This window comes from Phalangium opilio, unplaced genomic scaffold (genome assembly GCF_054372755.1).
Source record: "Phalangium opilio isolate 3A_F unplaced genomic scaffold, DU_Popi_V2 ptg000063l_1, whole genome shotgun sequence".
In the NCBI taxonomy this organism is placed as follows: Eukaryota; Metazoa; Arthropoda; class Arachnida; order Opiliones; family Phalangiidae; genus Phalangium; species Phalangium opilio.
Genome location: NW_028324180.1, coordinates 734,817 through 806,905, shown reverse-complemented (window position 1 = coordinate 806,905; position 72,089 = coordinate 734,817). Strand labels below are relative to the sequence as shown.

The window sequence follows — 72,089 nt, the reverse complement described above, 5'->3', positions numbered from 1 at the left end:
TGAGGGTGTCGAGAAAAATGCGAGTGTAATCGTGTTGAAAAACAATCTGGCTTTCATGAGAAAGAGAATTAAGCCCTGCATAATAGAGAACTTATTCACGACCCGAAGAAGGAGAAAGAAAAGTATTGTCACGCTCTACTGATCCTCTTCAAACCGTGGCGTGACGAAACTGAGTTATTGGGCGGGTTTGAAACCTACGCCGATGCTTTCGAAAACTCGCTTTCAGTGTTGAAAGACATGAAAGAATATCACGAGAAACTCTCGGTTTCAAAAGAAGTTGAAAAGTAATGGAAGGCTTGTAAAAAGGCGAAAGAGCCACAAACCATATTCTCGGAGGCAGAAAGTGAGGACGATGAAAATGCGCTGCAAGGGAAATTAACTTCTTAAACTTCTCTTTCCTATCAGTTACATCTTCTGCGTCATTATTAAAAAGTGGTCTTAAGTACTTTTCTAGCAAAAGTTCTGTAAATTTGGCATATCCATCACAATCACATAGTAATGGCTTGCGAAAGTAGGGAAGAGAAGACTGGACGAAGTCAGTTATAATGACTAGCAAACATATCTATAATCTGGATGGATACTTAAGACCACATTTATCCTGTGCAGAAATTGAAGTCCAGAGTGGTGAATTTGAAACTGGTTGAAACAGTTTTACTAAACACTTCCAGCAATCCGTGCGTTCTTCCGCTACCTTGACAATGTATCCACCAAGCATGGCAACAGCACAGTTTCTAATAGATACATTAGAGTTATCTATAAAGAGAATGAATTTTACAATGACAGTAGATTTTAAAACTTCTGTGAAATAATACCTTGATAAGTTAATTTTTCCATCCGATGAAGCATTTGCTTCAGAAACAGGGCTGCCAGAAAATATTTTTTGTGTCCCGCCCAAATTGTTAAAAAAAGCCCAATTTATAGCCCAACTAAAAAAACCGCAAGTCTGAAACCAGCCCAAATAAATTTGGATAGGAGCCCAATTCACCGCCTAAAAATGTAAAAACTTATATGAAAAAGGCCAAAATGTCCAATGTTCCTTTAAAATTTAAGGAAAATTTTATTGATTGATACATAAATCAGTCATAAATTATGCTAGGTGGGGGATAAATTGGGAACTTTTTATCCCAAGTCTCGATAATCCAAATCGGACATCGAGCCCTAGAGCCAGCGCCAGACAGAGCCCGAGCCCTAGAGCCAGCGCCAGACAGAGCCCGAGACCCAGAGCCAGCGCCAGACAGAGCCCGAGACCCAGAGCCAGCGCCAGAAGAGCCCGAGCCCAAGAGCCAGCGCCAGACAGAGCCCGAGCCCAAGAGCCAGCGCCAGACCGAGCCCCAGAGCCAGCGCCAGACAGAGCTCGAGCCCCAGAGCCAGCGCCAGACAGAGCCCGAGCCCCAGAGCCACCGCCAGACAGAGCCCGAGCCCCAGAGCCACCGCCAGACAGAGCCCGAGCCCCAGAACCAGCGCCAGACAGAGCCCGAGCCCCAGAGCCAGCGCCAGACAGAGCCCGAGCCCCAGAGCCAGCGCCAGACAGAGCCCGAGCCCCAGAGCCAGCGCCAGCTCCGTCCAAAGCTCGAGCCCCAGAGCCAGCGCCAGACAGAGCCCGAGCCCCAGAGCCAGCGCCAGACAGAGCCCGAGCCCCAGAGCCAGCGCCAGCTCCGTCCAAAGCTCGAGCCCCAGTTCCGGCGCCAGCTTCGGCTCCAACCTCCACCCCAGACCCAAGAAGAGGAGGAGGGTCCTGACTTGGCGCGAGGAGCGGGCATTAATGAGCCCAGAGAGGCAGCCCAAGATCCCGCTTTTTTCTTGGGAAAAAGCCAAAGTAAGTTAGCTTAAAGGGGGTCCCTCGGAAGTATTGGCATTGTGCCAATTACATCAGTTAAAATTTTTTCGTCTCTCTTATGAATAGTTGAAAAATGGCGGAAAGGAGTGGAGATATACGGGAAAATGCCCCACAAGGTATATTTCACGTGGAATTTTCAGAGAATTTACTTCTTTATTAATTTCATTTATGTTTTCGTTAATCTGGCAGTCCCCGTTTTACGGTGATTGGAACGAAATTGAGAAGCACCAGCTTCTCACCAGCTCTTCTCCCCCATGGACGAGTGAAGGAGGACCAGCGAATGCGGTATATTTTTATTACTGTATCATTCGGATCAAGAAAGTTTTCCCTTAACATATAGGATTCCCGAGACGTCAAGACAAACTTCAAAATCGGCCATGGGTTCGCCTCAATCGTTTGAAAATTAATCGTCGGGGGAAGATTCGTCGGAGTGAAGCCAAGTTAATTTTTTTGGTTTTTGTTCTATATCAAGTGATTATACAAATTGTAAATACAATATTATAAATATTGTCACAAAATATAGTTGTGCCTTTTTATTCTATTTATTATATCTATTCTTTATTTTCGATGCCCTGCTCGGCTATAACGAGGGTGTATAGGCCTACATAAGGCAAAAATAAACCTGTTAATCTGATAATTAAGACAACGTGCGGAATCTACTTTTGTATGGATTGTAAATTATTCTTTATAGGCCTGTCTAGACTGGCACGTCTTCGCTTTGCTAGCTTGCAAGATCAGGGGCTACTGTCCGCATTGGGTTTTCGTTACTTCGCGTCATCACCTCGCGAAGATACAAATTTCTCGCGGCTAGGCCAAAAATTTCGCGCCTTCGCGAGAAAAGCACCGCTGCTCCAATCACAGACGAGAGTAAAGGAGGGTTGCGGAGGGGGTCGTTTAGTTTCGTTTTAGTCACTTTTTCACAATGGGCGAAACAGCGTGCTGCTCAGTGACTCATTCGAGTAGTCTATTAATAAATATGGACAACGTAGATGGTTCAATGACTGCTCAATTTTCATTGGAATAGCGAAATATTTTCCTGTATTTGAACAGAATGTTTTTCGTGTTCTGTTGCGAAGAGCCTAATATGGAAAAATCTACTCGCGGTCCGTCTGTCTCCATCTTGAAAAGTGGCGACCGTCTAGAAAAGTAACCCGCTACCTTGATCTCACGTTAGTCTCAACTGATTTCATTGATATTACCACAAGTTTTGGTAGGATTTTACTTTATCTAACTAACCCAACCAACACTTGATTCTGATTAATTAGATTAAATCGTTACTTCAAGTGTCACTAGACAGTATCTACCTCCAAAATCGAGAGTTATTAACTTTAAAACATTCTCCTCGTCACATTTCAAGGTGAAATTGCCCAGTGTATAAATAGACGTAGGTAGAATGTTTTGGGTCAACCACAACTAGTTTCAAACCATGTCCATCGACGAAAACCGAGACGAAGGAAACATATGCAAAGAAATGGAAAACCTGGCAATGGTATTTCATCCGAGCTTGAACAACTTTATACGTATTTTCTAATTAACTATAGCATCCTTAATAAGAATTACTTCGTTATCAGGCGGAATTTTAGTCTAGAAAAGTAATTCAGGTAAATAATTCCAGTTAATAGAGGTTTTAATATCATTTAAAGTAAGTTTTTCGACGTTATTTACGGCCAAGGCTTAAGTTGTATTTTAGTTAGTCGCTGTAATATAGTCTTTATATGGTCTTTACAATGTCTTTCCTCTTTCTTGCACTGTTTTGGGAAATTGGCATTCTCTATAGTCTGCTTCGTTTCATACTAGAAACATATCCTTACCCTAGATAAATTCGCGCGCCATTTGAAGAAGAAAAACACACATTTAAATTTAAAAAAATTTATTGAAAATCTCTTGTACATAAATTCCGATATCATTTTATCATTGAAATTCTTATCTTTTACAAATTTTAAGCAAATATCATACATTTTAATACCTCTACATCTATACAGTGAAAAATAAATACAGTACCCGCCACATATCCGACTGGTATTTCCTTGAAATTGTTTTGAATTAAAAGTTACGGTAACACTATTTCTTTCTACGAAATCGTTGAATTGAAACATGTCCGGTGGGTTCCCAAAACTATCAAAGAACTCGGTATTTTTGTTACTAGAAAAGTAGATAACAGTCCAATGTTCTCCGTTGGTATCCGACATTCCCGTATTCACGATATATAGGGAAGGGAAAGATTTCACAGTTTTAGGTAACATATCCGCGGCGAAAACACCACGAAAGAGATCCTTGGTGAATTTATCCCTTTCCATAATTCTAGTTATTTCCATAATGTCCATAATCTTCTAGTTGTAATCGTATATGACAGTTCTATTCTTATCAATCTCAACCAAATTCTGAAACTCCGGTTTCCAGAAAAATTGATAACGGTCCAATGTTCCCCGTCGGTATTTGATAATCCAGTGTTTACAATATCAAGCGAGGGGAACATCCTAACGGTTTTTGGTAGAGTATCTGCCTCGAAAACTCTGCGAAATAACCCCTTGGTGAATTTATCACTCCACATAGTTCTAGTTATTTATCTAGAGTCCATTTAGTTGTAATCGTAAATAACAGACCTATTCTTATCAATTTCTACCAAATTCTGAAACTCAGAGTAATATAAAACTGTGATACTCTGGAGCAAGTCTTAGGCGAATTTTAATTCCAAACGTAGATTACCATTCCTTATCAACTGAAATTGAGAGGTCGAACTATTAAGGTCGGGACTTAAATCAAAAGCGAATATGCAATTCCCATTGAGGAATTCCTCTCGTGAAATAAAGTTACCCTCGTCCAATAACCATTGAGAGGTTAGGGTAAAGAGATTGGTATAAGATCTCATATACTGACCACCTGAAAAGTTTGGGGTAAGAGGTTTATGCGGAACACTCGCTCCGTCGAGGTACAACGCAATATGATTTAAATCAAAAGGTTGAAAATTGAAAGGAGACTTCATTATCACCCAAATACGCATTTTGATCTACAAGAGCGAAAAGAACTCTTTTGGGTAGTTGACCCATGAATAAATTATCTCTAACGCATATTTTTGTACCGCTGTTAATTGAGAAAGAGTTACATTCCGTACGAATAATCGGGTATTTCATAGTTGCCAGTTCCAGACATTTAGCGTGGGCGATTAGAATACAAGAATGCCACCTCGTAAACCACTTTCCATTTAACTGCACCGGCTGCCTGCACGCAAAATTCGTTTGGACTTTTAACAAACCTGAATTTGAGATCCGATAAATTTGGAAAGTATCGGGGTTGTTGAAAAAGATCCAAGTGTACAGTTCCTACCATATCTATTGTCACTTTTCTAGCGAAGGCCGCCCTTGTTTTAAACCCTTCGTTATCGTCTAACACGTCAAATTTCCCAGCCGTGTCTTTGTAAAACACGGAACTGGTAAGAAAACTGGTTTTGGCAGGTCCTCCGAAAGGTGTACTTCACTGAAAAGACTATGCAGGAAGTTCTTTACTGGTCCAACTTTGTCCGCAACTGCTGGGATTGTTTTTCCATCTGACGGGTTGACAATCCTAACTTGAATATGTAGTAAAGTCTTGTACAAGTCCAAATACGCGTCGGAACTGCCAGCCACGGTAAACGTGATTGTCGAATTTTCGTTAATGTTAGAGATGGGACTGTATTCGACCCATTCTCTACTCAGAATGCTGGTATTGGTAAGGGGTATGTCGAAAAGTTCAACTACGGAGCTGACCGACCCCTGCGAATCGGGATGGATTCGCGAAATTATTATATTTTATGAAAAAATATCAGGCCTTTTAAAGGACGTTGCCTTCCTCTTTCTTGTCGAAACTGAACTGACGAGTGATCTAGACTTGCGTTTCCTTTTAATCGCATTTCCAGTCATTTTCTTACTTCTTCAGCCGCGCTTAAGGTGACGTCTTTAGCCGCGGCTTTACCGTGAGACTTGACCGATGTTTTTACGTTAATCCCGTTAGCCACATCTGCCGCAACCTTTGCACCCGTGCTCAGAAACGTTTTTCCGAGGTATGAGGCACCCCTTTTGAGTAATGGCATAGCTCGATGGAAGGCGGAAAAGATAAAATTTCCTAAACCGTAGGCGTGTTGCACCGGATATCCCCTGTACACTGCCAGCGAGTTACCAATCTGAGAATGAAAGTGCTTATGGTAATCAACCCCACAACCATGTCCGATCTGGTTTAAAAACTGGTAATCGTAGTCCGATTGGTTGATGGACATATCTGATTTGGCGACTTTCTTCATCTAACAATTAAAGTGTAAATGATACGCGAGTCTGTTTTACCTACTAATTTATAAGGCTGACCACATCCTACGAGGTCTAAAATGTAGCGTAACGTGGACTCTCACTCTCGCGAAATCAATGGGGGTACCAAGTTCACTCATTATGTTAACTTCAATTGACTGGAAGGAATTGCAGGCGAGGGGGAGGTAGTGAGGTCTAGGAAAATCCCTGTCCACCGTTTCCCCATCATTACCCTGCACGCTAACGATTCTTAGTAGGGGTATGTGTACATCTCCCACGGATCTACTTTCGACCACATCGGTATAAACAAAGAGTGAATGAAGTCCAGCGTCAAGGTCAACTGGGTACGTGGCCATCGCGGACTTGGTAAAAGTCGTGGATTCTGTGGAATCTCTGGAGAATCCAAGAATAACAGCTAGCTCCCCCGGTATAGTTAACAAATATTCATCCTTGAGGGAAATTTGTACACGTCGTATGCGTTTTATGTAGCTAAAGGAATACTTGACATGGGCGGAAGGTTCACGTGTAGTTTCGTTTGACACACCATCCTCGACGTTGTTAAGTTCCTCGATAAGGTCTTGGATATTCCCGTAATATCCCGCGGGCAACTCTATAATTGTAGAATATACCACTTTACCATTACTCATGAGTACAAGAGGACATGTTCTACTCAAATTATCCCAAGTGTGTGGGTAACTGATTTCCGCTAAGCCTACTTCGTAAAATCCCTGTAATTTTACGTCCTGAATTTACTCCTCGTATTGTCGGGGAAGTACCTCATCGACGAGTCTGAAGGTAAAGTGATGTAAAAGCTCATACTATATCTATTTCCTGAACCCAACTATCAAAAGACGGAGAGTATCCTTTCCAACGAACTAGCTTCTCGAGCGTTCCGTCGGGTCTGCGACGTTTCTTCAAGATCTTTTCTATTTTAAACACGCTAGAATTCAGGTCTTTACCCACTTTCTGTAATTGCTCCTTGTAAAAAATACCCGTGGTTGGTTCCGAATTCAAATCCTGGATCTTATACTCCGGTGGACTGCGAGGTAATCTCTCCACCACTTTGAAAAGTTCTTCTGACCACGTGGTCAGGTAACCCTTCACAAAAACATTCTTATGTTTACTCATCCGAACTACGTCACCAATATCGAAAGGATACTTTAATGGGTGAGAGAAGTCTAGATCACCGTAGAGGATTCCCCATACACGTCTCGATGTTTCCGGTGTGACTTCAACCGGTTTACACTTCATGGATCGATGATAATTGTTATTATAAGCTCGAACTATTTCTTCAACGTCAATGTACTTGTAGGTATTGTTTTCCGTGAAATACCGATACATGCGACTTTTTAGAGTTCTGTTGAACCTTTCGACTATCGTAGCTTTCTGTTCGGAATCCGGGGCAAAGAACTCAATCCCCCTCCTTTTCAATGCCTTTTGCACATCTTTGCATATGAATTCATTACCGTGGTCACTTTGCACTCGCTTCGGTGATCGGCCCGACTCTAGAATGGCCCTAAAAACCTTAAGGATGGTCGGTCCTTTCTTGTAATTGGTTGCCACCACATTGGCGTACTTACTGAAAACGTCAATGCAGAATAGAAGGTATCTAAACCCTTTATTGTGGCGAGTTATGCTCTTCAAATCGGCTAAATCAATCTGCCACTATTCATCATTTCCATAAACTATTGTCCTATTTTTGGGAAAGTTTTTTCTAGCACTTCTGTGTAACGTATACGTGTCCTGAGTTTTCAGAAAGGCTTCTACGTTTTTTACCGTAACCTTTAACTCATCCTCCTTAGCGGCTCGGTATAACCCGAGAACACTCCCGTAGGAACCAGGATCAGAAACCTTGGAATAAATCTCTTAAAGTCTATCCATTAAGAGTACAGTTTGTTAAACTGTGATAATGCCAGAACAGAAAATCGCTAACCTCTATAATTAGGAATATAGCAATTACTAAAACCACAGTTAAAATTTTTGGGGATTTAAAAAATGTGTCTACTAGGTTGGCTAACGCCACAAAAGTGCTCACTTGATTATCACAATCTTCCATATCGAGAAACTTAAAATAATAAGTGAAACGTGGAATATAAATGAAACGTATTTTATTGAAAAACAAATGCTACAAGTTTATCCAATTTCTGAAACCTTCACCAGTCTGGGATGGGAAATAATAATCCTCCTTCTCCACTTTTTCTTTCTTCGCTTCTTTTTTCAGGTGGGGGTAAAACTGTTTTTCTAATTTTAATTAATGTTCTTTGTACATTAGCCGTATACAAAAGTTGGTAAAACTGTGAGGCGCCAATGGCGAGCGACCGTTTTTTAGAACTCGTCGCGGTATATGCTAATAAATGAATTATATTGGAACCGACGATTTTACGATTCTCATATATTAATTCCCCGGTGTGCGTCCATTTTATTTTTGATATATGGTCTATCCATTTGTACAAGTTAAAAACAATCGATTGCGCTATAGGGAGGAACCGAAGAGGTGATTTCGGAGCTCCAATTCTGGTTTTTCGCAGGTTTCACTTTCTTCCTTTTCGCTGTTTTATTAATTTTCCTCGAAAGTACGTGATTATATCTTAATAATTTATCGGTATCATTTATTTTAGTATCGTTATTGATAGATTTCAACTTATCATCCTTATCCAACTCCATTGAAGTGTCGACTTTTAAACCACTATTCGATTTTATCCTAATTATACGTGTCCTCAGATATTAATAACATTTTTCGTGCCATTTCTTTTTTTCTTTCTTCCTAAATTTATAGCTCGACTTATAGCCGCGCATGCTACCGAACTAATGATAGATAATAACGGGCCAAGAATCAATGGGATGAACCCGCCTTTTTGAATTAATAATTTCTTCTTTTTTGAATAGGGTATGTTAGGTGTATTTCTTTTTATAACGTGTCGATGTTTCATCAACCGCTTCTTCTCATCCTCTGAAAGAGGGACATTGCCTTGTAAGATATTTATACAACACTCAATGATAGATTTTATGGCATCTTTTTTTGAATATTTAATCGCCGCTCCTCTTTGGGAAGAATTACACTTTTTTAATAAATTTAAATGTTCTCCGACTCGTTTTGACGGAGCCATGATGCTAGCCTCGCGGCTTTTACCAGGGTACAGTTTTTTTCGTCCCTATGGAATTTGCAAGGATTCGGGGTTTCGCCCTCGATAGTGGATAGTCTTGGGCAACCGTAGTCTTCGGCGTTAGTAACTTCCTCTCCCAGGAACCTGGACAGGATATCCGCCTTCTCCTACCCTTTCGTCACGAAAGACGATGCTAGGAGCTTGATGTAATCGGCGGCTTCTTTAAGAGCCACGTAGGGGTAATCTCCCTCCTCGAACGACAGGTCACAAGTGTTTCGTGTTAACCACTTGCACTGTCTTTTATCCTTGTCAGAGAGATCAGCGAATTTTCAAAAACACTCTTCCCGCATCCGGTAACCCCAGCTACGAGTCCGGTAAACGGGTGTTGCATACTTAAATCCATATCGACAAATGGTAGAGAATTTAACTTACTAACATAAATATATCTAAAGATAACTTGAGAATTGTACTTACATTTTAAATTTCGGATCAGGATCGTTACTTCAAGGAAGGTTTAAGAGTTGTAGAATGTCTTATCCTCAAACCGTGTTCGTCTTTTATACTGTATTGTCCCGTGACCTTCTAGGGATTGGATTCTAATCACGCCAACATGACATTCTTTAAGAAGACTTATCGCGATGTTCTGCCATGTAGAGTCAACATGGCGTTAAAAACCCCAACCCATGACTAGGCTTAGCGATTTTTCAACTTCAATATCGGAGTTAATATGTCCTCGTATTTACACTTTATTTGCATTCTAAAACATAGTAGGTTGCGAAATTCATGATTTCTCCTGTCCTCGTGAGGAATCAGGTACACTCGTATTCGAAAACTGCACTCTCTTTTTACTGTCTACTTTCATACTTCCCGTCTACTTCGTTAATAGTATAACATCTAGTTTTAATCCTAACTCCCCGCACACGGCACACGTGACATGGGTTTCAACCGCCATAATTCAATCCTTATCAGTGATGTCATGCATTTATTATTTTCTTCAAATATAAGATAAGACACGCCAACGGGAAAAGATAATCCTATCTCAAGTGTTCGACATGAGATTAAACGCCATCATGAGATTACACGCAAATTTTGCCCTATCAGTTCACGCCAAGTCTAACATCACGTCTTTCACGCCAATTTCCCCCACCATTCCACGCCAAGTCCGCCATCATGAGGTTTCACGCCAATTTACCCCCGCCAGTTCACGCCAAGTCCGACGTCACGCCAATTTCCTACGCCGCTGTTTTGGGACCAACACTTAGATACTACTGGAGTCTTCTGACCCCATAATTTCTTGGCACCTAGAATTTACTTTCGTAAGAATCCAAACGCCAACCATAGAAATATCGTCTAAATGTATATACATACAAAAAGTGGTTCTGGAGGAAGTCATGGACAATACATACATATACGGGACTACCAAAAAATTAGAAGTTATCAGGAGTTCAAAATAACCCAAAGTACGAAACTGGTTAAAAAGCCCATAACAACAAAGTTTCGCCGTAAAGCTCAGCGGATTCATACACCGCTTAACTCCCAGAGAAATAGTTACCCCATTTTTTAGCGCCCACGCGCATTAACATACACATTTCCGGTTTAGCACTATTTTTATCTTGTGATTTCGAGAGCGAAAATGGCTCACGTCTGCTTCTGTTGGAACGGTGTAAATTAAGCCTTGGCTAAGAAGTTGGCTTTTAGTCGGGGTTTCTAGTTTTCTACCAAACATTTAAACGATCGTCAATGATGTTTTGTTGTGATATGCGTGAGCGAAAATTCCGTGGTTAAATTAAAACGGTTTGGATAAATTTATTTCCAGTATCTTTAATATAAGAATTGCAACGTGTTTCTACGTTCACCATATCACCATTTTTCTTTTCGACGGAGGTCCCAGCCAACGGAAGTTTTGGAACGAAAACTAAGGAGCATAGATACCACTACGATATACTGTAAGGTTGAATGTCCATAAACAGGCTAATCCTTTCTATGCGCAACGACAGAATATTGTTGTTCGCGATTTTTACCATTAGCTCTATGGCCAGTTTCATACTTCCCCCCCGAAGGGGGGTTATTATGAACTCCTGAAGTTATTCATTTCTAGGACGAGTTTAAAAATCATTCTACACTAATACATAGGACGAGTTTAAAAATCATTCTACACTAATACAAACTATTAAAAGATACGTTTCACAACTTCTTTTTAGAACCCGAGCTTTATATTGAACTTTAAAACCGTCCTCGTGCCACGATTTTTGAACTACCAAAATGGTCTCTTTTACCAGTCACCTTTACGACTGCAATGCAATAACCATGGAATCGCGTACAATGCCTATTCGCGTGTATTCTAAGGCCATACTAACTAACTAACGATCTAACTGGCGTAATTAACAACAGGGTATCAGCGCATTACTCCGATGGGTATTACATAACCGCACGGAGTAAAAAGCTTATTTCACCCTATATGGTCGGATAATTGTCAAACGCTTAAGCAGTCGTTCAGAGACAAAAACAAGGTGATTGACACTCCCAAAAAGTTTGAAAAGGTTTTGAGTTCATTTAATGTATATTAAATCTGTAACTTAAGTCTCCAGTTCTATTTTGACTGTGCTCTTCAGTTTTTTACCTAACACCAACGCTTTGACAAGTTTGTAGTAGATGAAAAGTAAAAACCTTTTCCTTTCATTTTAAAAGCATCGGAAAGCTAAAAATTCTTTAACCAATGTCCCTCTCTGTTCCTTGAGTCCATAAGTTTATTGGTCCTGATTCTGTAAGAACGCCCCACCCCGAATTGCAACCATCGTATCCTTCTAAAAGTGAAAGGTTTCCCAAAACTTCTCATATACAAAATAACTTGTTATAATGTATACATTTTATACTTTCTATTTATTTATGTAAACAGTAGACTAGTCTATTTTCTACTCTCTTAACTTATCTAATAGCAGACACAAGGGGTGAGAGTCCTTTAAGAGTTTATCTGAAGACTTGATTGAATTGGTTAACGACAGTTGTATTATGACGCTCGAGAAATAAAGTTCATTTTTCACTGCAGCAACTCGATTTATTTAACATGGTGATAGAGGTGGGATAATAGTACCACACGCGAGAAGTACCATAACATGGCGTCCTCTAAAACTCCTGCACAGTTTCTTCCCGGACCCGATCCAGCCTCCGCTTGGCGAGAATATAAAGACGCCTTCGAAATATATTACGATGCGGCGAAACTGGAAGCGGAAACAATCAAGACAAAAAGAGCAACCTTCCTGCATATACTTGGGCCTGCAGGACGACGAATTTATAACACCTTGAAGATCGACGAACAAGACAACGCTCGCACGACGCACGATAAAAGTAATATTAAACGCTTTCGACAAACATTATGCTCCTCAGAAGAATTTCGCCTATTTACGCTATGTACTCTTCATCACAAAACAAGCGGACCATCAATCTTTTGATGATTTCCTCACAGACCTTAAAACGAAGGCACAAGACTGCGAATTTGCGGAACTGACGGACTCTATAATCACAACGCTGATCGTAACAAGTATAAGAAAAGAATCCCTTCGCAAATCGCTATTGGCTGAACCTAATCTGGATCTCGAAAAAGCTACCAAACTAGCTCAAGCTGAAGAAATGGCAACCTCGTACGCGGAACCTATGTCAACTGACTCACGTCAGTCAAATACCACCGGCATTCCGGCAACAAACGTTGATGCCATACAACACCAGAGACTTAACTCGCGGCTCGGACGCTTTCAACCAAGACAAACGTTCTCGAACTCAAAGGTCAACCAACACCGGTCCAACTTTCAACGAAATGAACCGGGACAACAACAAACCTTTTACCACAATCGGCCCTTTCCGGCGAATAATCAATCGATTGATTGATTTGCACCCTGGGGTATTTTGATTTAGTAGAACAAAAGAGACGTGGCATTCAAAGCACATTCGTGTTCGAATGCCGAACGTGTAAAAAACGATTTTTAAAAACATCCGAATCGCCGAATGAAAAAGCTATATCCACCCGAAAGAAAACTGACATAAATTCAAAAGCCGTGTGGGCCACTCTTTCAGTTGGTAACGGATACTCCCAACTTGACAAATAGTTTGGAATAATGGACATTCCATCCATGACTTGGAATAAGTTTTCTGGTCAAGAACGCTTCCTCGAATAGGTACTAATTCTTACTCCACGCACTGGTTAATTTTAAATTGAAAAACCATTCGTATAATTGCCAAGTATTGGCTAGAATCTTTACTTCGTTCCATGACCGAAGCTGGGAACGACGAAAGGGATCTAGCTCTTGTCCAAAACCACGCAGACGATGATGGTGTTCCATGTATAACGGTTTATCTTGATGGTGGTTGGTGCAAAAGAAGTTACGGTCATAACTACAACGCCGCCTCTGGCGTGGTAATAATTAAAATACTACAATTAAGAGTAATGCTCGCATCATATTTAATCATTTTTGAATTTGAAAGGCTTGTATTTTTAGACGAGCGAAACTGGGACAAGTCTTCCTCAGCTATGGAAGCCGACATCGTAGTTGAAGGATTTAAATGTAGCGAGGCTATGCACGGTGTTCGGTACCCAAAATTTATAGCCTAGGTGACTCCAGCGTTCAATGTCGAATAATCAAAAAAGTGCCTTACGGACGCAAAGTGCAAAAACTGGAGTGTGCCAACCACGCGGTTAAAAATTATACTAAGGCACTGCACAAAATTAGCCTCAACACAAACCTTCCTTGCAATGGTAGACGATGATGGTGTTCCATGTATAACGGTTTATCTTGATGGTGGTTGGTGCAAAAGAAGTTACGGTCATAACTACAACGCCTTCTCTGGCGTGGTAATAATTAAAATAATACAATCAAGAGTAATGCTCGCATCATATTTAATCATTTATAAATTTGAAAGGCTTGTATTATTAGACGAGCGACGAAAAAGCTTCTGTTTCTAGGCATACGTAATAAATATTGCTATGCCTGCGCCTTATCTGCCAACAGAAATGAGACGCCTAAAGATCACCTTTGCTATCGAAACTGGGACAAGTCTTCCTCAGCTATGGAAGCCGACATCGTAGTTGAAGGATTTAAATGTAGCGAGGCTATGCACGGTGTTCGGTACCTAAAATTTATGGCCTAGGTGACTCCAGCGTTCAGTGTCGAATAATCGAAAAAGTGCCTTACGGACGCAAAGTGCAAAAACTGGAGTGTACCAACCACGCGGTTAAAAATTATACTAAGGCACTGCACAAAATTAGCCTCAACACAAAGCTTCCTTGCAATGGTAGAAAAAGTTTGAGAGGTAAAATACACAAACTAACAGCTGCCGCACGGGGAGCAATCACGCACAACTCAAAAGACGATTCGTCTGTGGCTAACTTACTTCAAGACCAACATAATGGACCGGCACACGTATTTGGCGAACATGCTAAATGTCGTCCCTATTTCTGTCAAGGTGACAAAGAAGGAGAAGAAAATATTTTACCCGAGTTAAAGAAGAACGGGATATTCCCGTTTATAATGGCGTCGGTCGATTCCTTGGCCGCGAAGGCTGACCGCCTATACGCCAACGAGACGAGCAATCGAGCCGAGCTATTTATGAGCATCCTAGCCAAAATTAACCCGGGAAATAGAATTAACTTTTCTCAAAAAGGAAGCTACCAAAGAAGATCGTTGCTATCGGGACTCAACTACCAGAAAGGTTCTTCTTGGCACGGAAGTCCGTGGAAGAACGCTATGGGAAAGAGTCCTCGAGCTCATTTCAAAACCTTCATGGAGAAGAGGAAAAGAAAGAGAGAAGTTGACAGAAAGCAAGAAGACATTCCAAAAGAGAAACGCAGAAACGTTATGGCCACTCTACTACCAATTGAAAAAGACTATGGACCTAAAGCGGATACGGTGTCATTAACTCTGGATCAGTTTGAGGAAAAGAAAGCCAGTAGACTGGAGAATTTTCAGGTAGGTCAATTTGGTCAACAATGACCCTAAAGCTTTGGTGGCGTATATGTTTCACGTAAATGTAATATTTCATGTATATTACGTATTCTACATTTTACAATTTCTGAACAAATTGGAATCGAAAAGATATCCCGCGGTCAACACGCAAACCCCGTCTATGTCGCGTACAGAGAGCATAGACTTACTGCCTCCACTTTCGGCCTTTGCATGAAACGTAAAGCGACCACATCGTGTCACAACCTTGTGAAGACCATACTGTATAAGCAAACGTTTTCATCAGAGTGTACGGAATACGGAAAAACCAACGAAACTGTGGCAATTAGATGTTTCATGGACAAAACGGGCTATTTTGTTAGACCAAGTGGTCTGTACGTTGACTTGAAACACGGATACCTAGCAGCGAGTCCTGATGGTATGTTAATTTTTAAGGAATATTTGTTGGTCAGCGGGTTTTTAAACATATGTCTCGGTTTTACAGGCGTCATAAACGATGAACACGCTTTGGTTGAAGTGAAAACGGCACCATCAGCAATAGGCCTAAACTTAACTGAGGTCATAAAAAACAAAAAAATAAAATTTTTAAACCTAACAACCGATGAGGATGGGAAAACCAACATTACAGTGAAGAGATCACACGCCTATTTTTATCAAATTTAGGGGTGCCCAATTAAACATCGCTGATAAAAACAAGTGTTTCTTCGTTGTGTACATCGACGAAAATAACCCAATTTTTGTGGAAGAGATAGAGAGAGATGGGCATTTATGGCAAAACGTAATGCTTCCTAAACTTTGTGCTTTTTTTAACGATTGCCTTTTGCCTCAAATTCTGGACCCACAAATTCCGAAAGGTCAGATTTGTAAAAATCCGCTTCACATAATCGAGGCCCAAAATAAACTGAAACTAAAGAAAGAAAACTCTAAAAGTGATACTAAGTTGCGAAGTGAAATATCGCGTGTGACGTTTACCTAGACGCGGCTCGAACAATACAAATTGAATTATTTTTATTTATATATTACTGAAACTTGCTCAACTTGAAGTTAGGATCTGCAACTATACTAAATTATATTTTTATTTCGTTTGAATCAGAGATCGATGAATCAGCGAAAGTAGTGCTTCAATTCCTATATCGTCTCAACATGCAGGATGCTTTATAGTAATTTAGCTTCTTGTTTATTGTAGTAAAACTACTTTCGCTATTCTTGAAAATTAGAAGGAGGAGATATACTGAATCTATTGATGTTTAGATAAGGCTCCGACGAGAGGGACAACCGGACAAAAGGTGGCCGTGCCCTAAGGGTATGAAGTTGTTAAAAGCTCCCTTTTTATTAAAATTCTCTCCCACTCCCTTCTTCTTCGCGAAAGTGAACTGTAAGGACTACATAGTATATCAAGTAAAACTGTATATTCCTTGGTAAAAACCTCAAGGTCATCGACGGAGTACCCAAACTCAGAAGGGGCCTTAAGAAGTTACGGACAATTTAATTGTTCGTCACGGCTGTCATTTAATTACACAGCCCCTCATGTCGCCCCCAGCTTCTGGTGTCTAGCTCGATATTTTTTTCCGCGTTTTCTCGCGTGCCGCACCATGTCTACCTCTTCCTCTGATGACGAGCAACTAGCCTTTCTACCCCACCAGAAAATTCCGCGGGAAACGCGCAACACGGCTCCTATTATTCCCGGTACTAAAACGGTCCTACCGGCAGATGAGGATACGACTACCCCCGTCTCTAACGCGTCGCAGGACGACCACTCACAGCTATCACAGTTTGCCCTTTCGTCCTCAACCTCGGCCACGCACCCACTCGTTGTGCAGCCTACTTCGCGCCTACTGCAGCTCTCGGAATGCTTTGACGCCCTCCTCAAGTCCCGCAATTCTTCCGAAATGCAAATTTTCAACAAGTCTTTGCGGAAAACGGCTCGTGTACTATGGTCTGACCTTACGGAACTTGTGATGGACCTCCACAACGATAAATCGCGCATGGAAGGCGCCTTAGCGGAAAACATGCGTCTTATGGATAAGCTTCTGGCCCGTCAAAACCCGACTACCCCTGACCCAATCCCGGTTGCTCAGCCTCCCATTTCGTCGGCCTCGTATTCTCAGGTCGTTTCTCCGTCCCGTCTTCAATCTGTCTCCCCCCAGGTACATCTCATACTCCCCTAGTTCCGGCCCATGATTTTGGTGGTGGCCCGGCTCCGGCATTCGTCTTCCATCCCACCACGGAAGGTGTCTCCTCCGTACAGCTCCACGAAACCATCCGCAATGCGGTCAAATTAAACATCGGTGTAGTTCGTGTGCGTCACTGCGTCAATAACGGCCTCGTTGTCTCCGTCCTGGCCCAAAGCGATGTATCTGCCTCACGCTCGTTTGTCGCTGAAGACCCTACACTGTCCACCAATGTACATTGCGATGTTGAGAAACCACTGCGGCCTCAAGTAACGCTTTATCAGATAGACGAATCGCTATCCGATGAGGAGATCTCGGCTACTCTCATTCGCCAAAATAATCTTGATGCTGTGCCCGAAGACGTTACCATCCTTACCAAGTTCAAGACAGGCCGTGGTGTCAACTGCGTCCTCGAGGTGGCACCGCATATCTTTCATGCTCTTCTTACCAAGGGTCGTGTTTTTCTGGGCTTTCAACAAAGCAATGTGAGACGCTCTTTCCATTGCCAGGACTACGGTCACTCACGCGCTCGCTGCCCCAGCTCCCGCCCTGTTTGCGGTTATTGTGGCGAAGCTCACTCAAATTCTTTGCCAAATTTCAACCTTTGTTATGGATAAAGAATACTGCTGTCAGTCACTGATTGTTATGATTTGAATTAATATTTGCAATTATTTTGAAACACGTTTTATATTTTGTAACAAGTTTCACATTTTACTTTAAAAATCTAAAACCACAGAGAAAAGCACCAAAGAGAAAATATTTGAAAGTAACAGATAAAAATCAGTAGCATCCAAAAACCTAGAGTTTTGTAGAATTCACCACCTACTTAGAGCAAACAAGAGATTAAAAAAAGAGATAAGTAGGGGCGCCAGAGATCCTGGATGCCCGGGAACCCTCCCATACTGCACACAAAAACTTTTGGTGTAAAAGAGTAAAAAAGAGTTAGATGCTCTTCGAATGTCAAAGAGTAAAGACGCTCTTGAATGTTGTAAAGATTCAAAAATGAAGTTTCTTTTTTCGTTTTCTGTTAAGCGAGAGTAACAATTTAATCCAAAGGGCCCAACCAGAGTCAGAGTTTTTAGCGATTCAGATTCAGAGTTTTTTAGAGAATTAGAGCCAGATTTCAGAGTAGACTAATTTCACTGATGTTTCCACTGAACCGTTTAATTTCGAGTTTAGATAGTCTCACATTTTGTTCTATAGTCCCGAAATGGTTTCCTGTCATGCTGGTGGCCAGATTTTGTGAACTGGTGTGGCTTTGAGGAGTGTTTCTTCGCGACGTGCCCTTGAGTTGCGCGACACCGTTTAACAAACTTTCCGCGGAATCAATGACTACCAGGTATGCGGCGTGATAATCATAAGCCGCCGTCGCGTCCCTTTCGTAGTCCGTACCTTCTAAAATGTTCCCAATTTCCTCGTCGTAAGCTACAACCTGGTTTTCGGTTGGTTTCAGTTGCACTATATAGTCACGGATCACTTGATGGCTTGGAGTAGCATTGGCAATTTCGGCTTTCAAATGATTTATTGTTTTGGTGATGTAGGCTTTGAGAGTACCACGTTTTTGGATAATATTTTCCAAAGTTACGACGAGATAAGTTATTGATCCTTTCGATGAGGTGCTTTCTCCACCCTCGTCCATTTTCGCTGGTCGATTGTGCACAATAATTCCGATAGTAATCCAAATTATACGCGTAGGGTCCCGGTTTTCGGCACCAAAACTGTCAAGATTAAAGCGCGTTCGGTTTCGAAGATTAACTGGGAGAGCTATATAGTGGCCTGTGAGATAGGACGGACTGAAAACATCCTATCTAAGCGATTCGTTGTTACGTATAATTTATTTACTATTTGTTGGGATTGAATTGCGAGTCGACACGAAATTTAAACTTAAAGAAAGAGAACTGTTTAATTCTTGAAAATATTATTTCCGTTTACAAAAAATTATTAAGTAAGCGTTTTTAAAAGCAACTGATGTTTTTCAATAAAAAGTACAAGAAATAATCTTAACAACTGGCTTCTCTAGTCACGGGTTTTTCTGGGGTCCGGAAAATCTACCCGTAGCTGGAAAGCCTATATCTAGCTTGAAGAGCACCAGAAAGATAATTTTGTATAGGTAGCTAAAGGAGCGTTAGTGACGTGGCAGGTTTTTTCTATAGGCTTTCAACGGAGGGAATACGAAAATAACCCAACGTGACAAAAACAACTCTATCGAAAGAGAAGCGAACTTGTTTTACAAATATTTAAGAAATTAAAATAAACAAGCAACAAAAAAATTACATTTCAATAAATCAAATTTTAACTCAAATTAATTAAAATAAATATATATATGCCTATTGTCGCTTGGACACAATATAAAATTCAACAGCTGTAAGCCCGACCCAAGTTTCGACATCTAATGTCAATAGTCTTCCCAACTGTCCAACCAAGCGACTCCCACTGCGCCAAATAATACAGTGTAAAAGCCTTTTCTTTATGCTCTTTAAGGGGGAAGTCTAGCGTTTTGAAGTAATAAAGCCAAATTTTCTTGAACTAAATACAAGATAACTAAATAATATGGAACATCGCGGTTTGTTTTAAAAATAAATTTAATGTCTATTGTAGCGATTGATATAGATTTGAAAATATTTTAAGTTTAAATACTATTCGTTAATTTTAATTTAAAATAAAGAACTCCCTGAACTGGAATCTCCAGTTCTAAACACTCGAATTGCAAAATTCCAATTGCCAGTGGTCCGTACCGAGGCTTTGTAGCGAATGATTTGCTTTGGTGACTCTAGCTTAAATAGATTTAAATTAAACGCGAAATTTGTAATCCGAATTCAGCTTTTCAGGTTTTCTAAAGATGGCACCACTATGTATGAATTGGCTTTTGATATAAACCTTATCTCAACCCTGGCCGAGTTCTAGGCCTTCCTGTCAATCATTCGTCCACGCCCTTGTATAACCCCATGCTCCCCAAATTTTAGCGTCATATTATCTTTCTCTACACCGTCCTTCCATTGAAGGGGGGGGGGTAGATTCTTTTTTTGAATAGGCTATTCTTGTGAGCTTTTACCTTGTGTATCCTTTCTCGAAGGTGGGTGAATTTTGTAGCTATTCATATATGGTTCGATAGATACCAACTATTTCTCATACCCCCACCCCCATCTTCTTTATCCTGTTAGGGATTAATCTTCCCTGTTTTTTCTAGGAAGGGTTCGACAGTTATAGCCTTTATTATTTTGGTTCCATAGACATAGTTTCGCCTGCATTAGCAGCTTAGACTGTCCCCATGAAGTTTATTTAGACATGATATTTTTCGCACCTCCCCCAAACCGCCCTTCTCAAGAGACGATTTTTCGAGCCATCTATATTTTCGATTAGGCAAAACAAAAATGTAAAGTGCTGCCTCTGGTGGCTTATCTGCGTACTTCAAATCGCTAGACTTCCCCCTTAAGATTTCATGGGGGTAAGGTGGGGTGTTCGATTCTTATTAGAGGGGTTAAAGTATAAGACACACACCAAGCTTTTTTTTCACTAATGATTCATCCTCGCAAACGCTAGACTAGATGTTAGAATGCTGTCAGTTGTGGAGTTGTGGGGGTCAAGTTATTTTTAGCGGAAACGAGGGGCTTATCAATCAATCAATCTGAATCAAAAGTGACCGCGTTTGATGGTATGTGTCAAGTGAGAGTCAAAATAGATTCTAAACCAAATTTTAATATTCAACATAATATTCAATCTTTTCATAAATTTTCACACATTTTTATAGGGGTCAAAATAAAGAAATTAAACAAAAAAAATCAAACTTATATCTAAGGGAGGTTTGTACTTTATAACCTCTATGGAATGTCTCCTTTAAGTTTCAAATTTAAATTTTAGGGGTGTTTGGGTTGAAATCGTGCAGTTATGCACTAAAATAATAATGTTCAAAAATAGAAAGTTAAGATTTTTTTTTTAAATGAATCAATCCGTCAACCATAATCCAAGTTCTTTAACCATAGTTTCAAGCCAGTTTATCAATAGTTTCAAGTTTTTAATTTCTTACGCCAAGTAGCTCCTCTTCCATATTCATCTTAGGGGTTCAGGATCTTTTTTCTGGTTACGCCATTTAAGGGTTTAATTAGTTTTTTCTTTTCTCGCAAATTAATAATAATTCGCGCACTCTCTTCTTCTAGGGGTTAAAAATAAATTCTCCGAAAATATTCAACTTGATGAAAAATGAATAAAAATTAAAGTATCGAATCGTCCGACGGACGCGTACAAAGACATTCCAATCAGATTCGAAGAGACGAATCAACACTCCCAACACAAAACCAGGACAACGGCAAACCAATGTCGCCACCTTCAGACACTTCGCATCCGTCACAGGAACCTAAGTAGTATGTTACCCCACTTTTGACCATGCAAATTAGTCGAAAATGATCAAAATTTGCATAATTCAGAAATCCCACTTTTAACCATGCAAATTAACCGAAAATGATCAAAATTTGCATATGAGCCCAGAATTTGTATTATCATACCTGTCAATCAAAAAATGTTAATAAAAGATATTAGTAAATTGATGAATAAGTCATTAGCAATAAATAACTCGACAAGTAAACATGGCAATGTTAGCACCCGCTTACGATTCCTCTTACATTACTTTACCTAGTAATGTCTCCATGCAATTATATCCTGAAAATACTAAAACAAGTTATAGGACGGAACTACCTACAACGTATAATTTATCGGAGGGAAATTGGGAGGTTGGATTGTCGGAAATAGATATGCCTTCAAAGTGGGATAACATAACTGATTGTTTTGATGAATTTGTCGTAAGATTGGTGGATCTTGATTATGAGTACGAAATTGGGGAAGGGGGTTTTGGTAAATTGGGAAATATAGTTAGGGAACCGAACGACGAGCCTACTAGTATCTACTAAAAATTATTCGAAACGTTTAAACAGTCTATAACAACAAAAGCTGGGGATGATATAAATTTTGAAATAATGATGAAAGAGGGAATGACATTTATGAAAATTAAAATTAACGCAGTCAAACAAACTGCTATTAAGTTTCCTAAACAATATGGAAAAGTACTTGGAATAGCGGAATTAGATTGGGATCGATGGATTTTTCGGGAAACATATGTAGCTAGTAATCCTTTAGACACTGCACGGGATCAATTAGATACCAGAAATTTGAAAAATTCCAAATCAAACAATTTGTTCCAAGGGATCCAAATAGAGCCGTTGATGTTGATAAAGATGTTAATAAAGCATCAATCGAAACGAAATCTTATACGATTAATCAAAACGCGTCTTGGATTTAACCAAGACCTAAAAAGTATCGATAAGAACATGGTTAATCACTTGACTGAATGAGCAGATATTGAAACTTTTTTTAATTAAATCTTACATGCTTAAGAAAGTAATGTTCCATCACCATATTCCATTGAATAAACTTATTTTACTGGTAGTAAATATTTTCCCTCTCAATAATTTGAAAAATTTACTTATCTCGGGTTTTCGAGCACAATTCCATTCCCCGAAAACATTTTATAACTACATTTATTATCACTTTTAAGAGAGTATGTGTATGACATTGTGTCGTTAATAGGTTGCTAACATATCCCCCCGTTCATGCCCTGTACGCTCCATAGTGAAACCTTTTGTTAATTTTAGTGCAAATTTCAACAATGGCAGCACATTCAAAGGGGAAGTTATGATTTTTGCTCTTGGTTAAACTGAATTATGTAATAGACCACTTCGACATATCTTACAGGGAAAGACACGGGGTAAAACTTAGCCTTCCAACTCGCTCGATGGAAAGATCATAAATAGAACAGAGACGGCGAGGGGTCAAACCCCAACCCCCGTATGTCCCGATACTGAGGATTGACATCTCTTTTTTACGTAGAAAGGGTCTATAGCAGCGGTACGACACGGTTCTATGCCATGGCGTTTCTATGGTTCCCAAGCAATAGGGGCGTCCATGATATTCGTAATTTTTTGATTTTCTTTGTTGCAATTGTTAACTTAAGCACGGTCGTAGCCTGAAAATTCTGACTTGGTTATTTTGCAATATAGCCTGCGTTCACCGAGTCGCGTGATCTAGGACGCTGTGGCTCGACTCCGCTACTTAGTCTGTATATCTTCAGGAACAAGGAACATGTATTAACGGTTTTTAAAGGAATATGGGATTTATAAACTTGTCGCTGCGAATCTTCCTATAGAAATTGTAGTATTTCTAGTAGCCCCAGAGACTTCTAGTAGCACTCTGTATGCATTTGGTAGAACAGTTTTATAGATATTGAAATGGTAGAAGATATTTATAAAATAAAATTTGTTCGAATATTTAAACTTCAATTTGGTCGAATTATTTCGTAGTTGTCCTATTTCAAGGCGAGGAATGCTCTCAAAAACAATTACTATTCTTCTGCGGCCGTATTCTGCTGAAAAAGTATGCTCCTCCTCCAGACTTAAGGTCGCGGATTGGTCGGTCAGGATCGAAATTAGGGCTGTTAGTTGGAAATCATGCTGATGACGCCATTTTGACCTAAGGGTGTTGATTGGATGTCCATATGGGCAGGGCCTGAACATTCTGGCTCAGTTCAGTTCTTTACGTAATCGTAACTATATTTCGGTGCAAAGCCAGTTAACACAACTTGAAAGTGCATTTAACTCTCAAAGGTCAGTGCAAGAGACCTTTGACCTTACTGTTCAGTGTATCGTGCCATCTAGCGCCTAAAACGTCAAACATACTTTATTTAATTCACGAACTTTCATTTGTTTCACCTCTACTGCACGTGTGACGTGCAGCCGAACTGCGAAGAATAAGGTTATGTAATAATGATGATTTTACGATAATATTAAAATGTGACTTTTAATTTTTAACAACCATTCGTTTTAATCGTTCTGACTTCCCTTGTCATGTTTGCATTTACGTTTAATGAGTAATTTCTAAAATACAAAAATAAATGAAATTGTTAAATAGAAAAATAAATGGGACTGTTCATTTATCAACGTTGATACATTTTACTCCAATTTGGCAGTTACATTTTGATAAATTCTAGTTTTGCTAACATTCGTTTCTAATTAGTAAGCCATATAGCTTAAGAAATGGCACCGAAACTTTGAAAGGGGACACATTCCGATGATGAGATGGAATGTCTTGTCTCCCAACTTGAGGCAGTGCCCTCCCTGCTGAATAATCAGTACGGGAAATCTCAGGAGGAGAGGCGAAAAATGTGGCAAACTATTGCTGATCGTTTGAAACACATCAGTGGGCAAGAGCGCACTGGTGAAGAAGTAAGAAAGAAGTGGGTGGCTCTAAAGAGTGCACTAAAAAATAAAGTGGCTACAAGAGCCATGGAAACAAAAAAGACTAGCGGAGGGATCAATCGCGCTAGCGAACTTACACCGATTCAGTCTCGTTTAGTTGCATTGATTCCAAGGGCCTCCATTTTTGGGATAGCCGGAGGGTACCAACTTTCCGATGTGCCCTTAAGTGCATCTCTTCCAGGACCTTCATCAGCGCCACAATTGCCTGAAACGTAAGTGACTTTCTGTAATCCAACAATTTATGGTTGGAATAGTAAACACATTGTGCCGGTAAGTCCAAATTTGGTAGAAGTGTACATTAAGATACTTCTTGAACTTGATAAGGTTGGAAATGATCGTGAGTTAAAATGGTTTCACTAACCCATAAATGAGATCATTTATATTTGGAAAAACCTCTTTTAGAATTGTCCACATCCTATTGTTATTGTTTGTAAAACAGTCCCATCCAATGACAGGTGTCACCTAACGTGTTATGTACGTATTTTTATCTCGGTTTAACAAACTATTCCAATTAATTTCCCTATTTCAAGAGCATCATAATTGAATCAGTGTGAAGTGGTCTTTTCCGCGGTTATTCGTACAATTTTATTCCCTACTAGATATTGTTGTTAATGGTACCTATTGCGTAATTGTATCTATTTGTAAATCAAGGCCCTAAAGTGTAATGCTTGCGACATAAGTATTTCAAGCCCGACATTCCGGTGCATTTTACCTAAATGACTAGAGCCTAAACTGCAAGAATTGCCACGGAGATAAGAGGAGCCACTCCCCCGGATAGTGGTCGCGGGAAATCCGCTTCTGCGACACCAATGCCAGTGGAACCAGCAGTCCGACCAACGAGTGCCCCGCCGCATTTGGTACCCGATGAACGGTTCACTTTGTGTCGCTGGTGTCAAGTCGGGCGCCACCATGAGAATAACTTTTTCAAGCCGCGCCCAAATCGTAGCGAGGCCTATAAGGCCCGCAGCCGAAACAGGCCAAAGAATAGGGACGGAGGACTCCACTCTCTGTGAAGGCCACTCCAATGCAAATCTTTAAAAAACGTTTCTCCGCGAGATAAAAATTCCCGCCTCTTTTTATAAAGGGCACTCGCTCTCCTTTTCTCTGTGTTCAGTCGTGGATCATTTGGTAATTATGATTTTATCTAAGTCTTGGATCATAAGTCCTTTAAACGGGAGCCTGGAAATTTCTTAGTTTTAGTTTATTTAGAACCTTTCCGATTGGGATGGCGAAGAGAAGTGTGTAAGAGGGCAACGGTTTGGCCAGGAGGTAACGAAGACGATATCTATTACCGACCTCCCGACAATATAAGATTAAGGTCACCGTATGAGGTCCAGGTTTAACTCCAGACTAATAACGTCCCGAACCAAACAAGGGAACATTTCTGTTTTTCCTGAGAGCCAATCTTTTTTCCCCATGGTAGTTTATCTCCCGAGCCTCTAAGAGACGCTATTAATATTGTATACTTTCAGATGGCTTCAAACACCCCTACTCCGTCTTGGCAATTTGAACTTCCAAGGGAAATAAAACAAAGAGAACATAGGTCGAAGAAAATAACGAGCAAGACTGAATTGTCGGTTCAAATATTGGAGCAGTATTGTCCAGCGGATGAAAATATGATTGAGAAGTGCCGCCATAGCAACGAAATTGGACATAAAGTACATGACTGCTACATGCCCAATCGTTATTTGAACTCTAAAGTTGCTTGCTCACTATGTTATACGGGGGGCACACCGCTGAGGACTGCCCTTTCAAGGACGAAGATTCGCTGATTGTAGACGTCCCAAGAGAGGAAATTCAAGACTTAATTAATCCAACCGGAGAGGACTTTAGTAACTCACCCTCAGCCAATCAGAGCACTCACTCAGAATTAGTGGACCCTGTTCCTCAACAGGAAAGGAATTTAGATCCATATTCCCTTACACCTTACCTGAAGTCGCCTCCGGGCCAACCGGGTCGACATGACCCCGTAACTATCTACCACAAATTTAGGGCTTCCGTCCTTGAACATTCTCCTTCCATAAAAGAAGAACCTTTATCGCTCAACGCTTATCCTATTCCGATTCCACTTACTCCGACCCAACAATGGAGACCCCTAGCGAATGAAGACTTGGACCAGGAGAACTGGGAAAGATTCGGATCCATGGGTTGGGTCCCAAAAGTAACTATCCCTAAAGTACGCATTCCATCCAAGATACCCGAAGCAAAACATCCAATGATATGGACAACCGTAGTTTGCTGGAGGTTTAGAAAAGTAGGTCACCATGTGGTGTCCGACTGCCCGAAGAAGAGGAGTAAGGAGGCGGAAGAGCGAAGAGAAGCCCGCAGAATTGCGCGAAGGTCACAAAAAGAAAACAATTTAGCAGAAAACAAAGATTGAAAAAAAAACTTTGTGATATTCCTATTCAACCTCTGCCAAAAATATTCAGGGTTCCTCGGGGTAACCCTTTTTCCTTTGTTATTATAAAAAAGTTCCTAAAGAGGGAGGGATGTAGCATGGCTTCCAGATAACTTAGAGTTTCTACTCCTTGGATCTGGCAGGGTATATATATGCCTCCATGTTACATGCTCCTCCTCCGCGAGAGTTGATTAACGAACTAGGTCTCAAGTACAACCATTTCCGCCATTGCCTGGAACAAGTCTATATTTACTCAGATATCCCCTTTCGACCCGAGTGACGCGACGTTTCTCGATTTTGAATAAAGTCTATCGAGTTATTTGCCTAGAAACTTTAGCGTTAATTACGTAGATCTAGAGACGTTGATAAATTGTTGCGCAAACATCGAGGATGTACTAAACGACTCCAAGTACGTTTGCGGCTTCTTATATAAATATTTAACGAAGCAACGGGACGAACACGGCGCTCGCGAAACGGCTTTAAATCTCTATACTAGTCGCGTTTTGTTAACGGCCCACGAATTCGCTTCGCGATTGTTAGAATGGCATCCGCGCAACTTCAACGGTATGCGGCAGCTTTCTTGGGCCATTCGCTTAGTTAAAAGTTATTTACAAAACGGTTACGATAATTTTAAAATCAGTTTCGGGGATTACTTGGACGAAAAATATCACGAAAACAACTATTTTTTCGCGTTTCCCAATACCAAGCGCAAAAAAACTTTCATAGTCGTGCCTTTGATTAGCGCGTCGCGAAGCCTAGTTTCTCTGCCTTATTTAAACCACACTTTTATAGCTCTCGAGCATCGAGATTTGTATTTGAACAACCGCTTCGTTAGCGAAAGCTTAAAAATTTAAAAAAATTACCTTCGAGGGTTTAATCGGGAAGATTTAAGGAGAATAGTTGATTTTCACTTACTTATTAGGGGAATCGGAGTGTTATCCCAATTGGAGGAACGAGTCTTGACTCAGTACGAAATTGCCAACTTAATTTAAACCCCGTCCCAAAAAAATTATATTTTAATTTTAAGTATTAAACTAATTACTGTTGAACTTTTAATTACTATTGACCATATAATATGGTTTAAGGTCATTTACAAATTTAAACTGACTGGTTTTTGACCATATTCGTTTCATATTGCCAGTTAGTTCATAGGTCTGAATCTTTTTTTTTGCATCGCGAGTCCGGCAGAATGTTTCGTTCCTATTTCGGGTTAGTTTGGCAAACTGCTGCCGCATTCTGCAAGATTGACGTCGGTCCTCAATTTGGCTCTTTTCTCCCTGGAAAGGCAGTATTTGCAAAATAATAACCTCGTCGAAGAGTACGGCGTTTATATCGAGAAAACCGAGGAGGGAATTTTTCAAATTCATTTTGACCTGGAAAACGAACTCGAAATGTTTTTCGAATCTTCAAAAGATTGAAATAGAAAAAACAAAAACTTGCCGTTTCGGGAAATTACGGTTTTAAAATTTTTCTTTCGTTTATTTCAATGGAAGAATGAAATTTATCGCCGTTATAATTTTTAAATCGATAAAGGTGTTTTGTTAAAATTTCATTAAAAAACTTGTAGAAAACATACTAAAGTCGGTATTTTATTATTTTGGAATAATACGAAAGTCGTAAAAAAAGAGAACGGCTTTTAGTGGTAAATTTTTGTTTCTTTTTCGTATAACTCTAGAAAATTGTGTTAAAAAAGTTTTTTTAACACGATTTTTAATTTTGCCAAACCGAGTTTATTATTAATTCGGCTTAAGATGGGAATTAAGAAAAATAACAAAACAGAATTTCAACGCTCGTCGTACGCTCGGAAAATTTCATTCTTTCAATTAACACCTGTTAATTTTGTTATAAATATGACAAAAATAATACAAAAAAGACAACGAATGTTGGAGAACTTTGAATACACTTATAAAAACTTAAGATCCTTCGTAATGTTTTTATTTAATTTAATCCTTAATAATTTCTTATCACATTATACAAGCCGTCGATATTTTGCATTTAAATACGGAACTTTGTGTAATAAAATGGTAAGCACAAAATGACTAGCAACGGTAGTACGTAGACGAAAGCCATTTTAATTTACTCGTGGTTCGGGGCCAAGCGTCCGAGTTAAATTTCACCTTCAAGGAAATGGTTAACACCATACAAGTCATGCACAACACGTACTTTAATGAAATGGTATGCAGGGAGGGAAAGGGTGTCGTGGAGGTACATCTCCCATACTTCCCGAATGTAAGGAAACTGAAGGAAAAATCCTGCAAATGCGGTGGGGTGATGGACGTGAGTAATATAAGAAACTTTTATTCATAAATAAAGAGAACGAAAATGTAATAAATATGTGTGTGTGTGCACTGCGTTAGGTGCAGCTATGGGACCTCCACTGAGAACCGAGCGCGGGGGGAGATGTTCTTAAACCTTTTCGTGGAATCGATGGATGTAACAACATCGTTCCCTTCCGGAGTTCCTGTTGCACCTTCCCAACCTCAGGAATTCGCAGTCACCGTACCATCAATAGCACCACCACCAACTCAGCCGCCACCCCTAAGACGGTATAGGGGTCAAAAGAGGCCCAGTTTCCAACAACCAACGGAGGACACTAGACCGTCCCTAGATAATGGATTGATGGACGGTGACGATATTTCGAGTTTATTTTAAAGAAAAATGATATAAAAAACAATTTAAGATAATAAAATATTTTCCCAATTGAATAAAAATTACTATTTGTTTATTTGCTATAGGCGAAGCATACATTTTCAGTTCTCATTTAATTGCTGTTATATATGCAAAGTTATCATAATTTCATTAAATATAGTATTATTGAAATAGGTATTAATAATTTTTGAAAGACCACCCATTAGACATTACTACCCAGGAAATATATTACATGTAAACCGCAGACGAAGCCCCAAAAAACTGGCTCTGTTTACAATAATTACCAAGTAGTTACTAAATGGGAAAAATTCTTGAAGGGCAAGTCCCGAAACAACGGAATTTTAATATACATAATTTTATAAAAAAATAGTCCACCAATTCTATTGTCGTTATGGCAGAAGTAGATGCTAATTACAGATTTATAACCAATGATGTTGGGAGATACAAAAATTATTATAAAAACTAAGATTAATTGAAATTAAATAAAAGATTACGGTCGCTATACGAGGTCCAGGTTTACCTCCAGAAAAATAATATAACTAACCTAACCAGTGAACATTTCTCGTTTGCCCGAGAGCCAATCTCAGTTTTCCCTTGGGAGTTTATCTCCCAAGCCTATAAACGAAACTAGTGATAAGCGGTATAAGAGTGAAAACATGCTGCCAAAACACATATGCAAGCAGCATGAGGATTTTAAATGCCACAATTGTGATCGGAAATTTAAGATAAAATGTACGTTGGAAAGACACATCCGCGAACAGCATGCCGATACTAAATATTCGTGTGTTAGGTGCGGGAGACGTTTCGCGCGCGAAACTCGTCTTAACCGTCATTCCCAGATACACAGCCGAAATCCGTTACCATCACCTCAAAGGTCTTGCGTCTCTACCTAACCTGACCATTCCTCGTCAGAGGATTATCCGATGCCAACATCTCCAGAAGAGCCCGCCTCTGATAATTCTTTCTTTTACAATGCCGAGGATATGTTAGCTCTGGGTGATGCCGTTCTTAGCATTAGATATACCCCGCCAGATATTCACACAGACTTCGAACTCTTTATTACCCCTCTAATCCTCAGTTTAATTAAGTATTTGAGTCATCAATTGTTTAAAAGAAAGGGCATAAAGTGGAATATATTGATTCGAGCAAATTATACTACTAAAGTCTTGGACGATGGTATAGAAGTTCAACACACCCCATACATCCGAAGCACAATTTAAAATTAACGAACACGCTTTGTTAGGTTTCAATACTACATTTATTTTATCAGCTATCAACGTTTTTAGTACATTTTATTCTCCTTGTAGAGCCGCATGCTCAAACCTAACTGTATATTTTTTAATAGAAAGTAAAATGCACATGTGTAATGTTTTTCAAACTATGCAGATATTTCATAATGAAATATTTTTACTTAAGGTATTTTGGTGAAAAAAACTAAGATAAGAATTATTTTCAAATATTAAATGTTTTATAATCATGACATCCTATTGTTCTATGATTTTTTTACAACCGTTTCCAAAGACAGCCATCTTGTTTGACATGGTTGAAGTATTTTCTGGGGCTCTATTTTTACGAATTCCTGTAATTCTTTGAATTCGGAAATTCTTTTTGCGCTATGGCTTAAATACAAATAAATGTCTCTAGGGAGATCTTCGATTGTGCGCGGCAATGTCTCGCATGCTGACGAAGCACACAAATTGAATGAATGGCAGACGCAACCCATGGCGTATTAATTAGGACAACGCTCTTTTAAAAGAGCTTGAACGCCACTTATGCTCCCCATCATTACCGATGCAGTATCTGCAGCAAATCCGAGCAAGTTTTCTATTGGAAGCCCTAACGCTCTAAATGTTCCAGTAATTTTTTAAATAACGTTTGTGCGTCTGCTTTAGGATTTTCCACTAGTGTAATGAACGAATCACGGACTCGATTTATTTCCTCGTCAATATATCTTGCAACAAAAATGTTTCAAGACGTTTGAAACGGTCATACGTAAATGCGTCATTAAGTTATTCTTGGATAATTGGTAATTATTAAATTATATTGTTTATCTCTCACATGACTAACAACTGACCATCTAGAAAATTACTAGTAATAAAAGGGAGCTAGTATGTGCCAACCAATATATTCATTGCAAGCGGATTTTATTGACCAAATTATTTTAAACAATTTAATTTGATATGTGTTTAGGTGTGACTGTTCTTTTTTTTTAATTTCGAGTTGGGATAGTTTAAAGTCACAATGCCCAATTTTTAAAAATTGTTTTTTGATTTATTTATTCTTTTTGATTTATTTATTCTTTTTAATTTTTGTAGAAGATAGTGGCTATCCATTAACTCCATGGTTATTGGTCCCCAAAATAGGGCCCGAAGAGGGTACCCTAGAATTTCGGCTTATGTCAGCTTTTTTAAGGCTGGATATACCATTGAAAGGTGTAATGGATGTCTAAAGCAACGTTTTCGGTGTTTGCTAATGGCTAGGGCTCTCCTTTACAATCCTAAATTCGCGGCACATATCATTATGGCATGTGTTGTTTTACATAACATGTGTATGGCGAATGGCCTTTGGGAAGACAATGACGTAGAGGACGACGATGCCCCGTATGTGTTAGCGTGTTACTATAGAGGATGGGAATTAAGAAAAATAACAAAACAGAAATTCAACGCTCGTCGTTCGCTCGGAAAACTTCATTCTTTCAATTAACACCTGTTAATATTCTTATAAATATGACAAAGATAAAGACAACGAAAGTTGGATAACTTGGAATACACTTATCAAAACTTATTATCCTTCGTAAAGTTTTTATTTAATTTAATCCTTAATAATTTGTGCAATAAAATGGTAAGCGCAAAATGACTAGCAACGGTAGTACGTAGACGAAAGCCATTTTAATTTACTCGTGGCCAAGCGTCCGAGTTAAATTTCACCTTCAAGGGAATGGTTAACACCACACAAGTCATGGACAACATGTACTTTAATGAAATGGTATGCAGGGAGGGAAGGGGTGTCGTGGAGGTACATCTCCCATACTTCCCGAAAGTAAGGAAACTGAAGGAAAAATTCTGCAATTGCGGTGGGGTGATGGAGGTGAGTAATATAAGAAACTTTTATTTATAAATAAAGAGCATGAAAATGTAATAAATAAGTGGGTGTGCGTGCACTGCGTTATGTGCAGCTATGGGACCCGAGAACCTCCACTGAGAACCGAGCGCGGGGGGAAATGTTTCTAAACCTTTTCATGGAATCGATGGATGTAACAACATCGTCTCCATCAGGAGTTCCTGTTGCATCTCCCCAACCTCGGGAATTCGCAGTCACCGTACCATCAATGGCACCACCACCCGTAAGACGGTCTAGGCGTCAAAAGAGGCCAAGATTCCAACAACTAACGGAGGACTCTAGACAGTCCCTAAAGGATGGAGACGGTATTTCAAGTTTATTTTGAAGAAAAATGAAATAAATTATTTTTTAAGATAATAAAATATTTTCCCAATTGGATAAAAAAATTACTACTGGTTTATTTGCTAGAGGCGAAGCATACATTTTCTTTTCTTATTTAATTCCTGTTTAATATGCAAAGTTATCATATACCGTTTCCCTTTGGGTGAATTTTCATTGTCTTTTTTGCCGAAAATAGGCGATTCATATTCTATTGGACTTTGTTCAGAAAATATAAGGCGCGCCTCATGTTCCATTGAAAAGTTTTGCCTCGGTATTCCAGCACTACGATAAAAGACTGAGTTGCTGGATCTGGACGTTCTAGTGCCAGTAAAATTCGTTCTCGAAGAAAAACTTGCAAGCTGTACATTGGAGGAGCGTCTGCTAGTTTTCTGCTTCGCGTACGCGCTAGGCCTTGGTTGAAAGGTAATGAATGCGACTATTTCAACAACAGCATCCAAGCTTGAAGAAATGATAGTTGAAAGTGTATTTACACAGAATGGAAACGATATAGTTCGAACAGGAAATGGATTTATTTTGTGTAATGTGGTAGTGAAAGGTAAGTAACTTACGCGCGGAACGTCACTGCGGTTCTGTTACTGTGTTGGTTTAATGTATGGATATAGTGTATGCTAATTCAATGGTTGTGCGACCGTTTGGTAAGTTCTTTCTCATTCAGTAATATAATGGTACAATATCCTATAGGTACAAAACAAGTGATGGCAGTTATGGAGGACGCCTTGGTAACACGAGGACTCATCACGCAATAGTGCATCACGTCCAAGGTGTCACAATTGGTTAATAGCATCGCAAGTGATAATCAATCTATAAACAAACCACCCATCCACGATCAAATCAACTACGATCACGTCCAACTGATCAAATCCACCACCAAGTCAACCATGATCACGTTAACCACCAACCGGCGCGTGAAGGGGATTCCGAAATTATTACTACAATCTCATCGTGACTCTCGCGGAGACCCCGGTGGCAGTTACTATTCGCGCATCTAAACCAGCTGAAATTTTTCGACGAACCTAGTATCGCAACTTTCCTTATTAACTTTGCCAGCGAATTCGTTGGTATCGGAAATTTTAGAGACTCAACCCGTTTTAGGAAAACTTTGGACGATATATTAGATCCAAATAACGTCTTGTGGAATATATTGGTAAAATTGGTTGAGAACTTTAAGGGCATCGCTCGATTGGAGTTGGTACTTTCCAGTTCGGCTACTGTTAAACCAAAGACTCTTGTACGGACAACCAAAGAACTGCTTGGGGTTTTTTTTTCTAAATGTCTCCAAAAAAGACACCTGAAAATCTTTAAACAAATGACAAGGTTTCTGATAATTTTGACCGCGAAAATCTTTACCCTTGTACGTGCTAAATACCTAGAAGTCACGTGTTTGATCTTGAACACGCCTAGACCCTAGTATAAAGTATAAAATGATGGGGTTGAGATCCCAAAATGTACCACTTTCTCTCGAATGGCACCACAGATGGACCACCGCCAACAAGAAGATCAAGCCATGGATCTTTCTTCAACAAGGTAAGAAATACTTTTTTAAAAAGCTTTTTAGGAAAGACTTAGCCATAGAGAAAGATTTTCTATGTCTATGGGGTTGATACCCCTTATTCACCCTGCGAGTATTCGGACTCGCCGGGTACTTCCCGATTAGGGACCTACGACGCCCGCGCTGCGTCGTTGGGCCTCGCCGACGACAGGCGCCCAGCCCACCACCCAACCCGTCCCCGCCCCTCAGCCCGCAGCCTAGCCCACCACCCTCACCAGCACCATATAAGCCTCTCCGGGCTATTTATTACCCATGGCTAGTAATGCCCTGGGAAGGGAGAGGATGATCTGAATATCAAGGGGGACTTGTAAGTGATTCATTTAATTTTTCCATTATAGCATTACACTATAATCTATTTATTTACAGCGTGATTTACCAAATCACAGTGTACCTGGCGGTACTCGACGAGGTCGTGGCGGACGACGCATTTATGTACGACCTCCTGAATAGAGTTTGGCAGGTCGTGTATAATAACTGCGTCTTTATTCCCCACGAGTGAGTTTTCATACATTATTTTATGACTTTATCTAAATTTGATTTATAATTTTTATTACAGCCTCTTGGTTTTTAACTGTCGAGAGTTCCAGTTAATTATTTTTATCAGTCGTTCAATACTTTATTAACCCTCTTTTTTCTCTTGCCCACAGGGTCATCCAGGAACTCTCGCAGCTCTATACGTACCGCCGGGTACGCTTCATAGCAGCTAGCACGAGTGTACAAGGGCAGGGACGACATAATATTCCAATGCTTTCGTACACTCGTGCAGACCCTGTCGCTGCCATAAAAAAATGTAAATTCTTTTTAAAAAAAATATTTTTGTAAATTTAAAAAAATAATAAATTTTGTTCCGCATTTATATACTTCTCTTTATTTAAATTAAGCTTATATTTTTTTAGCCTCAAAGTGTAAACTTTATTTCTTTGGCTTAAATAGTAAAAAAGGAAGAGATAGATATAAAAAGGTATGTCCAGTATTAGTTATATAAAATGGAACAGTTTTTCGGTTTTAAATTCAATTTAATAGCAAATAGACATAAATTTAACAAGAGGGCCCCGGCCATATTATGCTTTGCGCGCCCTCTATTGGCTAGAACTGGTATGATTCCGGCAAATATTTTTGGCGGGATTCTCTTTTTCTTTATCAAATATTCTTTCGATTATGAACAAAATCAATTTAGTATGACTTTGGTTTAATATAAACATCGCTGATCATTTTGACCTTAAAATAAATTCTTTAACAAAAACAATTACAGTTTTTTTTATATTATACAAACTTTTTTTGAATAAGTATTCACAATAAAATCTTTCTAGTGCGGTTTGATAAACTTAATGATATTTTCGACAAAGCACTTTCAACGGTTATTTTCAGTTACAATTTTTTATAAACAAACATGATAATTTGCAGACTAAATTCTAAGCATTAGTATTCGCAACAAAATCGTTCTATTAACGTCTGATTACTCAAATGTTCATTTTAAACCAAAATTATTATTTGAAGTTTAAATTTGCCTGTAAGCGTTCTTAATAATTTATTTAATTATCTGTTGATAAATAATATCCAATGCCAAAATTGTAAATTCAGTATTCAAACCACAATATATTTAGGTCTAATGGTCCAAATGTAATGAAACTTTAATGAGAGATGTGCAAAAATCTATTATATCTAAGAATGGTTAAAAACCTTCAAATTAATTAGCTTTGTCAAAATAATAAATTTAGTACTTCTAGGCCCTTTCCAAGATTAAACATATCGCTTACACATGGCACTAAAAATCCTGTAACTAAACCAATTACAGGCCATAAAGCTTACAACACACCTAAATGGGAAAGTTCAGAAGAGCCCTTGTGTTTCCACCAAGTAAACGTTACTATGTAAACGCAATTTTAGTTCAAAACTGTATTTATTGGAAACATTACCGATTTCCTCGCAGCGGTACTCTGCTTTTTCGATGACATTCTGAAGCTTCTTGCGAGGTAGACCTTACATTTTAATGCAATAGTTTTTTATCAGTATCATTTGGTAACGAACGCAGAACGTTCTCATTATATGTGTTATTCAACTGATCAGGTTTCGCGAGACCTGCCCCTCTGCACTTTTACAAATCTAAGAATATTGGTTCAAGAGGTCTTGGTTTTATAATCTATTACCATGGATAAAGAATGAACGTGAGGAAATTTGTTTTCACGCTATAGGATAGGCAACTCCCTATCTCGGACGACAGTTCATTCTGTATATACTCTGTTACAACATCGGTTGTCAGCAAGCGCAAACCTAGGTCTCCATGTAACGTAGCTTTGTTCGTGCTGTCAAGAGACAAAAAACTTCAGGATCTTCAGAATTAAAAATATCCGCGAGTTTTTTAGCTCGAGTGCACGGACCTCTATGCCTTAGTTTCAAATACGTGTAGCAGGCTGTAGGCAATTTCACACGTATTTATACTCAATCCGAAATCATAATGTTAAACTCTATGGAGCTTATCATTACGAGGTGGATAAATTTTTCCAAGTTAGACCCAAGGTTTCGCGACCAAGGGGGTACACTTTTTCCACAACCTAGCAGTAAAGCACTAGCAAAGGCTGAAAAGGTATAGTATCTCATTTCGCGTAGTTGACCTTTTTGTATAGGTTTTAAAAAAAATCTTTTTAAACCACGCGCTAGCATCACGCGCCAGCACGTGCGACATTTCATTAAAGTTTCAATTCAAAGCTCGCGCTTAATTTCACGTGATTTTTTTAAAACCTTCTGGGCCTATTTTTGAATTCCTAAGCCTATCAGCTACTTTAACCAACGAATATTTAGCAGGAACTTTCCGACGATTCCAAATGTAAGTTACGATTTAGTATTACTATTATTATAATTATTGTTAAAGAAAGGTCGACTGAGTTTGACAATTCCAGAACCAATTTTTCCAAAATAACGTTTTTCCCCAAAAAGAGACAGATATTAAACAAAAACGAGTTTTGCTTCGCAGTCCTTAAAAACTGCATTTATACACAATCCTTGGCGACACTTTTTCAAACCCACAAAGGGCCAGAAATTAGAAATTATTAAATGTATTGCAATTTGAAATTATGTTTAATCGATATGAGAAATTGGGTTTTAATTGCGTAGTTCAAACGTTTGTTATGATTAGAAATTTTACAACAAAATTGAGGTTAAAAGGGATTATTTTTAGGTACATTCTAAATTAATTTAGATTAATGGAGTTAATTTTATGTTAAGTTATTTTCATATTAATTTAGGTTAAAGGGATTGTTTTTAGGTTAATTTATAATAAATTTAGATGAATGAAGTTTATTTTAGGTTAAATGATAATATGACCGTTCTACACATTATACCTTGAAGAACGGCCTTTATCTAAATATGAAAGTGAAAATATTAAAAAAAAGTTATTTTTACAAAATAATTAGCATTTAATTGGCCTTAAAAACGAGGACTACTGTGCCGCTATTTTTAGAGGCGTCTGCTAGCCAGAACCCCTTACACCCACGGCTTTAGTTGAAGCAAACCCTTGCGGGTTCAGTAATAAATCGTAATTAATTTTAAATAAGTGATCATTTATTTTTTGACATTTTCTTTCATTTTTAGAAAAAGGCCGTTCTTTTAAGGGATAATGTTATGTTGCCTGAATTTTTCATTTCATTTAGAGTTGTTTTCAAGTATATGAGGTTATTATGAAAATCGTGAATTTCTTCTAATCTCCAAGCAGCCAATGTGCTTGAAAGGAATTCTATTCGGCTAGAAATTTAGAGGAATGCTCGTGTCGCAAAGAAAATGCAAACTAGATTCGGCTTTTAATTATATAGTTATTGTCTTTTCGACTTAGATCCTTCTTAGTGTTCATTTTACTTTCCCTTTAATTTCAGTAAAATATGGCATCCAATTATGGTGAAAACGGTAAGTAGAACTCGCTTTCTTGCTACACGATTCGTTTACAACTCAAAACCTATTTTTTATTTTTTATTTTTTTATTGTTTTAGAAAAAAAAGCAGATTTCGAAAAGCCATTTTTAAAGGGTAAGATCGTAAACTAATCTAACCCAACTTGTTAACGTTAACTAAACGTTTCTTTATCTCTTATATAAAGGATATCCCAGAGAGCTAGTTCCTAGACTAAAAAAAGGAAAACCGTTCATCGAAGTCTATTATTATGCGCCCAAGCCCAAAAGAGGGGACGGAAAGCGCGGAGAGAGACTCGTGAGTTCTTGCGTTAAAACTGTAATTTAAAGGCCGAGTTCCAACGAAAAGGATTCTAGCTAACTGAGCATCGGGACGAATAGTGGGGCGACCTCTCAGATTTCCAGCGAATGTTGTGAGGGTTCTAGCTGAATAAAAGCCGTGTAGGGCGGCTTCTAGCGAACTGAAGATAAACAATGATTCCTTGCAAATATTTGCATTCCTCTGAAGGAAACTCTTTTGTTTATCTTCAATTCGCTAGAACCGCGCGGCTTTCAGTTAGCTAGCACCTCTCAGGGAATCTTAAGTCTGCACGGTCGCTCCGTTGTTACAGCAAAATGGGTAAACTGATGGTAAATAATAGAACGTCGGAGGGATGCAAAATTTCGAAACGACCCCCCCCCCAAAAAAAAATATTGTCCATCTCCAGTTCGCTAAATGGACACGGTCCCCCATTGTTAATCTCGACTAGGAGGATCGAGGGGTTTTCACCTCTATCCTCCAGTTTGCTTGCGTTTTGGAACTCTGTCTTGAAGAGAAATTTTACCTCGTCAATAAAAGAGTGATCAACTTTTTTTTTTTATTATAGCGGTCCGTGCCCGAAGTCGAAAGACATTGTCCGTGCCCGAAGTCGAAAGACATTGTAAGTTTATATTTAAAGCTGGGATTTAATCAATTTTCTGATAATTGAACTTAATTTTGCAGTGGAAAAGGTGGAAAACATAGGACTTACAGTAGAAAATTTTAATTTTGTCAAATATAGAATATACAAAGAACCGTGGGAGACCTTCAGAAATGTTAACCCCCGGGAAGTTACAAATAGCGTAAGTGGTAACTGGTGTATTCGCAGGGAAAAGTTTCAGTAGCGTAACCTAGCGAGAAAAATTGAAAGCTTGATCTCAAGGAAACAATCGTTAAGATTTTCACGTGTTGGTTTACACGAAACTTAACTGTTCAGTTTTTACTGGTTTTTCGGTTTGGAATTTTATTTTCTGGATATTTTTGAAATGGATGAGCTGCAGGTTGCTGCAGATAATAATGGTAAGCCGATTTTTGTTTTATAATTTAGAAATACAACCAAACAATCCCTATTTTGATATAAGCCTTGCCCATAGCAATAGGCCGTAACTGAGCTAGGCAAATTGCTGATACATTTAGTTTTAATTTCAGTTCCAGTTTCACTCTCTCTTGTTAAAATTATGGATTACATTGAAGACTAATTACATTGAATACATCATCCTCAATTGATCTAGTGATTATTTAGTTATTGGATTCTTTTTATGCCCAATCTATATGTATTCCATCTAGCTGAGCATTTTCGCGAAATATACTAGCCTGTTCTATTTATAATTTTTATAATTATATTTATATTTATAATTATGAGGATGTTTTACAGAACGTGCGTCCTGGAATAGTGTTACGGGAGAAAAAATGTTAAGAGGGCCGCCGAATGCTGGATTGAACCAAACCCAGTCAAGAACGTGAAGAAGGTCAAATTGACAAACCCGGACCAGCTAGCTTATAAAAAAGCAGTGGTCGACCTGGTCACCTTGAATGGCCTACCCTTCAACATAGTGGACGGTAAAGGGTTCATAAAGTTCATGAACACTGTAGCGCCACACCTGACTGTGCAGTCTAGAAGAACTGTGGTGGAGGATTTGGAAAACCATGTGAGCGAAATAAGGCCAAAAATTAGAGTAAGAAAATACCTGATTAAGAATAAATATTAGGTTGAAATAGAAATTTACAAATAATGATTATATTTTTTTCGCGAAGGCTCTGCTCAGCCAAGTTGAGGGAAAAAGCCTTCACATATCTTTGGACTTGCCGACGACGTCAATCAGTAATGGGAGTCAGATGCCAATTTGTGGACAGTGGATATCGCTTCCATAATATTTTACTTGGATTTTCCCACTTTCCTGTGAAGCACACCGGCGAAGCTATTTTGGAAAAACTGAAGGAAGCTCTCCGGGAAGTTGGCATGTCAGACTCGCAGGTATGTGTTGAAGCTTGCAGGTATGTGTTGAAGCTTACAGTATAAAATCACAGCTCTTAACCAAACCTTTTCTAGATTTCGTGCGTGTGCGCCGACAACGCCAGCAACATTAGTAAAGCGCTGAACATGTAAAATGTGTTCACAACGACATGGATCAGTTCGGAAGATTTTGATTCAGAAACAGAAGAAGAGCTTGACGAAGGTAAATATATTTTCATCATAAATATGCATATATATACAGATGCATATATACATATATATATATATATATATATATATATACGTATATATAAACAATTTTTCCGTATCTATCTTGTACTATTTGTTGAAAATTTTTATCGCTATTAGCGTGGAATCCAATGAGTGTAATACTCGGAAGAAACGAGCCAGACTCGCCAGACGCAGACGAAGATCCAGAGCTTGTTGAGCTCAAAGATGAGACTTGGGAACGGAAAGCTTGCATCGCCCATACGATGCAATTAGTGGTGAATAACTCTATAGCAACGGACGAAAAGGCAAAAAATTTGCTTGAAAATCTTCAAAAGTGGATAAAAGTTTTTCGGAAGTCACCGAAAAGGACGGAAGAATTGGAGTCGAAAACTAATGGCCGCGACATTAAACTGGTAGGAGGTGTTCGGTGGAACGCTTTGTTCTATGGACTAGAGAGATTCACTGAGGTGAGTTTATTGTTGATCGTAGTTTTAAGGGAGAGTATATAACAAATAATTATGTAGGAAAACATGCTGAAATGCATGCTCGAAGTTTTCGAGAAAGCAAAAAAGGATGTCAAAATTGACTTTCCATTTCCAAAAAAGTACGAGGACTTGGAAACGCCAAAGACTTGTTGGAACTATTGCGACCGCTAAAAGTAGCAACAGACGTTTTCCAAGAAAGTGGCCCAATAGCGTCCAAAGTAATTGGAATGCTCCTTACCGTCTTTCAAGACATATACAACATGGAACGGGAGACTTTCAAGATTCTGAGAGTTAACATTCTCTCAAATCTAGAAACTAGATTCAAATCAATCCTGAAAGACCCAGTCTACATCACGGCATCGCTTCAGGACGCCACTCAAAAAACGCTTCTTTTTGACAGTAAGTATTTTTAGCAACCTTTATTAAGCATATCAAACTCGTATTCCGATTTTTAAACTTTTTTATGATCCTTAACTTATTCACATGTTTTTTGAATTACGTTTAGGTATTTACACAGCTCCATCCTGGAAAGACGAGTTTCCAAACTTCGAATGTGTGGCCCAAACTCGAGCCTTAACTCTGCTGCGGACGTATTCCAGAAGGCGACGTTAGTCACTAAGAAATGCCAGCTTCCTATTCCCCCTTCAGTCGTCAGAACCTTGGGACTAATCAATCCAGGCAGAAACACCCAATGAAGGAGCTAGAGAAATATTTGGAGGATGATCGCTGCAACACCTTGATTTCTGGAGGACGAACAGAAAGGTTTACCCAATCTTATCAAGACTGGCTAAGAAATATCTTGCGGCACTAGTTTCATCAGCTGATGTGGAGCCAATGTTTTCCGTTGCCTGTTTTCTAATGAGAGCGAGGAGAAGTTGCATATCAATCAACCACGTGGCAGATATACTACTGTATCGGGAGTATAGTAGCTACAGTGAAAGGGTTTGAGCGTCAGGCTCTTGGTGTCCTGAAAATGACGTTAAAGTGTTTAAAAAAGGCGCTTTTAAGGGCCACTTTACCCATTGAAAAAAAGGTTTTCACTCAAAATGTATTGCTAAAACTGCCCTTCTTAGGGCAAAATTATTACATATTCCTTTTCCCGAACATGACGTAAAAACAGCCCACTTGATAGTGTGTAGGGGGAAACTTGAGTTTCACTCTCTCGATCCTGTTGCGTTGAGGACGCGAAGCTCTAGTTTATAAAAGGATAATTTTATTTCGTAAATAAATCGTGTAGTCTAATTTATTGCTAAGAAATTTTACGGCAGTGGAAAGTAGACACTAAACATAAAATAGGTTGTCCCGGTGTTTTTAAGAGAGTGGATACCGCGAAGGGTTTCCCCAATAAGACACTAAACACTAATTCTCTTAGGATTTACCCGTATCAAATATCTCCATGATGTGGTTTTATAGAAACAAATGTTTTTCCTACTTCCACCACTCCACTCCCGTACACACTGGAACTTTGCCACTTAAGTTTCACTCCTTCCCTAGTTTTTCAGATACCGAGGAATAAATATGACGCACATCTCAATTTGGACTCTACTGCGCTTGAACGTACGGACCACACTCAAATTGGCGTTACTGACGGTTGGCGTTGTGATTGGATAACGCCCGATTGACCAGACTGGTACTCTCTTTGGTATGTATGGGTAATTTAGTTAGGTTGGTGAACACTGAACAGTCGCGTGACTGACTCTGTTCTATAATCATTGCTAACCTTAATTTGCCTCAAACAAAAAAAGTAAGTTTGGTATAATTTAAACGTAATTGAACTGTCATGTGTTTACGTTTACGCATTAGCTATTAATGGAATTATTTTTATCTTACTTTGCGTTGTGGGGTTAATAACAACCTGCAGTAATTATAGTCCAATTATTAAATTAATACTGGCCAATTCAGCTAACGGGCAATCTTGTAAGTATTAAAGAAACCTCCGTTCTTGGTCAAATTAAAGAACAAGGGTCATGTTTTTCGCCACAAAAACGAAAAAAGGCCGTTAGATTATTGTACCAACAGCCCTGTGAAAGGACTTCAATCGAAAATTACCCGGAAATCTGTTGATGAGCAAAAAATGCGTACTAAAGTAGTTTTGATGATAGCCAAAGATGGCCTACCGTTTAGCAGCGTGTATGGCAAGGTTTCCGAGGTATGATGGAGACTGCTGCTCGTGATGTTTACATTCCAAGTCGTCGAACCATGATTATGGACATAGAGATTGTCTACAACAACCTTATGCCACAATTAATGGTATGACTTTTCAGATGAGTTTTAAAATGTGTGCTTAGATTTACTCTTTCATACTTTCTAGAATATCTTCCAATTTTTGGGGGGTAAACAACTGCACTTAACGCCTGATTTGTGGAGTAGTAGGATGAGGCAGTCCGTGCTTGGCGTGAGGATGCAGTACATTGATGAAAATTTTTATTTTCAAAACCAACTGGTCTCTTTAGTCCATTTTCCCGAGGATCAAACTGCTGTAAACATTTTAAAGAAAATCAATGATGTTTTAAACAATTCTGGAATAGATCATTAAAAATTTAAATCATTAATTATAATAGTAATATTAAATTATTTCTTTTAAAATTTATATTGTCTTTAAATACTATCCTTATCAGATTTACTCCATTTGTGCCGACAATGCTGCAAACATAAGTTTAGCAGTAAATTAGGCTAACAAAACTGCAACGACGAAGGTGAACCAAATTGAATCTGGGTCTGATTCTGATGGTAACGTATACGAAAGCAATGACTGCGACCCGCAACTGCAGCTTCAACCATGTTGGAGTGGCTTGGCTGATATTTTTCGTGAAGTTGAAAATGAACAACCAATTGACTAGAAACGAGGGGAAGGTTAAGAATCAGACTTTGTAGATGAGGTGGACTTTCCAGTCGAATTTAGTGACATTGATTTTCCGCAAACCTATTTGAAAAGGAAGCGATGTGTTGCTCTCGCATTGCAACTTGTAGTAAATGCATCCTTTTTTAGGAGGAAAAATAGAGGAATTTTGTATGCTCTCTCCTTTCCCCTATCTTCGCCCCCCCAATCCTCCAACCCATAGATCGGCTTATATTTGTAGCTGACCATTTATACGGCTAGTTGAAGTACCTTACTCTTTCCTCGGAGATGCGGACGGAAACCTAGAGCCGTCTCGTGAAGAAACCAAGCGATGAGTTTCATTTAGCACTTTCGAATCTTTGTGAATGGCAGCCTTTTGCTTGCATCCTCTGAGTAAAATTCAAGCTGATGTTTTTTCATTGAGCGCAGAGTCTTTCGCACGATTAACGTCATCTCCACCAATGTATTGTGCAATTTGACTTTAAGGTAATGGCTTCTAACCTAAAGAAGGTCTATTTAGCTTATCGTGATGAACTTGTGCCATTAGTTACTAATGCTTGCAAACCCGAATTTGAAGAAATTTGGGAGGAGGTGGTCATTCAAAGAATTTTCGAGCACTCTGAGTCCTTGGGGGATGCACCTTCAGTCTCTAATGAATCTGATGATTCTGAATCTTTTTTAAATAATCGTAATTCCTATTCCGAAATGACGATTACTTCAGATAACTCTTTATTTGGAGGAGACATCATTCCAGCAACGGAGTTATAATTGCCGAAAAGTGATAGGAAATCGACTGATTTGCAATCATTTTTGGATGATTTTAATTCCGATTCTGAAATGACGATTACTCCTGATAATTCTTTAGTTGGAGTAGACATCATTCCAGTTCTACTGAAGTTAGTATGTTTACTCACAATTTTGAAATATTTAAACTTCCATCGACATCTGCGAGTAATAGAGGTTTATGTGTTCTAACTAAGAAATCCGTATTTACGTTCCGAGAGCGCATTAAGGCTCCTCAGAGAAGTCCGCACTTCTCTCGCAACTTCATACTTTTACTTCAATTGAATTTAATCAACTTAAAGTCACTTTTACTACAATGTAACCTAATTTTAACCCAGGTTAAGCCGCACGGGTACTATCAAGTACCACCCTGCCTTCGATCATCCAAGCAACGCCGCCTATATATACAAAGCCCACGCGCGCTCTGGAAAAAAATAATGAAACTTCCTCGTTTTAGTCTTTTTAATCGTAACGCCCATTTTTAAGTCGATACTATTTATACGATTTTAAGAAATAGAATTTTCCATGCAAATGTATTTTTGCCTAAAAACGAAGATGGGACGATGGTTAGAACAGCGCCACATATATTATTACAAAATTGCTTTCTTAGCTTAGAATCTAGTCGAATTTCATATTCATTTCGCGAAGTAGTCGCGTATAGGGTTCGGGGTGGGGGTAATTACTTTCCTTTAATTTTACTTCGTCAGACGTTATATCTCCGCTTGATTTTTTTAGGACTTAGCGAAAGAACCAGACAGTGACCCCTTTTTAATCTAATTTCTAAGAGGACGGAAGCGTCACTTTGCGAAAGTTTTAAAGTGGTTTCCTTAATCGACGCCGTAATCGCGGTCAGTTTATCGTTCTCCATTATGACACCCTTTAAAAATATCGAGATTTTCCGGAAATACGAGTTTCATTAATAACCTTAGAAGAATAGTGTGGGACACTATGGAACGTTCGAAGATAATATCGATTCAGCCACATTCTTTCGCAAAATTCAAAGCAAGTATTCCGATCGATACGGTAGAGGAGCCTAAATTGTGATATCGCTTTGCGATTTTGACCGTTTCGATGATGTTTTTGCCGGAAATTTATCAATAAGAATAGCCGCCGATGATTTAAATCCCCGTAACGTTTCTTTCATATTCGCCTCAATAACCGCCGGGCAGTCGCAAAAAGTAATTACTTCTTGGAAAACAATTTGCCCATCAAGGAAGAGAAGTGCGTGGAATGCATATTTCATTTCGCGTTTGACTTTTCCAAAATCAACGAAACTTTAGTATCGAGTTACAAGGGTCTCTTAGAGTCAATGGGCGGCTCCCCTACATCGTCTTACGCTACCGGCGCGTGAAGGGGATTCGGAAATTATTACTACAATCTCGTCGTGACTCTCGCGGAGACCCCGGTGGCCGTTACGATGGCTAGAATTTACATGAACTTCGCTAAATTCGCGCATCTAAACGAGCTGAAATTTTTCGACAAACCTAGTATCGCAACTTTCCTTATAAACTTTGCCAGCAAATTCGTCGGTATCGGAAATTTTAGAGACTGGACCCGTTTTAGGAAAACTTTAGACGATATATTCGATCCAAATAACGTCTTGTGGAATATATTGGTAAAATTTGTAGAAAACTTTAAGGGCATCGCTCGATTGGAGTTGGTACTTTCCAGTTCGGCTACTGTTAAAGCCAAGACTCTTGTACGGACAACCAAAGAACTGCTTGGGGGGTTTTTCTAAATGTCTCCAAAAAAAACACCTGAAAATCTCTAAACCAATGACAAGGTTTCTGATAATTTTGCCCTCGAAAATTTTTACCGTTCTACGTGCTAAATACGTAGAAGTCACGTATTTGATCTTGAACACGCCTAGACCCTAGTAAAAGTAAAATGAGACCCCAAAAGGTACCACTTTCTCTCGAATTGCACCACAGATGGGCCACCGCAAACAAGAAGATCAAGCCATGGATCTCTCTTCAACAAGGTAAGAAATACTTTTTTTAAAAAACGTTTTAGGGAAGACTTAGCTATAGAGAAAGATTTTCTATGTCCATCTGGTTGATACCCCTTATTCACCCAGCGAGTATTCGGACTCGCCGGGTACTTCCCGATAAGGGACCTACGACGCCCGCGCTGCGTCGTTGGGCCTCGCCGACGACAGGCGCCCAGCCCGCCGCTCAGTCCGAAGCCGCTCAGCCCGCAGCCTAGCCCACCACCCTCACCAGCACCATATAAGCCTCTCCGGGCTATTTATTACCCATGGCTAGTAATGCCTTGTAAGGGAGAGGATGATCTGAATATCAAGGGGGACTTGTAAGTGATTCATTTAATTTTTTTATTATATCATAAAACTATAATCTCTATTTATTTACAGCGTGATTTGCCAAATAATAGTGTACCTGGTGGTACTCGCCGAGGTCGTGGCGGACGACGCATTTATGCACGACCTGCTGAATCAAGTTCGGCAGGTCGTGTATAATAACTGCGTCTTATTCCCCACGAGTGAGTTTTCACCCATAATTTTATGATTTTATCTAAATTTAATTTTATAATATTTATTGCAGCCTCTTGGTTTTTAACTGTCGAGGGTTCCAGTAAGTTAATTATTTTTATCAGTCGTTCAATACTTTATTAACCCTCTTTTTTCTCTTGCCCACAGGGTCATCCAGGAACTCTCGCAGCTCTATACGTACCGCCGGGTACGCTTCATAGCAGTCCCCGGGCAGCTAGCACGAGTGTACTAGGGCAGGGACGACATAATGTTCGAATGCTTTCGTACACTCGTGCAGACCCTGTCGCTGCCATAAAAAAAAGAAAATTCTTTTTAAAAAAATTATTTTTGTAAATTTAAAAAATAATAAATTTTGTTCTGCATTTATATACTTCTCTTTAATTAAATTAAGCTTATATTTTTTTAGCCTCAATGTTTAAACTTTATTTCTTAGGCTTAAATAGTAAAAGAAAAAAGGAAGAGATAGATATAAAAAGGTATGTCTAGCATTAGTTATATAAAGTGGAACAGTTTTTCGGTTTTAAATTCAATTTATTATGTAACATCAAAGAATAAACCAATTGCAAATAGACATAAATTTAAAAATGAGTTAACTTATGCATTCTGTTTTTAAACAAAGTTATTTGACCCGAAATTACAGAGAACAAAGTGTAATTATAAAAATATTTTTCAAGATTTTCTTGGTGAAGTAGCCCACCACGGCATAAAATTTTTCGTGCTGTCCATCTAAACAAGGTATACGATCGTGGTCACCGTATAAGTTAGAGAAACCTAGAGTTTTAGTAATTAAAATGGATATGGTTCCATGTAAACGATTACCATTTTTCACCTCAGAGCTACCAGCCATTGGTGAGCCAAGAAAAGACATAGAGAATTAAGTTTCAATCAGTACTTAGCCAAATCAGAGTTAAAGCCGAGGAAGAAGAAGAATTATCCCTTGCGCATGAAAGCTATCTAGAAAAGCAACTTTTAACAACATTATTCTTATGGAGGTTTTCACTCAGTGTAATTTGTGCCAGACCTTTCAGAAACACCTTATCTTATTTTATAATATAATTGCTTACGAAAAAGATGTTCGCATTGAAAAATCAAGGAGCGCTTTCAGAGTTCAAACGAGCATGGAAAACCTGGGACCCTATTCTCTAACTACATTTGGATCGTTCCTAAAACAAATGATTTGGTTCAAACCCTATCCAAACATTTGGCCATCCAAATCGTCATTTTTCCCTTTTTCACCCCGTTTGTGGCCGCCATTTTTCTTTAAGGGGAAAAAAATCGAGACTGGGTCCTTTTTCGTTGTCATTTTCATATTTCTTGAGGATTTTCACATGGCTGGATTTTACATATAAAATAAATTAGGGTCCAAGCTTTAATATAAGCCTAATTTCATAATTTTCCACCTTTTCATTGTCCCACAAACTATATCTAAACTTGGCACCGTTGATTTTTGGCATTTATTAAAAATTATATTTTTTTTTGCCCCTCGTTTTAAAGCCCGATACTTGTCCATCTCGTAGCGTCTAGTGACACTTAAAGTAACGATTTAATCTTATAAACAGACTACCATCATAAGCCCATATCGTAAATTAACCGATGTTGATATCTAAACTTAATTCAAATACCAATACCAATTTTTTTAACTCAATGAATCTTCGATATCAACATGAAAAATTATCTACTGAAAGAGATATCTACTTATATTCCATTCAAATTTCTCGCAACATTTCAAATTAACGACTAAAAATGTGCAAATGAAGTTCAAGCCGATTAATTGGGAAAATTGCTATATTGGTCACCGTTACCGATCACAGATAGATTTGCGTCCTTCAGTAGTGTTTATTAAGGCTCGTTTACATGTGCGCGAGAAATGGAAAAAGTCGAAGCGTAAAGCTGAGAGATGAGGCGTATTGGGGTTTGCGTTCCTTAAGCGTGCCGTTTACAAACAAGCGAGAACTTTTTAAGTCGCGCTTGTTGCTCATAGATGAAGCGGGTGTTCCGAATAAGCTCCGATCTGCCGTGGTAGATTTTTCACCTCATGTTTGCTTGTCGCAATGAGTCACGTGATTTTCCAAGCCAATTATAGCCAAGGACCGAATATCGTTTGATATTTTTTCGTTTGTTTATCTCGCGAAATAGGCCTAGGCACCACCATTGAGAATGTGTTTAAAAGAAAGAAAAGAACAAGATAAAATTTTTGAAATACGTGTAATCACATTGCCTCATCCTTTTAAGCTTGACAATTAAACAACATTATTCTCAAGCCCAAGTAGAGAAAATATATATAAATTATATCAAATAAGGTTAATCCAAAAGGCGAAAATAGCCTTCTTTGTTTCTATATCTCCATATAAGATGTACCCACCAACGACGTTCCATTCTATTATAAATTTCGAATGTTTTTCAAAAGCAATAGTTTCTTTTTAACCAGAAGCAAACTAACGACAGTCGACGCCATTTTAGTTGTGTACTTCCGACTGAGAGGCAACTCTGCAATCTAGGCTCATGCTACCGCCAAGTTCGTATGTAAACGAATGAGCGGGTGGAGCAGCGGGAACAAACGCATTTGGCAGACGCGATTTTTTTAAGCGCGAGAAAAAGATTCGACTTTCAACTTCTACTCTCCGCTTTAAGCTTAATTCTCGCGCACATGTAAACGAGCCTTTATGCTTGTGAAATGGTAAGCGAAATCTGTGATTAAAGTTTAAAATAGACATGGGCAAAAAGTGCTTTATTCATATCAACTCGATTACCGAATATCTAAATTTGACCAAAATTAACAAAATATTCTCTTCATGATTAAAAATCTTGTTTAAAGCAGCAAGCCATCTAATCCTATTTACCTTATTTTTAAAAAAGTAGGTTGATACCTATTTCAGTAGATGATTGATATTTCAGTTTCATTTATTTTTTTAGTTCAGTGTCCATCCTCCGCCAACTAGAATCATATGTATAGAATAGAGAAAGAGGCCTTAGCACCTTCTGCCAGCTGTACTATCTTAGCACATTGGAGCCTAGCAATTTTTCGTTCTTGTATTAATTATATCCATAATTTACGATACTGTATTTTACTGACCATATACCCCGTTAAAACAAATTTAGCCAAAATGATGCACTTGGCATGGAAAGGAACGAACCTAACAGTGTCAATACTTTTGAAGGCCTTGTTCAAGCGCTAAACAAGGATCCCAAAGCGGAACAATACAGGTATGATACGAACATTCTTAATCGTAATCTTTTTTTGCAGGGCATTCTACCTGTGTGGAATACTTGGATTTTCGTATCATGGTATATGATGCAGCATTTTATGGCGGATATGAAATCAATCTTCTTAGATGGAACTTTCGAAGTTATTTTGAAGGCGGCCCACCAAAGCATTACGTCAGCGATTTTTTCCCTTTGATCGCGATACCAAGATTTTATTCTTATTATTTTTTTAAATACGTATTCCCTTTTGTGTACGCTTTCATGACCAGAAAAACAGCGGGAGCGTATGATGAGGTTCTTGATTTCTTATGCCGAGAATACCTCAATTTTCAGTCTACTGACATCATGACTGACTTTGAAATGGGAAATCAACGGAGTTCGCATGACCATTTCCCTTTGGCGAGGCTACGTGGGTGTTGGTTCCACTACACACAGGTTATCGTTTTTAAATTCCATTTCAAAAGAATCGAAAAATGCCATACCCGTGAAAACTTCTTCAGGCGATTTATCGCAGAGTCGCCGCGAGCCCTTAACTTCACCGTCATTATAAGACAGAGAGGGACTTGCCACGGGAAAAGAACAACATCCGCGATTTAATCAAAATGAGCTGTCCAAATTCAAGAGGGAATGGACGTAATATGGAATGGCATTGGTAGACCCTTTCGTGACCATGCGGTAAAAATTTACAGAACGTTTTCGGTCGAGCTTTATTGGCATTTTTTGACAAATGTTTCATTATTTAGTTGAATTTAGTTGACCCGAATAGTATCAATACTTTGGGTCGCTTCGTTCAAGATTATTGGACAGATACTGTGACACCTTTCGTAATTTCCGTCCACGGGGTTCGAAGGCGAAGAAACAACGATGTGGAGTCTTTCCACGTTCAGTTGAACAGGGACATCAGGGCAAATTTTCCATGCGTATGCATGGTTATTTACAAGTAAATACGTGAAAAACTATCAATTTCGATTCTTAAGCTAACGTTGTGTATATAAAACAAAAAATCTGAGATCAATTGAAGACAGAGCGCGTAGAGACAATGAAATAGCCGAAGAGAGGAGGTCCATTTTAACAGGCCATAACGCGTCCCATCTAAATAACAAGTAAGTCGGGATAACACAAACAATGTAAATACTTTGGTAATGATAAACTTAAACCAATCCGAATTTTACAGTTGCCTAGCAATAGTAACTGATAAATGTTCAACAGTTCTCACGTCATGCAAGACATCCAATTAATACAGGTCCTGATGTTGGAAATGGAGAACCAGAAATTGGACTGTAATATTAACATAAATTTAACCTTTATCCATAATGGGGTCTGTTTCAGCAAGCTATAGAAATGAACACTGTTTTTAATGTTGTTGAATCAGGCCTCTGGTTCTATATTCGAATAGATTTTCAATATAATAGTTTTATGCTTATCTCAATTTTAACAATTTGCAGAAAAAATACCAAATGTAAATCGAACAACATCTATCCCTGTCGCCCAGTGCATCCAGAATCTTTGTAGCCCCACCCCGAAGTTCCTTTAGCCCACCAACCCAAAACACTAGGTTTAAAAAACCCATATATTCTCAGTTCCCAAACACTAGGTTTCAAAAACCCAAGATATTCTCAGTTCCCAAACACTAGGTTTCAAAAACCCAGATATTCTCAGTTCCTAAAGATTAGGTTTCGAAAACCCAGATATTCTCAGTTCCTAAAGATTAGGTTTCGAAAACCCAGATATTCTCAGTTCCTAAACATTAGGTTTCGAAAACCCAGATATTCTCAGTTCCTAAACATTAGGTTTCGAAAACCCAGATATTCTCAGTTCCTAAAGATTAGGTTTCGAAAACCCAGATATTCTCAGTTCCTAAACACTAGGTTTCGAAAACCCAGATATTCTCAGTTCCTAAACACTAGGTTTCGAAAACCCAGATATTCTCAGTTCCCAAACAGTAGGTTTCGAAAACCCAGATATTCTCAGTTCCTAAACACTACGTTTCGAAAACCCAGATATTCTCAGTTCCTAAACACTAGGTTTCGAAAACCCAGATATTCTCAGTTCCTAAACACTAGGTTTCGAAAACCCAGATATTCTCAGTTCCTAAACACTAGGTTTCGAAAACCCAGATATTCTCAGTTCCTAAACACTAGGTTTCAAAAACCCAGATATTCTCAGCTTCTCAACAATAGATTTTGAAAACCCAGATATTCTCAGTCCCCAAACACTAAATTTCAAAAGCCCAGATATTCTCAGTCCCCAAACACTAGGTTTCAAAAACCCAGATATTCTCAGTCCCCAAACACTAGGTTTCAAAAACCCAGATATTCTCAGTCCCCAAACACTAGGTTTTAAAAACCCAGATATTCTCAGTCCCCAAAACACTAGGTTTCAAAAACCCAGATATTCTCAGTCCCCAAAATACTAGGTTTCAAAAACCCAGATATTTTCAGTTCCCAAACACTAGGTTTCAAAAAGACAGATATTCTCAGTTCCCAAACACTAGGTTTCAAAAACCCAGATATTCTCAGTTCCTAAACATTAGGTTTCGAAAACCCAGATATTCTCAGTTCCTAAACATTAGGTTTCGAAAACCCAGATATTCTCAGTTCCTAAACATTAGGTTTCGAAAACCCAGATATTCTCAGTTCCTAAACATTAGGTTTCGAAAACGCAGATAGTCTCAGTTCCCAAACACTAGGTTTCAAAAACCCAGATATTCTCAGTTCCTAAACATTAGGTTTCGAAAACCCAGATATTCTCAGTTCCTAAACATTAGGTTTCGAAAACCCAGATATTCTCAGTTCCCAAACACTAGGTTTCGAAAACCCAGATATTCTCAGTTCCTAAACACTAGGTTTTGAAAACCCAGATATTCTCAGTCCCCAAAACACTAGGTTTCAAAAACCCAGATATTCTCAGTCCCCAAAACACTAGGTTTCAAAAACCCAGATATTCTCAGTTCCCAAACACTAGGTTTCAAAAACCCAGATATTCTCAGTTCCTAAACTTTAGGTTTCGAAAACCCAGATATTCTCAGTTCCTAAACATTAGGTTTCGAAAACCCAGATATTCTCAGTTCCCAAACACTAGGTTTCGAAAACCCAGATATTCTCAGTTCCTAAACACTAGGTTTTGAAAACCCAGATATTCTCAGTCCCCAAAACACTAGGTTTCAAAAACCCAGATATTCCCAGTCCCCAAAACACTAGGTTTCAAAAACCCAGATATTCTCAGTTCCCAAACACTAGGTTTCAAAAACCCAGATATTCTCAGTTCCTAAACATTAGGGTTCGAAAACCCAGATATTCTCAGTTCCTAAACATTAGGTTTCGAAAACCCAGATATTCTCAGTTCCAAAACATTAGGTTTCAAAAACCCAGATATTCTCAGTTCCCAAACAGTAGTTTCCAAAACCCAGATATTCTCAGTTCCCAAACAGTAGTTTCCAAAACCCAGATATTCTCAGTTCCTAAACACTAGGTTTCAAAAACCCAGATATTCTCAGTCCCCAAACACTAGGTTTCAAAAACCCAGATATTCTCAGTCCCCAAACACTAGGTTTTAAAAACCCAGATATTCTCAGTCGTCCCCAAAACAATAGGTTTCAAAAACCCAGATATTCTCAGTCCCCAAAACACTAGGTTTCAAAAACCCAGATATTCTCAGTCGTCCCCAAAACACTAGGTTTCAAAAACCCAGATATTCTCAGTTCCCAAACACTAGGTTTCAAAAACCCAGATATTCTCAGTTCCTAAACATTAGGTTTCGAAAACCCAGATATTCTCAGTTCCTAAACATTAGGTTTCGAAAACCCAGATACTCTCAGTTCCAAAACATTAGGTTTCAAAAACCCAGATATTCTCAGTTCCCAAACAGTAGTTTCCAAAACCCAGATATTCTCAGTTCCCAAACAGTAGTTTCCAAAACCCAGATATTCTCAGTTCCTAAACACTAGGTTTCAAAAACCCAGATATTCTCAGTCCCCAAACACTAGGTTTTAAAAACCCAGATATTCTCAGTCGTCCCCAAAACAATAGGTTTCAAAAACCCAGATATTCTCAGTCCCCAAAACACTAGGTTTCAAAAACCCAGATATTCTCAGTCGTCCCCAAAACACTAGGTTTCAAAAACCCAGATATTCTCAGTTCCTAAACACTAGGTTTCAAAAACCTAGATATTCTGTTCCCAAACACTAGGTTTCAAAAACCCTGACGTTCCCATTTTCGAAACTCTAGGTTTCAATCCCAGGTATTTGCAACCTAAAAATGGGTCTTAACACCAGATGAAGAACACGTGCTTCAAATCCCATATATTTCATTTTTTCAAAACCGATTTCGAGTCAAAGATATTTCTATTTCGAGATATATCTAAACTAGATTAAATTCCAATTTGCAGTATCGTCATGAAGGGCAGGCACGTTTCAAATTCCAGTCATTTGCAGCCCCAAGGGCAGGCACGTTTCAAATCCCAGATATTTGCAGCCCCCAAGGGCAGGCACGTTTCAAATCCCAGATATTTGCAGCCCCCAAGAAACGTTTCAAATCCTAGATATTTGCAGCCCCCAAGAAACGTTTCATATCCCAGGTATTTGCAGCCCCCAAGAAACGTTTCAAATCCCAGATATTTGCAGCCCCCAAGGGCAGGCACGTTTCATATCGCAGATATTTGCAGCCCCCAAGGGCAGGCACGTTTCAAATCCCAGATATTTGCAGCCCCCCAAGGGCACGTTTCAAATCCCAGATATTTGCAGCCCCCAAGGGCAGGCGCGTTTCAAATCCCAGATATTTGCAGCCCCCAAGGGCAGGCGCGTTTCAAATCCCAGATATTTGCAGCCCCCAAGGGCAGGCACGTTTCAAATTCCAGATATTTGCAGCCGCCAAGAAACGTTTCAAATCCCAGATATTTGCAGCCCCCAAGAAACGTTTCAAATTCCAGATATTTGCAGCCCCCAAGAAACGTTTCAAATCCCAGATATTTGCAGCTCCCAAGAAACGTTTCAAATCCCAGATATTTGCAGCCCCCAAGGGCACGTTTCAAATCCGAGATATTTGCAGCCCCCAAGGGCAGGCACGTTTCAAATCCCAGATATTTGCAGCCCCCAAGGGCAGGCACGTTTCAAATCCCAGATATTTGCAGCCCCCAAGGGCAGGCACGTTTCAAATCCCAGATATTTGCAGCCCCCAAGGGCAGGCACGTTTCAAATCCCAGATATTTGCAGCCCCCAAGAAACGTTTCAAATCCCAGATATTTGCAGCCCCCAAGAAACGTTTCATATCCCAGGTATTTGCAGCCCCCAAGAAACGTTTCAAATCCCAGATATTTGCAGCCCCCCAAGGGCACGTTTCAAATCCCAGATATTTGCAGCCCCCAAGGGCAGGCACGTTTCAAATCCCAGATATTTGCAGCCCCCAAGGGCAGGCACGTTTCAAATCGTAGATATTTGCAGCCCCCAAGGGCAGGCACGTTTCAAATCCCAGATATTTTCAGCTCCCAAGAAACATTTCAAATCCCAGATATTTGCAGCCCCCCAAGGGAACGTTTCAAATCCCAGATATTTGCAGCTCCCAAGAAACATTTCAAATCCCAGATATTTGCAGCTCCCAAGAAACATTTCAAATCCCAGATATTTGCAGCCCCCCAAGGGCACGTTTCAAATCCCAGATATTTGCAGTCCCCAAGGGCAGGCACGTTTCAAATCCCAGATATTTGCAGCCCCCAAGGGCAGGCGCGTTTCAAATCCCAGATATTTGCAGCCCCCAAGGGCAGGTGCGTTTCAAATCCCAGATATTTGCAGCCCCCAAGGGCAGGCGCGTTTCAAATCCCAGATATTTGCAGCCCCCAAGGGCAGGCACGTTTCAAATTCACGATATTTGCAGCCCCCAAGGGCAGGCGCGTTTCAAATCCCAGATATTTGCAGCCCCCAAGGGCAGGCACGTTTCAAATTCACGATATTTGCATTCGCCAAGAAACGTTTCAAATCCCAGATATTTGCAGCCCCCAAGAAACGTTTCAAATTCAAGTTATTTGCAGCCCCCAAGAAACGTTTCAAATCCCAGATATTTGCAGCTCCCAAGAAACGTTTCAAATCCCAGATATTTGCAGCTCCCAAGAAACGTTTCAAATCCCAGATATTTGCAGCCCCCAAGGGCAGGCGCGTTTCAAATCCCAGATATTTGCAGCCCCCAAGGGCAGGCGCATTTCGAAAACCCAGATATTCTCAGTTCCTAAACACTAGGTTTCAAAAACCCAGATATTCTCAGTTCCTAAACACTAGATTTTGAAAACCCAGATATTCTCAGTCCCCAAACACTAAATTTCAAAAACCCAGATATTCTCAGTCCTCAAACTCTAGGTTTCAAAAACCCAGATTTTCTCAGTCCCCAAACACTAGGTTTCAAAAACCCAGATATTCTCAGTTCCCAAACACTAGGTTTCAAAAAGACAGATATTCTCAGTTCCCAAACACTAGGTTTCAAAAACCGAGATATTCTCAGTTCCTAAACATTAGGTTTCGAAAACCCAGATATTCTCAGTTCCTAAACATTAGGTTTCGAAAACCCAGATATTCTCAGTTCCTGGACATTAGGTTTCGAAAACCCAGATATTCTCAGTTCCTAAACATTAGGTTTCGAAAACCCAGATACTCTCAGTTCCCAAACACTAGGTTTCGAAAAACCAGATATTCTCAGTTCCTAAACACTAGGTTTTGAAAACCCAGATATTCTCAGTCCCCAAAACACTAGGTTTCAAAAACCCAGATATTCTCAGTCCCCAAAACACTAGGTTTCAAAAACCCAGATATTCTCAGTTCCCAAACACTAGGTTTCAAAAACCCAGATATTCTCAGTTCCTAAACATTAGGTTTTGAAAACCCAGATATTCTCAGTTCCTAAACATTAGGTTTCGAAAACCCAGATATTCTCAGTTCCTAAACATTAGGTTTCGAAAACCCAGATATTCTCAGTTCCTAAACATTAGGTTTCGAAAACCCAGATATTCTCAGTTCCTAAACATAAGGTTTCGAAAATCCAGATATTCTCAGTTCCTAAACACTAGGTTTCGAAAACCCAGATATTCTCAGTTCCTAAACACTAGGTTTCAAAAACCCAGATATTCTCAGCTCCTAAACACTAGATTTTGAAAACCCAGATATTCTCAGTCCCCAAACACTAAATTTCAAAAACCCAGATATTCTCAGTCCCCAAACACTAGGTTTCAAAAACCCAGATATTCTCAGTCCCCAAACACTAGGTTTTAAAAACCCAGATATTCTCAGTCCCCAAAACACTAGGTTTCAAAAACCCAGATATTCTCAGTCCCCAAAATACTAGGTTTCAAAAACCCAGATATTTTCAGTTCCCAAACACTAGGTTTCAAAAAGACAGATATTCTCAGTTCCCAAACACTAGGTTTCAAAAACCCAGATATTCTCAGTTCCTAAACATTAGGTTTCGAAAACCCAGATATTCTCAGTTCCTAAACATTAGGTTTCGAAAACCCAGATATTCTCAGTTCCTAAACATTATTTTTCGAAAACCCAGATAGTCTCAGTTCCCAAACACTAGGTTTCAAAAACCCAGATATTCTCAGTTCCCAAACAGTAGTTTCCAAAACCCAGATATTCTCAGTTCCCAAACAGTAGTTTCCAAAACCCAGATATTCTCAGTTCCTAAACACTAGGTTTCAAAAACCCAGATATTCTCAGTCCCCAAACACTAGGTTTCAAAAACCCAGATATTCTCAGTCCCCAAACACTAGGTTTTAAAAACCCAGATATTCTCAGTCGTCCCCAAAACAATAGGTTTCAAAAACCCAGATATTCTCAGTCCCCAAAACACTAGGTTTCAAAAACCCAGATATTCTCAGTCGTCCCCAAAACACTAGGTTTCAAAAACCCAGATATTCTCAGTTCCCAAACACTAGGTTTCAAAAACCCAGATATTCTCAGTTCCTAAACATTAGGTTTCGAAAACCCAGATATTCTCAGTTCCTAAACATTAGGTTTCGAAAACCCAGATATTCTCAGTTCCAAAACATTAGGTTTCAAAAACCCAGATATTCTCAGTTCCCAAACAGTAGTTTCCAAAACCCAGATATTCTCAGTTCCCAAACAGTAGTTTCCAAAACCCAGATATTCTCAGTTCCTAAACACTAGGTTTCAAAAACCCAGATATTCTCAGTCCCCAAACACTAGGTTTTAAAAACCCAGATATTCTCAGTCGTCCCCAAAACAATAGGTTTCAAAAACCCAGATATTCTCAGTCCCCAAAACACTAGGTTTCAAAAACCCAGATATTCTCAGTCGTCCCCAAAACACTAGGTTTCAAAAACCCAGATATTCTCAGTTCCTAAACACTAGGTTTCAAAAACCTAGATATTCTGTTCCCAAACACTAGGTTTCAAAAACCCTGACGTTCCCATTTTCGAAACTCTAGGTTTCAATCCCAGGTATTTGCAACCTAAAAATGGGTCTTAACACCAGATGAAGAACACGTGCTTCAAATCCCATATATTTCATTTTTTCAAAACCGATTTCGAGTCAAAGATATTTCTATTTCGAGATATATCTAAACTAGATTAAATTCCAATTTGCAGTATCGTCATGAAGGGCAGGCACGTTTCAAATTCCAGTCATTTGCAGCCCCAAGGGCAGGCACGTTTCAAATCCCAGATATTTGCAGCCCCCAAGGGCAGGCACGTTTCAAATCCCAGATATTTGCAGCCCCCAAGAAACGTTTCAAATCCTAGATATTTGCAGCCCCCAAGAAACGTTTCATATCCCAGGTATTTGCAGCCCCCAAGAAACGTTTCAAATCCCAGATATTTGCAGCCCCCAAGGGCAGGCACGTTTCATATCGCAGATATTTGCAGCCCCCAAGGGCAGGCACGTTTCAAATCCCAGATATTTGCAGCCCCCCAAGGGCACGTTTCAAATCCCAGATATTTGCAGCCCCCAAGGGCAGGCGCGTTTCAAATCCCAGATATTTGCAGCCCCCAAGGGCAGGCGCGTTTCAAATCCCAGATATTTGCAGCCCCCAAGGGCAGGCACGTTTCAAATTCCAGATATTTGCAGCCGCCAAGAAACGTTTCAAATCCCAGATATTTGCAGCCCCCAAGAAACGTTTCAAATTCCAGATATTTGCAGCCCCCAAGAAACGTTTCAAATCCCAGATATTTGCAGCTACCAAGAAACGTTTCAAATCCCAGATATTTGCAGCCCCCAAGGGCACGTTTCAAATCCGAGATATTTGCAGCCCCCAAGGGCAGGCACGTTTCAAATCCCAGATATTTGCAGCCCCCAAGGGCAGGCACGTTTCAAATCCCAGATATTTGCAGCCCCCAAGGGCAGGCACGTTTCAAATCCCAGATATTTGCAGCCCCCAAGGGCAGGCACGTTTCAAATCCCAGATATTTGCAGCCCCCAAGAAACGTTTCAAATCCCAGATATTTGCAGCCCCCAAGAAACGTTTCATATCCCAGGTATTTGCAGCCCCCAAGAAACGTTTCAAATCCCAGATATTTGCAGCCCCCAAGGGCAGGCACGTTTCATATCCCAGATATTTGCAGCCCCCAAGGGCAGGCACGTTTCAAATCCCAGATATTTGCAGCCCCCCAAGGGCACGTTTCAAATCCCAGATATTTGCAGCCCCCAAGGGCAGGCACGTTTCAAATCCCAGATATTTGCAGCCCCCAAGGGCAGGCACGTTTCAAATCGTAGATATTTGCAGCCCCCAAGGGCAGGCACGTTTCAAATCCCAGATATTTTCAGCTCCCAAGAAACATTTCATATCCCAGATATTTGCAGCCCCCCAAGGGAACGTTTCAAATCCCAGATATTTGCAGCCCCCCAAGGGGACGTTTCAAATCCCAGATATTTGCAGCTCCCAAGAAACATTTCAAATCCCAGATATTTGCAGCTCCCAAGAAACATTTCAAATCCCAGATATTTGCAGCCCCCCAAGGGCACGTTTCAAATCCCAGATATTTGCAGTCCCCAAGGGCAGGCACGTTTCAAATCCCAGATATTTGCAGCCCCCAAGGGCAGGCGCGTTTCAAATCCCAGATATTTGCAGCCCCCAAGGGCAGGTGCGTTTCAAATCCCAGATATTTGCAGCCCCCAAGGGCAGGCGCGTTTCAAATCCCAGATATTTGCAGCCCCCAAGGGCAGGCACGTTTCAAATTCACGATATTTGCAGCCCCCAAGGGCAGACACGTTTCAAATCCCAGATATTTGCAGCCCCCAAGAAACGTTTCATATCCCAGGTATTTGCAGCCCCCAAGAAACGTTTCAAATCCCAGATATTTGCAGCCCCCAAGGGCAGGCACGTTTCATATCGCAGATATTTGCAGCCCCCAAGGGCAGGCACGTTTCAAATCCCAGATATTTGCAGCCCCCCAAGGGCACGTTTCAAATCCCAGATATTTGCAGCCCCCAAGGGCAGGCGCGTTTCAAATCCCAGATATTTGCAGCCCCCAAGGGCAGGCGCGTTTCAAATCCCAGATATTTGCAGCCCCCAAGGGCAGGCACGTTTCAAATTCCAGATATTTGCAGCCGCCAAGAAACGTTTCAAATCCCAGATATTTGCAGCCCCCAAGAAACGTTTCAAATTCCAGATATTTGCAGCCCCCAAGAAACGTTTCAAATCCCAGATATTTGCAGCTACCAAGAAACGTTTCAAATCCCAGATATTTGCAGCCCCCAAGGGCACGTTTCAAATCCGAGATATTTGCAGCCCCCAAGGGCAGGCACGTTTCAAATCCCAGATATTTGCAGCCCCCAAGGGCAGGCACGTTTCAAATCCCAGATATTTGCAGCCCCCAAGGGCAGGCACGTTTCAAATCCCAGATATTTGCAGCCCCCAAGGGCAGGCACGTTTCAAATCCCAGATATTTGCAGCCCCCAAGGGCAGGCACGTTTCAAATCCCAGATATTTGCAGCCCCCAAGAAACGTTTCATATCCCAGGTATTTGCAGCCCCCAAGAAACGTTTCAAATCCCAGATATTTGCAGCCCCCAAGGGCAGGCACGTTTCATATCCCAGATATTTGCAGCCCCCAAGGGCAGGCACGTTTCAAATCCCAGATATTTGCAGCCCCCAAGGGCACGTTTCAAATCCCAGATATTTGCAGCCCCCAAGGGCAGGCACGTTTCAAATCCCAGATATTTGCAGCCCCCAAGGGCAGGCACGTTTCAAATCGTAGATATTTGCAGCCCCCAAGGGCAGGCACGTTTCAAATCCCAGATATTTTCAGCTCCCAAGAAACATTTCATATCCCAGATATTTGCAGCCCCCCAAGGGAACGTTTCAAATCCCAGATATTTGCAGCCCCCCAAGGGGACGTTTCAAATCCCAGATATTTGCAGCTCCCAAGAAACATTTCAAATCCCAGATATTTGCAGCTCCCAAGAAACATTTCAAATCCCAGATATTTGCAGCCCCCCAAGGGCACGTTTCAAATCCCAGATATTTGCAGTCCCCAAGGGCAGGCACGTTTCAAATCCCAGATATTTGCAGCCCCCAAGGGCAGGCGCGTTTCAAATCCCAGATATTTGCAGCCCCCAAGGGCAGGTGCGTTTCAAATCCCAGATATTTGCAGCCCCCAAGGGCAGGCGCGTTTCAAATCCCAGATATTTGCAGCCCCCAAGGGCAGGCACGTTTCAAATTCACGATATTTGCAGCCCCCAAGGGCAGACACGTTTCAAATCCCAGATATTTGCAGCCCCCAAGGGCAGGCACGTTTCAAATCCCAGATATTTGCAGCCCCCAAGGGCAGGCACGTTTCAAATCCCAGATATTTGCAGCCCCCAAGAAACGTTTCAAATCCCAGATATTTGCAGCCCCCAAGAAACGTTTCATATCCCAGGTATTTGCAGCCCCCAAGAAACGTTTCAAATCCCAGATATTTGCAGCCCCCAAGGGCAGGCACGTTTCATATCCCAGATATTTGCAGCCCCCAAGGGCAGGCACGTTTCAAATCCCAGATATTTGCAGCCCCCCAAGGGCACGTTTCAAATCCCAGATATTTGCAGCCCCCAAGGGCAGGCACGTTTCAAATCCCAGATATTTGCAGCCCCCAAGGGCAGGCACGTTTCAAATCGTAGATATTTGCAGCCCCCAAGGGCAGGCACGTTTCAAATCCCAGATATTTTCAGCTCCCAAGAAACATTTCAAATCCCAGATATTTGCAGCCCCCCAAGGGAACGTTTCAAATCCCAGATATTTGCAGCTCCCAAGAAACATTTCAAATCCCAGATATTTGCAGCTCCCAAGAAACATTTCAAATCCCAGATATTTGCAGCCCCCCAAGGGCACGTTTCAAATCCCAGATATTTGCAGTCCCCAAGGGCAGGCACGTTTCAAATCCCAGATATTTGCAGCCCCCAAGGGCAGGCGCGTTTCAAATCCCAGATATTTGCAGCCCCCAAGGGCAGGTGCGTTTCAAATCCCAGATATTTGCAGCCCCCAAGGGCAGGCGCGTTTCAAATCCCAGATATTTGCAGCCCCCAAGGGCAGGCACGTTTCAAATTCACGATATTTGCAGCCCCCAAGGGCAGGCGCGTTTCAAATCCCAGATATTTGCAGCCCCCAAGGGCAGGCACGTTTCAAATTCACGATATTTGCATTCGCCAAGAAACGTTTCAAATCCCAGATATTTGCAGCCCCCAAGAAACGTTTCAAATTCAAGTTATTTGCAGCCCCCAAGAAACGTTTCAAATCCCAGATATTTGCAGCTCCCAAGAAACGTTTCAAATCCCAGATATTTGCAGCCCCCAAGGGCAGGCGCGTTTCAAATCCCAGATATTTGCAGCCCCCAAGGGCAGGCGCATTTCGAAAACCCAGATATTCTCAGTTCCTAAACACTAGGTTTCAAAAACCCAGATATTCTCAGTTCCTAAACACTAGATTTTGAAAACCCAGATATTCTCAGTCCCCAAACACTAAATTTCAAAAACCCAGATATTCTCAGTCCTCAAACTCTAGGTTTCAAAAACCCAGATTTTCTCAGTCCCCAAACACTAGGTTTCAAAAACCCAGATATTCTCAGTTCCCAAACACTAGGTTTCAAAAAGACAGATATTCTCAGTTCCCAAACACTAGGTTTCAAAAACCGAGATATTCTCAGTTCCTAAACATTAGGTTTCGAAAACCCAGATATTCTCAGTTCCTAAACATTAGGTTTCGAAAACCCAGATATTCTCAGTTCCTGGACATTAGGTTTCGAAAACCCAGATATTCTCAGTTCCTAAACATTAGGTTTCGAAAACCCAGATACTCTCAGTTCCTAAACATTAGGTTTTGAAAACCCAGATATTCTCAGTTCCTAAACATTAGGTTTCGAAAACCCAGATATTCTCAGTTCCTAAACATTAGGTTTCGAAAACCCAGATATTCTCAGTTCCTAAACATTAGGTTTCGAAAACCCAGATATTCTCAGTTCCTAAACATAAGGTTTCGAAAATCCAGATATTCTCAGTTCCTAAACACTAGGTTTCGAAAACCCAGATATTCTCAGTTCCTAAACACTAGGTTTCAAAAACCCAGATATTCTCAGCTCCTAAACACTAGATTTTGAAAACCCAGATATTCTCAGTCCCCAAACACTAAATTTCAAAAACCCAGATATTCTCAGTCCCCAAACACTAGGTTTCAAAAACCCAGATATTCTCAGTCCCCAAACACTAGGTTTTAAAAACCCAGATATTCTCAGTCCCCAAAACACTAGGTTTCAAAAACCCAGATATTCTCAGTCCCCACTATACTAGGTTTCAAAAACCCAGATATTTTCAGTTCCCAAACACTAGGTTTCAAAAAGACAGATATTCTCAGTTCCCAAACACTAGGTTTCAAAAACCCAGATATTCTCAGTTCCTAAACATTAGGTTTCGAAAACCCAGATATTCTCAGTTCCTAAACATTAGGTTTCGAAAACCCAGATATTCTCAGTTCCTAAACATTAGGTTTCGAAAACCCAGATAGTCTCAGTTCCCAAACACTAGGTTTCAAAAACCCAGATATTCTCAGTTCCTAAACATTAGGTTTCGAAAACCCAGATATTCTCAGTTCCTAAACATTAGGTTTCGAAAACCCAGATATTCTCAGTTCCTAAACATTAGGTTTCGAAAACCCAGATATTCTCAGTTCCCAAACACTAGGTTTCGAAAACCCAGATATTCTCAGTTCCTAAACACTAGGTTTTGAAAACCCAGATATTCTCAGTCCCCAAAACACTAGGTTTCAAAAACCCAGATATTCTCAGTCCCCAAAACACTAGGTTTCAAAAACCCAGATATTCTCAGTTCCCAAACACTAGGTTTCAAAAACCCAGATATTCTCAGTTCCCAAACACTAGGTTTCAAAAACCCAGATATTCTCAGTTCCTAAACATTAGGTTTCGAAAACCCAGATATTCTCAGTTCCTAAACATTAGGTTTCGAAAACCCAGATATTCTCAGTTCCCAAACAGTAGTTTCGAAAACCCAGATATTCTCAGTTCCCAAACACTAGGTTTCGAAAACCCAGATATTCTCAGTTCCTAAACACTAGGTTTTGAAAACCCAGATATTCTCAGTCCCCAAAACACTAGGTTTCAAAAACCCAGATATTCTCAGTCCCCAAAACACTAGGTTTCAAAAACCCAGATATTCTCAGTTCCCAAACACTAGGTTTCAAAAACCCAGATATTCTGTTCCCAAACACTAGGTTTCAAAAACCCTGACGTTCCCATTTTCGAAACTCTAGGTTTCAATCCCAGGTATTTGCAACCTAAAAATGGGCCTTAACACCAGATGAAGAACACGTGCTTCAAATCCCATATATTTCATTTTTTCAAAACCGATTTCGAGTCAAAGATATTTCTATTTCGAGATATATCTAAACTAGATTAAATTCCAATTTGCAGTATCGTCATGAAGGGCAGGCACGTTTCAAATTCCAGATATTTGCAGCCCCCAAGGGCAGGTGCGTTTCAAATCCCAGATATTTGCAGCCCCCAAGGGCAGGCGCGTTTCAAATCCCAGATATTTGCAGCCCCCAAGGGCAGGCACGTTTCAAATTCACGATATTTGCAGCCCCCAAGGGCAGGCGCGTTTCAAATCCCAGATATTTGCAGCCCCCAAGGGCAGGCACGTTTCAAATTCACGATATTTGCATTCGCCAAGAAACGTTTCAAATCCCAGATATTTGCAGCCCCCAAGAAACGTTTCAAATTCAAGTTATTTGCAGCCCCCAAGAAACGTTTCAAATCCCAGATATTTGCAGCTCCCAAGAAACGTTTCAAATCCCAGATATTTGCAGCCCCCAAGGGCAGGCGCGTTTCAAATCCCAGATATTTGCAGCCCCCAAGGGCAGGCGCATTTCGAAAACCCAGATATTCTCAGTTCCTAAACACTAGGTTTCAAAAACCCAGATATTCTCAGTTCCTAAACACTAGATTTTGAAAACCCAGATATTCTCAGTCCCCAAACACTAAATTTCAAAAACCCAGATATTCTCAGTCCTCAAACTCTAGGTTTCAAAAACCCAGATTTTCTCAGTCCCCAAACACTAGGTTTCAAAAACCCAGATATTCTCAGTTCCCAAACACTAGGTTTCAAAAAGACAGATATTCTCAGTTCCCAAACACTAGGTTTCAAAAACCGAGATATTCTCAGTTCCTAAACATTAGGTTTCGAAAACCCAGATATTCTCAGTTCCTAAACATTAGGTTTCGAAAACCCAGATATTCTCAGTTCCTGGACATTAGGTTTCGAAAACCCAGATATTCTCAGTTCCTAAACATTAGGTTTCGAAAACCCAGATACTCTCAGTTCCTAAACATTAGGTTTTGAAAACCCAGATATTCTCAGTTCCTAAACATTAGGTTTCGAAAACCCAGATATTCTCAGTTCCTAAACATTAGGTTTCGAAAACCCAGATATTCTCAGTTCCTAAACATTAGGTTTCGAAAACCCAGATATTCTCAGTTCCTAAACATAAGGTTTCGAAAACCCAGATATTCTCAGTTCCTAAACATAAGGTTTCGAAAATCCAGATATTCTCAGTTCCTAAACACTAGGTTTCGAAAACCCAGATATTCTCAGTTCCTAAACACTAGGTTTCAAAAACCCAGATATTCTCAGCTCCTAAACACTAGATTTTGAAAACCCAGATATTCTCAGTCCCCAAACACTAAATTTCAAAAACCCAGATATTCTCAGTCCCCAAACACTAGGTTTCAAAAACCCAGATATTCTCAGTCCCCAAACACTAGGTTTTAAAAACCCAGATATTCTCAGTCCCCAAAACACTAGGTTTCAAAAACCCAGATATTCTCAGTCCCCACTATACTAGGTTTCAAAAACCCAGATATTTTCAGTTCCCAAACACTAGGTTTCAAAAAGACAGATATTCTCAGTTCCCAAACACTAGGTTTCAAAAACCCAGATATTCTCAGTTCCTAAACATTAGGTTTCGAAAACCCAGATATTCTCAGTTCCTAAACATTAGGTTTCGAAAACCCAGATATTCTCAGTTCCTAAACATTAGGTTTCGAAAACCCAGATAGTCTCAGTTCCCAAACACTAGGTTTCAAAAACCCAGATATTCTCAGTTCCTAAACATTAGGTTTCGAAAACCCAGATATTCTCAGTTCCTAAACATTAGGTTTCGAAAACCCAGATATTCTCAGTTCCTAAACATTAGGTTTCGAAAACCCAGATATTCTCAGTTCCCAAACACTAGGTTTCGAAAACCCAGATTTTCTCAGTTCCTAAACACTAGGTTTTGAAAACCCAGATATTCTCAGTCCCCAAAACACTAGGTTTCAAAAACCCAGATATTCTCAGTCCCCAAAACACTAGGTTTCAAAAACCCAGATATTCTCAGTTCCCAAACACTAGGTTTCAAAAACCCAGATATTCTCAGTTCCCAAACACTAGGTTTCAAAAACCCAGATATTCTCAGTTCCTAAACATTAGGTTTCGAAAACCCAGATATTCTCAGTTCCTAAACATTAGGTTTCGAAAACCCAGATATTCTCAGTTCCCAAACAGTAGTTTCGAAAACCCAGATATTCTCAGTTCCCAAACACTAGGTTTCGAAAACCCAGATATTCTCAGTTCCTAAACACTAGGTTTTGAAAACCCAGATATTCTCAGTCCCCAAAACACTAGGTTTCAAAAACCCAGATATTCTCAGTCCCCAAAACACTAGGTTTCAAAAACCCAGATATTCTCAGTTCCCAAACACTAGGTTTCAAAAACCCAGATATTCTGTTCCCAAACACTAGGTTTCAAAAACCCTGACGTTCCCATTTTCGAAACTCTAGGTTTCAATCCCAGGTATTTGCAACCTAAAAATGGGCCTTAACACCAGATGAAGAACACGTGCTTCAAATCCCATATATTTCATTTTTTCAAAACCGATTTCGAGTCAAAGATATTTCTATTTCGAGATATATCTAAACTAGATTAAATTCCAATTTGCAGTATCGTCATGAAGGGCAGGCACGTTTCAAATTCCAGTCATTTGCAGCCCCAAGGGCAGGCACGTTTCAAATCCCAGATATTTGCAGCCCCCAAGGGCAGGCACGTTTCAAATCCCAGATATTTGCAGCCTCCAAGAAACGTTTCAAATCCTAGATATTTGCAGCCCTCAAGAAACGTTTCATATCCCAGGTATTTGCAGCCCCCAAGAAACGTTTCAAATCCCAGATATTTGCAGCCCCCAAGGGCAGGCACGTTTCATATCGCAGATATTTGCAGCCCCAAAGGGCAGGCACGTTTCAAATCCCAGATATTTGCAGCCCCCAAGGGCACGTTTCAAATCCCAGATATTTGCAGCCCCCAAGGGCAGGCGCGTTTCAAATCCCAGATATTTGCAGCCCCCAAGGGCAGGCGCGTTTCAAATCCCAGATATTTGCAGCCCCCAAGGGCAGGCGCGTTTCAAATCCCAGATATTTGCAGCCCCCAAGGGCAGGCACGTTTCAAATTCCAGATATTTGCAGCCGCCAAGAAACGTTTCAAATCCCAGATATTTGCAGCCCCAAGAAACGTTTCAAATTCCAGAAATTTGCAGCCCCCAAGAAATGTTTCAAATCCCAGATATTTGCAGCTCCCAAGAAACGTTTCAAATCCCAGATATTTGCAGCCCCCAAGGGCACGTTTCAAATCCGAGATATTTGCAGCCCCCAAGGGCACGTTTCAAATCCGAGATATTTGCAGCCCCCAAGGGCAGGCACGTTTCAAATCCCAGATATTTGCAGCCCCCAAGGGCAGGCACGTTTCAAATCCCAGATATTTGCAGCCCCCAAGGGCAGGCACGTTTCAAATCCCAGATATTTGCAGCCCCCAAGAAACGTTTCAAATCCCAGATATTTGCAGCCCCCAAGAAACGTTTCATATCCCAGGTATTTGCAGCCCCCAAGAAACGTTTCAAATCCCAGATATTTGCAGCCCCCAAGGGCAGGCACGTTTCATATCCCAGATATTTGCAGCCCCCAAGGGCAGGCACGTTTCAAATCCCAGATATTTGCAGCCCCCCAAGGGCACGTTTCAAATCCCAGATATTTGCAGCCCCCAAGAAACGTTTCAAATCCCAGATATTTGCAGCCCCCAAGGGCAGGCACGTTTCAAATCCCAGATATTTGCAGCCCCCAAGGGCAGGCACGTTTCAAATCGTAGATATTTGCAGCCCCCAAGGGCAGGCACGTTTCAAATCCCAGATATTTGCAGCTCCCAAGAAACATTTCAAATCCCAGATATTTGCAGCCCCCCAAGGGAACGTTTCAAATCCCAGATATTTGCAGCCCCCCAAGGGGACGTTTCAAATCCCAGATATTTGCAGCTCCCAAGAAACATTTCAAATCCCACATATTTGCAGCTCCCAAGAAACATTTCAAATCCCACATATTTGCAGCTCCCAAGAAACATTTCAAATCCCAGATATTTGCAGCCCCCCAAGGGCACGTTTCAAATCCCAGATATTTGCAGCCCCCAAGGGCAGGCACGTTTCAAATCCCAGATATTTGCAGCCCCCAAGGGCAGGCGCGTTTCAAATCCCAGATATTTGCAGCCCCCAAGGGCAGGCGCGTTTCAAATCCCAGATATTTGCAGCCCCCAAGGGCAGGCACGTTTCAAATTCACGATATTTGCATTCGCCAAGAAACGTTTCAAATCCCAGATATTTGCAGCTCCCAAGAAACGTTTCAAATCCCAGATATTTGCAGCCCCCAAGGGCAGGCGCGTTTCGAAAACCCAGATATTCTCAGTTCCTAAACACTAGGTTTCAAAAACCCAGATATTCTCAGTTCCTAAACACTAGATTTTGAAAACCCAGATATTCTCAGTCCCCAAACACTAAATTTCAAAAACCCAGATATTCTCAGTCCCCAAACACTAGGTTTCAAAAACCCAGATATTCTCAGTTCCTAAACATTAGGTTTTGAAAACCCAGATATTCTCAGTTCCTAAACATTAGGTTTCGAAAACCCAGATATTCTCAGTTCCTAAACATTAGGTTTCGAAAACCCAGATATTCTCAGTTCCTAAACATTAGGTTTCGAAAACCCAGATATTCTCAGTTCCTAAACATAAGGTTTCGAAAATCCAGATATTCTCAGTTCCTAAACACTAGGTTTCGAAAACCCAGATATTCTCAGTTCCTAAACACTAGGTTTCAAAAACCCACATATTCTCAGCTCCTAAACACTAGATTTTGAAAACCCAGATATTCTCAGTCCCCAAACACTAAATTTCAAAAACCCAGATATTCTCAGTCCCCAAACACTAGGTTTCAAAAACCCAGATATTCTCAGTTTCCAAACACTAGGTTTTAAAAACCCAGATATTCTCAGTCCCCAAAACACTAGGTTTCAAAAACCCAGATATTCTCAGTCCCCAAAATACTAGGTTTCAAAAACCCAGATATTTTCAGTTCCCAAACACTAGGTTTCAAAAAGACAGATATTCTCAGTTCCCAAACACTAGGTTTCAAAAACCCAGATATTCTCAGTTCCTAAACATTAGGTTTCGAAAACCCAGATATTCTCAGTTCCTAAACATTAGGTTTCGAAAACCCAGATATTCTCAGTTCCTAAACATTAGGTGTCGAAAACCCAGATAGTCTCAGTTCCCAAACACTAGGTTTCAAAAACCCAGATATTCTCAGTTCCTAAACATTAGGTTTCGAAAACCCAGATATTCTCAGTTCCTAAACATTAGGTTTCGAAAACCCAGATATTCTCAGTTCCTAAACATTAGGTTTCGAAAACCCAGATATTCTCAGTTCCCAAACACTAGGTTTCGAAAACCCAGATATTCTCAGTTCCTAAACACTAGGTTTTGAAAACCCAGATATTCTCAGTCCCCAAAACACTAGGTTTCAAAAACCCAGATATTCTCAGTCCCCAAAACACTAGGTTTCAAAAACCCAGATATTCTCAGTTCCCAAACACTAGGTTTCAAAAACCCAGATATTCTCAGTTCCCAAACACTAGGTTTCAAAAACCCAGATATTCTCAGTTCCTAAACATTAGGTTTCGAAAACCCAGATATTCTCAGTTCCTAAACATTAGGTTTCGAAAACCCAGATATTCTCAGTTCCAAAACACTAGGTTTCAAAAACCCAGATATTCTGTTCCCAAACACTAGGTTTCAAAAACCCTGACGTTCCCATTTTCGAAACTCTAGGTTTCAATCCCAGGTATTTGCAACCTAAAAATGGGCCTTAACACCAGATGAAGAACACGTGCTTCAAATCCCATATATTTCATTTTTTCAAAACCGATTTCGAGTCAAAGATATTTCTATTTCGAGATATATCTAAACTAGATTAAATTCCAATTTGCAGTATCGTCATGAAGGGCAGGCACGTTTCAAATTCCAGTCATTTGCAGCCCCAAGGGCAGGCACGTTTCAAATCCCAGATATTTGCAGCCCCCAAGGGCAGGCACGTTTCAAATCCCAGATATTTGCAGCCTCCAAGAAACGTTTCAAATCCTAGATATTTGCAGCCCTCAAGAAACGTTTCATATCCCAGGTATTTGCAGCCCCCAAGAAACGTTTCAAATCCCAGATATTTGCAGCCCCCAAGGGCAGGCACGTTTCATATCGCAGATATTTGCAGCCCCAAAGGGCAGGCACGTTTCAAATCCCAGATATTTGCAGCCCCCAAGGGCACGTTTCAAATCCCAGATATTTGCAGCCCCCAAGGGCAGGCGCGTT

At 40.0% G+C, this 72,089-nt stretch overlaps 2 protein-coding genes and 2 long non-coding RNA genes across 7 annotated transcripts; all 4 read left to right on the top strand.

Moving 5' to 3' along the window:
* Positions 1–40,696: 40,696 nt before the first annotated feature.
* LOC149662113 (uncharacterized) lies at positions 40,697–41,086 on the top strand. The gene is made up of 2 exons (XR_016368645.1): positions 40,697–40,867; positions 40,943–41,086. It is a non-coding gene; the product is annotated as an uncharacterized LOC149662113 (long non-coding RNA).
* A 131-nt stretch (positions 41,087–41,217) lies between these two features.
* LOC149662112 (uncharacterized) lies at positions 41,218–42,157 on the top strand. Its single transcript, XM_089842228.1, has 3 exons — positions 41,218–41,544; positions 41,602–41,961; positions 42,068–42,157. Exons 1-2 carry the CDS (start codon positions 41,227–41,229, stop codon positions 41,731–41,733), a joined length of 450 nt encoding a protein of 149 aa, XP_089698354.1. The 5' UTR covers positions 41,218–41,226; the 3' UTR covers positions 41,734–41,961; positions 42,068–42,157.
* Positions 42,158–42,303: 146 nt separating this feature from the next.
* Positions 42,304–44,383, top strand: LOC149662111 (uncharacterized). Of its 3 annotated transcripts, none has more exons than XM_089842353.1 (3): positions 42,304–43,204; positions 43,308–43,812; positions 43,874–44,383. In XM_089842353.1, the coding sequence occupies exons 2-3, from the start codon at positions 43,714–43,716 to the stop codon at positions 44,096–44,098; spliced, it is 324 nt and encodes a 107-aa protein (XP_089698479.1). In that variant the 5' UTR covers positions 42,304–43,204; positions 43,308–43,713; the 3' UTR covers positions 44,099–44,383. The 3 variants fall into 3 exon arrangements, with proteins under 3 accessions (XP_089698479.1, XP_089698478.1, XP_089698477.1); XM_089842352.1 differs by having other exon boundaries at positions 42,304–43,479; positions 43,558–43,812; XM_089842351.1 differs by having other exon boundaries at positions 42,304–43,812.
* A 2,981-nt stretch (positions 44,384–47,364) lies between these two features.
* LOC149662110 (uncharacterized) lies at positions 47,365–47,925 on the top strand. Of its 2 annotated transcripts, XR_016368644.1 has the most exons (4): positions 47,365–47,494; positions 47,576–47,683; positions 47,746–47,775; positions 47,841–47,925. It is a non-coding gene; the product is annotated as an uncharacterized LOC149662110 (long non-coding RNA). The 2 variants fall into 2 exon arrangements; XR_016368643.1 differs by having other exon boundaries at positions 47,366–47,683.
* The last annotated feature ends 24,164 nt before the right edge of the window (positions 47,926–72,089 follow it).

Coding starts and splice junctions, on each gene's coding strand:
- LOC149662112 (XM_089842228.1), top strand. CDS start 41,227: ATGAGTGTAATACTCGGAAGAAACGAGCCAGACTCGCCAGACGCAGAC. Junction 41,545..41,601: donor GACTAGAGAGATTCACTGAG/GTGAGTTTATTG, acceptor ATAATTATGTAG/GAAAACATGCTGAAATGCAT.
- LOC149662111 (XM_089842353.1), top strand. CDS start 43,714: ATGATGGAGACTGCTGCTCGTGATGTTTACATTCCAAGTCGTCGAACC. Junction 43,813..43,873: donor ACCTTATGCCACAATTAATG/GTATGACTTTTC, acceptor CATACTTTCTAG/AATATCTTCCAATTTTTGGG.